The sequence below is a fragment of the Macaca fascicularis genome, chromosome 12 (assembly GCF_037993035.2).
Source record: "Macaca fascicularis isolate 582-1 chromosome 12, T2T-MFA8v1.1".
NCBI classification, from domain to species: Eukaryota; Metazoa; Chordata; class Mammalia; order Primates; family Cercopithecidae; genus Macaca; species Macaca fascicularis.
This window is the reverse complement of record NC_088386.1, coordinates 61,295,684-61,367,772: the sequence shown is the minus strand read 5'-3', so window position 1 is coordinate 61,367,772 and position 72,089 is coordinate 61,295,684. Positions and strand designations below refer to the sequence as shown.

Genomic DNA, 72,089 nt, shown 5'->3' with positions numbered 1-72,089 from the left:
CAGAGAGAGACTGTCTCAAAAAAAAAAAAAAAAAAAAAAATAGAAGATACAACTAAAACATTCTTCCCATTTTTTCCTTAATATTTTGTTTCCTGGCAACAAATGACAAAAATTCCCAATCAACCACATCTTTCAAAATTCTAGGTTTTCTGAAATGCCAGCACTAACATTATTATTTAGATTTTTAGTATATAAAATCATTTTCAGAAAAGGTGAGTGCACTACATTAAAATGATATATTGTGTATGTGTGTGTGCCTGTGTGTGTGTGAGAAAGAGAGATAAATTAATAACGAAGCATGCCATTAAAACCATAAGTGTGTTATATAAGCACTTTGGAAAATAATTGGCATTATCTGGTAAATTTGCTACTACCCAGCAATTTTACTCTTAGTTATTTTTCCAAAAGAAGCTCTTTCACATGCTCTTTAACCAGAAGGAGAGTATAAAAATGTTCTTAGCAGCACTATTTGTAATCTCTCTCACACATACACATGCAGCTGGAGATTTTTCAAATGTTCATCAAGAGCAGAATGGATTAACATAATACAGTGTGAAGGTTAATTAATTACAGCTACATGCAACAACATGTACAAATCTCATGTATCCAATTTTGGGCAAAAAAAAATCAGGTAGCAAAATAATATCCATACACTTCATTAATATACAAAGCTGTAAAAAGTGTGAAATTAACCAGTATTTTGTTTAGGCATATGCAGTGAACCTCTAAAGAAAAACAAGGAAGTGATTGAAAAAATTCAGAATTAGGAGGGGACAGGATCTGAGAGGGTTCCATGATAGATACAAAAATATTTTTCTTTAAGTAAGTAGTAGGTACATAGTTGTTTATTGTATTATGATTCCTTATGCATTGCATGTATTTAGTAAGTGTTCCTTTGAAACTACTCAATATTTTGTAAAAGTATAAAACAAAGGGTGCTAATATTTATTGCCATTATTCTATCTAAGCAAAATATTTTAAAAGTAATATAATCCTTCAGTCCTTCATAACTCATCCACTTGTATGTGGTCTGGAACATTATTTCATGATTTTGTGGCAGTGTTTAATTGCTGTTTTAAAAAAAAAGATAAGATGGCAAAACGGGTAATACCAGTTCATCGTGGTTTGTGAGGCTGCAAAAAGTCAAATTCCATAAAGCAAATTGACAGGCTGTCTCAGGTCTATTGTGCTTCACAATATGTAGAAAGGAAAAGTTACTGTGGAATAACGGTTATAATCGAGATATTATAAAATATTTTTATTTATGAGTATTCTCTTCTTATTTTGGTCGACCTTTTCATGAAATAATTTCATATACATTTGGAATGACTCTTTAAATGCCTCTGAAATTCCACATATCTAGGGCTTTGTATGTATTTCAATAAAATTAAATGATAAAACTTACAGTTCTAGTTTTGATGTTAAATTCATTGTATCTTCTCATTTCACATTTTTGCTTCTGTCAAGAAATTGCTTTAGTTAAGAATTATTGGTCCAAAAGTCTTTCACTCTCAACTAAAGTTTATGGAGAGACCTAAAGGAGAGACCCTTATTTTTACATCAGGATATCAATTTGGAAGAATTTTATTTATTTTTTTCTAGTTATAATTTAATGGACCAAATTATACTATTAAATATTATAAAGTATTACTTTGGATCATTTTATGTTTTAAAAATAACACATACAGCTGGGTTTGATAAGCTCAAGCATGTAATTCCAGCACTTTGGGAGGCCGAGGCCAGCAGATTGCTTGAGGTCAGGAGTTTGAGACCAGCCTGGGCAACATTTAGTAGAAACACTGTCTGTATTAAAAATACAAAAATTAACTGGGCATGGTGGCCACTTAGGAGGCAGGAGAATTGCTTGAACCCAGAAGGCAGAGGTTGCTGTGAGCCAAGATCACACCACTGCACTCCAGCCTGGGCAACAGAGTGAGACTCTATCTCAAAATAACTAACTAACTAAATAAATAAAAATAAAAATACCACATACCAAGTTATTATACAATTATACCAAAATTGTTACAATCAATTTTTTAACAAAACCTCATTATACTTAAAGTTATACAGTACCCAAATGAACAATGTTCTTATTCTTAAATAAAGCATTGTGTCAACCCAATTTTGTACTCCCTTTTTCCTCTGAGTTATCTAGAGTTTCCTGTGTTCCTCAATGTTTTGATTATAGAATTAAGTGTGTTTGCTTTTTGGTATGACCCTGTTTCATAGCATCTTATATTTGAAGGAATCTCTATGTGAAGTGAAATTAACAATTTTGGCTTTATTACATTTGAAAATGTTGTAAAATTTATACATGAAAACAAAGCCTTCTATTGCTTAATATTTCCACATATTACTCCTGTATGAATGGAACAAAAACTGGGAAAGTAGAAATTGTTTATGAATGCCAAAGGGCAAGCTAATGATGACAAATTATTTACCCTTGGATTCCAGGTAAAATTATTTTACAACTTCTATGATGTAGTTTATAGAGCATGGGTTTTGAGTCTGGCAGACCTGCTTTTACATTTCAGCTCTTTAGCTATACATCTTTGAGTTTGTCACTGAGGTCTTCTCACCTGTTACGTAGGGTATTCTGGAGACTGAATGAGATAATGTAGGAACAATTCCTGGCACAGAGTTAATACTCAGTAAATGAACTCCCAGCTCCCACATCCCAGCTGAAAGTGGGGAGTAAGATTTTTCTCAGTGTAAGAATGTCAGGCCATTGCAAAGGACAACAAGCTACTTCCTTATCATCCAAAGCACTTTCCAGTGTTTTATGTGCAATAAACCACAGACCTCTGGAACCCTGCCCTGTTGTCTCCTCCCACACACTTCATAGATGTTTTCCTATGCACCTCTTGTATCCTTGGGGCTTAGGGCAAGGGAGAGAAATAGTTGTCTCAGGGAATAGAAAAACTTACAATAAAGGAAGGAGATGAAAATTAACAAGCATCATCATCATCATCAGAAAAAGATTTTATAATACATAAGTTGTGAATAACATGCTTCCTACGTGCAATGGCAAAATAATAGAAAAATGATAGAAAAACGCTATCATGCAGTTTTCTAAGGTAAAAGACCAAGGGAAAATCTACTGAGGCAGAACATTCAGCAGGCATTTCCTTTTTATCAATTTTCTGTGATAATTATCACTATGGAAGGCTTTATAGTGCGTGCCAGTTTCTGAAGACAGAACCAGGTATATAAGAAACTTAATCTAACATTATTTTCCTATGTCTATGCCTAAGGTTATTTTTTTCTCTTAAATCTCTATTACACCATGTGACAATAGCTAAATCTCAGTAAAATTAGGGACTTTTCCTGTTTCATTAGAGATGCAGCTAACTCCATGGATCCTATCTAGCATAAGATATATAGGATGGGAGTGGTAGGATGCATTTGTATAAGAAAATTAGGCCATCGCAGGTATCAGGCTTTCATGCTCTGACACTACACCCTGGTCCCAATGTCAGCAGCTGAAGACAATGGGCCTTTCGATTATGGTCCACATGGTTTATTTGTGTTTTGTATTATTACACAAGGCTTAAGTTTTACCAGTTCTTTGTGTTTCATCTAATATAAGGACTTTTTAAAAATAAAGGACCAGATAGTAAATGTTTAGGCTTTGTGTACCATATGATCTCTGTCACAACTACCTAACTCTGCTATTGTAGTGTCAAAGCAGTCATAGGCAACAGGTAATGTATGGGTTTGCCTCTCTTCCAATAAAAACTAATTTACAAAAACATGTGGATCTAAACCATTCTCACCTGCACTGAAAAACCACTTTTGGGCTCTCTGCATCTTCCTGGGACATATGAGGGCTGTGGGACTGCCTAAGGCCTGTCTGCCTCAGGATCCTCTTTAGAAATGTTTTCTGTTCTTACTTAACATTGGGCAAGGAATAACTCTGGGGTCTTACCAATCTCCATCGTAGGGGCTATGAGCCTAGCTTCACTTTCATTGGTGAGCCCTCTCACCAGTCTGGTTTCAAAGGTCAAGATGCATTACTAAACATCTTACTCTATCTAAATGGCAGTCCATGAGGTTGTGCACTATGGTATTCTAGCATGGTGAGAGGCTACAGGGCTTTTTCTCAGGTGCATTGTCAATATCCACCTTGGACCCACCATCTTACCCCCGACTCTCTTCTTTCTCCAGTCTGCACCAATATAATCAAGATTTGAGGTGGAAATAGAAAACTGGCTCAGACTGAGAACATATTCTTCAAAATATATGTTTTTTTGGCATGGTTTTGTACAGAGTCCTTCAACGCTTAGACTTCTAAATTCCAATACATTCAAGCTTTTGCATCTCAAAAGCTTTATCTGTATGAACAGGAAGAGTACAAAGGATGTACAAATGCAAAAAGAAAGTGCTTATGTTCATGTTAAGAGACCGAACTTAGGTGAAACAGTTAAAACACTCTCTCAAAACTTACTGGCTTAAGACAACAACAATTTAATATTTCTCATGATTCTGTGGGTTGACCAGGTGATTCCTCTGCTGGTATTTGCTTGGGGTCCATCACCAGGTTGCATTGAGCTGGCAGGTGGCTGGGGGCTGTGCTCAGTGAGAGCATCTGGGAAGCTGAGCCTCTCACTCCACATGGCCTTTCACCCCAGACTTCTTCATGGTGTGGTGATCTCAGGGCAACATTCCAAGGGAGTGAAAGCAGAAAGTGAAAAATCTCTTTTAAGACTTAGACCTGAAAGTCATGCAACATGACTTTCACCATATTTGATTGGTCAAAGAAAGTTGCACAGCTACTCTAGATTAAAAGGTGAAGAAACGGACTTTACCCTTGGTAAGAAGAGCAGCAAGTCGCGTTCCAAAATGACATGCCTATTGGAGAGGGAGAAATTCATAGCCGTGTTTTACAATTCAATACCAACTTTCTGTGAATCAAATACATAATGGATCTTCATGAAGGCTATGATTTTTATGAGAAAGTTCAGGTAATTATGCCAAATCTGTACAGAGTTTGCAGTGGGAAGAGAAGGAGAGACAAAGAAATTGGATGTTGCTCCTGGTTTAGCTTCTGTGCTCCCTGTACATTCTTCTCAGGAGTGAAGTTACTTCCTTAAATCTTGGGGGGAATGTATCCCCAAAGATTCTCCTTGGGTGTTCAGAAGATGTCCCACATGGATGACTTTTTCTTTGCCTTCTACTCTTCCCCTGTCCACCTTTAAAAAAACCATTTTCTAAGCCCTTTAAACCCTTCCATACTACAATATCCCCATCCTCACTCCCTTTTTATATGTTATACACTAACTCTTCCAATAGAAACAAACTTCCTTCTCTTGCAGTGACTTGACTTTTTTGTATGCAACCCCAAATGTCAGCTGCCTGTCAGGGACTCCTGTCCTTGAAGTTTTGCAGAGGGGAGAAAGGGAATGTGATCTCAGGGTCTGTTGACTTACTTGGGAATGGAGAATTGGCACATTCTGATTTGTGATTAGATGTAGGAAAGGACTATGGTGATGGGATTCTACCTTGGGCAGCAAATGCCTTTTCTTCTGGTAAATAAAAAGTAAAATATGTAAGTATACAGAAAAAGTATAATTTCCTTCAAAATTCCCCTTCTAATATGCATAAAAATTATTTCTCTTTTGAATTTAATAACAATAATGCTATTTCTTTTGACCTGTTACTTCAAACCTAACATGCTAAAAGAGCATCCTCATCCTCTATGGCTTGAATTCCTTAACAAATTATTATAATTTACCTGGCAACAAATTACATCAAACCCAGGTAGCATCTCTCTGCAATTCTCCCTTTGTGTTATTGGAGTCAAGAGAGAGGTGAGGGCCAAGGGAGGAAGGAAATTAACTTTATGCCAATGCATTGGAATTACAAAATATCAAGGTGATTTGAACTGATCCAGGAGGCTTGTATTAGTCTTGTTCTTATGCTGCTAATAAAGACATACCCAAGACTGGCTAACTTATAAAGGAAAGAGGTTTGACTCACAGTTCCACATGCCTGGGGAGGCCTCACGATCATGGCAGAAGGCAAATGAGCAAAGTCACATCTTACATGGTGGCAGGTCAGATGAGCTTATGCAGGGGAACTCCCATTTATAAAACCATCAGATATGAGACTTACTCACTACCACAAGAGCAGTATGAGGGAAAGCACCCCAATGATTCAGTTATCTCCACCTGGTCCAGTCTCTGAGATGTGGGGACTATTATAATTCCAGGTGAGACTTGGATGGGGACACAGCCAAACCATGTCAAGGCTCCATGGGAGACTAGGGTCTTCAGTTGGGCTGGAGGGGATTTGGAAAGGGGGAAGAAAATCATATTAGAAGATACAAAGATTTTCACAGGTGGGAAACTGACTGTGGTATGATCGGAGGAAAATAAGAGATCTGAGTTTTTTAAAATAAGTGGGGTATTCTATTTCCTTATTTCTAAAATTATAAGGTTTTCATTGAAAAGAACATTCTTTGTATGAAGGTCTGGTAGCTAGAATTAATATTCTTATTATTTTTCATACCAATAGAAAATGGTAAATTGTTAATATGTATTCTACCTCTTGTTTTTGTGATATGATGCCTCTAATAATATTGTCATGGTTTAGGATCTGGATAATTGACACAAAGTGGCTTAATAAAAGTCAGGGCTGGGCATGGTGACACCTGCCTATAAGCCCAGCACTACAGGAGGCTGAAGAGGGATGATTGCTTGAGTCTAGGAGTTCGAGAACAGCCTGGGCAACACAGTAAGACCTCATCTCTCCAAAAAAAAAAAAAAAAAGCCAGACATGAGGTAACATGCCTGTAGTCCCAGCTATTCAGGAGGCTGAGGTGGGAGGATCACTTGAGCCTGGAAGGTTGAGGCTGCAGTGAGCCATGATTACACCACTGTGATCCAGCCTGGGCAACAGAAGAAGACCCTGTCTCAAAAGACAAAAATATCCCTGGCCTGGTGGCTCATGCGTGTAATCCCAGCACTTTGGGAGGCCAAAACAGGAGGATTGCTTGAGTTCAGGAGTTCAATTGCAGCCTGGGCAACACAGTGAGACCCCATCTCTGTATAAAACAAAAACAAGGCCAGGCGCGGTGGCTCAAGCCTGTAATCCCAGCACTTTGGGAGGCCGAAACGGGCAGATCACAAGGTCAGGAGATCGAGACCATCCTGGCTAACATGGTGAAACCCCGTCTCTACTAAAAAATACAAAAAACTAGCCAGGTGAGGTGGCGGGCGCCTGTATTCCCAGCTACTCGGGAGGCTGAGGCAGGAGAATGGCATGAACCCAGGAGGCGGAGCTTGCAGTGAGCTGAGATCCGGCCACTGCACTCCAGCCTGGGCAAGAGAGCCAGACTCCGCCTCAAAAAAAAAAAAAAAAAACAAACAAAAAAACAAAAACAAAATAAAAGTCAATTACAAGAAAATCATCATAAATGTTTCAACAGATGAAGCGTATGACCATTATAGCACTGCTTGCAATAGCAAAATTTGGGAGCAATCTTCATTGTCCAACAGTAAGTGACAGATTAAATAAATCCTTACAAAGGGATATCAGGCAGTCATTAAAATAACACTGTAAAATAAATTTGTTGACATTTAATTATATGTTAAGTAGAAAACTTTGGCTACAAAACAAGTCCCCAGAATGATCTAGTTTTTATTTTACAAACCTGTCTCTGTATCCCTCTATGTTCCCCATTCCATGCCGCGCCTCCGGCTAATTTTTTCAATAAAAAAAATCTGGAAAGATACATGATAGAAAGGGTCTGAGAGCACTGATTCATCTCAGTATAAGGAATTCTGAGTATTTCAAAGCTAATTTCTTTGCATTATGTGTATTTTCTGATTTTTCTGTAAAGAATATTAATTTCTTTTCAATTTAAAGAAGCATGTTACAGAAAAAGAGAAATCAATTTAGGAAAGGAGTCAGTGAGGGATACCCGAGTACATCACTGAGGTCAACATCATGCAAGACTATCACCATGGTTTCCCACAAAATATTCTTTGGTGCCACTGTCAGAATTTAGAGCCAGTTAGATTGAATATTATTCTGACTCAGCATGACATTTCTTTTTGCTCTTAGGCTAATGCTTAAAAGCTTGAAACAATGCACTCTATTCAATACATTTCATCAAATATTTATTGAGTGCCTACTATGTGCCAAGTACTAAGAATACAAGATTAGCAAGACATAGTTTTGTTGTAATCTAAGTCAACCCCTCATAGTATGTGTACCACTTTGAAAATCTGAGATGATTGTTCTGAGATTCTACAGGGGGAAGGATCATAGAAAACAATGTCCAAAAAAGTTCATACTAAAATAACCTATTTATATTTTCACTGTTTTAACTCTTGCAATATTTTAAACACAATGTAGAATTATGTTGCATCATTATTTTAAAAATACCCACATATTTGTGGCTCTTCACTGTGATACTACCTCTACTCTCTGCTTGAATCAGTAACATTTCTATGCTTATTACTGCTTTGAGAAGAAATTATTCCAATCTGTTCAGTCTTTGAGCCAAATCTCTCAGTCTGACTTTGAGATCCTCACTCAAAACTCTAGTTCCCTCATGAGGCAAAACTCTTTCTAGAGTATGTTTCAAAGCAAAGTTGTGTAACCAACAATTAAACAATTAACAAACTGAAATAGTTTAAAGTTGGGCTTAGTAACTTTACACATTTACTTATTACATTATATATTACAACTATTATTTATGAATTAAAATTTTGATCTCAGTTAAATAATTTCAGTTTCTTCATCTTTGTTGTCCCATTAATTATTGCTATATCCAGAAGGTTTTATTTATTTGTTTATTTATTTGCCCAATTCTCTTGGCATGGAGTTTATTTGAATCAGAATGTAAAGAAGCCTGGAGATCATCTTCTACCACTATTTTGTTTTGTGGAAGAGAATATTGAAGCCAGACATAAAGTAACTTGTAGGAGTGTAAATTGTTTTGCATAGTGTCTTTTGAAATGTAGATACGTGAAAGCTGGTATCTATTGTTCTTAGAATTTTGTAATTCAGATTACCAGTCTAGTGTTCTTACCCGCCTTGGATTATTTCTCCTTACTGTTGGGTAAAACCATTCTTTAGACCTGTAAATTGCTCAAGACACTAGGTATATTTTTTTATGGTACTTGATGGGTCAATTTATTCATTTAACACATATTTATTAAGTACCTACTAAGTGCCAGGTGCTGATGATCTTGGCATTAAATGTTAACAGAAAGTATTAAGGAGTAAGTATTGTTTCAAATCCATACAAATGACCATTTTGTGGCTAGTCGTGTGAGTGTGTGTGTGTGTGTAATAAGTGTGTGTATGTGTGTGTGTGAGAGAGATAGAGAATGTTTGTTTCCTTCCTGTGTAAAATCTGCCCAATTTTCTATCTTAACTGTCATTATATGTCAAACATATGCTATTAAAATTAGCTTATTTCTGAGAAGCATGTCTACATTAAGGTTCCTGGGTTTTATTTTATGATGAAATGCTAACTTCTGTTTATGAAATAAATTATTTATTTCATAATTTTGAATAGGATGGTACTTTCAAAAACCTGCCTCTGATTAGATTTGGGGCATTAAACATTTCAATATGATAATTTTTTTTCTTGGGCCTGTGGCATCATTTTATTGTGACAGAAAAATTTTTATTAATAATAAGGCTTTGCTTTCAGAATGCTATGAAATAGTACAAGTAATGTTGTGTAAAATAGTACAGATGCAACATCCCTAATCCACAGATCCAAAATCTCAAATGTTTCAAAATTCAAAACTTTTTGAGCACCAACATGACACCACAAGTTGAAAATTCCACACATAAGTATTTTACACAAACTTTGTTTCGTGCATCAAACTATTTACAATGTTTTATAAAATTACCTTAAGGCTATGTGTATAAGGTGTATATGAAACATAAATGAATTTTGTGTTTAGACTTGGGTCTCATCCCCAAGATCTCTCTCTCTCTCTCTCTCTCTCTATATATATATATATGTATATATATGTGACACTCAACATGCACAAGTAATGCCACATTCAGAAAAACTGCTTCCTTCTTTAAATTGTTCGTCTCCATTGTAAAACTGACAGTCAAATTTTAGTAACTCCTGATCATTTTTATGTTTCTTCTGTTCTTTTTATACTCCTCATCCAGCATTTTGGTCCTGTTTGTTGGCTCTCTCTTTTTATAGGTCTGCCCTATCTTCTCTTTTCAGTTGTTATTTGACGTTACTAGTCTTGCTGTCAATGCGTCTCAGTCTTTGGATTCCAGATTGCTATTTTATATCCATCTGCTCTGTCCTGATTGTCAGTGAAAAGTGTTGCTCTTCGTTTGGTGGGACATCAAAACTCTCACAATCTTTGACTGCTGCTTCATTCAGAGATGGGTGGTGAGTGAAAAAGGATACAGGTTTCGTGGTTATACATTTAGGATACCTTACAAAATTTCCCAAGACTGACATTAACCACCAGTTAGGGGTAAATGACAAAGTGGCACAACGAAGAAGAAGAAGAAGGAGAAGGAGAATTTGAGTAGTTAGTATTTTCAGTTCTGGACCTGGACCTAAGGAAAAACACTACCAAGTTAGTATATCAATACACACAAGTATCTCCTGAACTATTTTTTGTTTGTTTTTGGAGGGAAAGGGAGCTTGGCAACTGCTTGTAGGTACTGATACTAAAATGTTGCAAATAGATGAAGGTTCCTTGGTGCTTGCAAAATAAGCACAACATGTAAAACAAGCATAGAACTACCTAGTTTACTAATGTCTTAAACCTAACTCATAGGTGTCATAGTATAAAATAGTACTATGGATGCTAAAACCAATGTCTTAGACTAGTCAAGTACTAAAGATACACTTGTTGATACTACACTAACCTGTATTTTAAACCTTATTTTTAGGTCACGCGTAGCACTAATAAAACAGTAAATAAGCACCATAAGAGCATGTCAAAATGTAGGAGGAAGACCACAACTAAACTTCATAGTAAAACCTGCCACCATATGATTAAACATGCCACCAAAAAGTTTTTAGCTAGTTTTCGATTTATATCCCTACATATCTTTGGGATAGAGCCAAAGAAATGAGTTCACGGAAAGGTATAAAGGTCATTTTAAGTCCTGGTTTTGGGAGTGTCAATGTTTGTTACAGCAGCAGAAGGAAGGCTGAAACAGAAAGTTGTGTCATAAACGGAACAAACACTGTTTAACAATTTTTTTTTTGTCTTAAAAACAGCAAACTCCACCATCTTCCTGGAGTCTGCGTTGTCCCCTTCCAGAATAGATGTGGAGTTTTTAAACGAACCTACAGTAGAAGCAAGCCTTCTCCAGGAAATCCCAATCTTTTTCCAAACAGGAACAGCAAGGGTTCTCTCTGTTGTGGCTGTTTTTCCCTCTGGGAATTGGTTTGCCTTCTGAGAGCATCCCAGGGAGGGGAGGTGCGCCCCAAATTGGCGAGGCTCTGCCAAATACCAAAGGCTCTTCTTTGGGAGGAGACTCCTCCTTTGGACGTGAGGCGCCCCTAACCAGAGCGCCCGCGTACAGAAACGGAAACCACTAGCTGCGCTGAAGTGAGTCAAGTGATGAAATCAAGACTACACGGGAAGCAAGCTCACGAAACCTAACTGGTGACAGAAGCTGCTGAACCCTGCCCGAGGAAACCACATGAGCCAACAGTTGCTGCCCTCCCGAAGTGGTCCTCGGAGGCAGCGCACCCCTTCATTTTGGCGAACCGAGGAGGAAGGGAGGAAGCGTGTGGGGGAAATCTAGAACTTCTGTTTCCCCAAGGACCCAGCAGACTACTCTGGCTACAAGGTGATCACTGCCACCAGGTCAGTGCAGGATTCCTTCAGTGTAGACGGGCCGGGAGCCACAACTTGCACGGAGCAGCAGCCTCGCCGACCGCGCAGAGAGAAGCCACGCAACAGCCAGGCTTGGCCCGGACGGCGCCCCCACCCCGCGCGCGCGGTCAACGGTTCTCACCTGGAGCGCTCAGGTAGTGCTGGGGCGGGGCGGGAGGCTGGCGCGCAGGCGCGGGAGCGGGGCCTCGCCCCTGCCGACGTCGCAGACCGGAGCTCACCTGGGAGACTCCAAGAGGAAGCCGAGCCGCGGTTCTGCCTCTCCAGGCAACGCGGGAGGCCCAGCGGGAAGGCAGGAGGCGGCGGCGGAGGAGGAGCTCTACTTAGCCGCAACTGTAGCGACAGCAACCGGAGTCGCAGCGGCAGCCACCTGCACCTGGAGCCCAGCCCACGTCCAGCGCCCGCCCGGCCGCCGCTTCCCGCCGCCCTGCCCTGCCCTGCCCAGCCTACCCGCCAGGTAAGCCGGCGACAGGCGGAGGGAGATGCGGTACCCCTGGGCTGCGTTAGAGCAGGCGGGAGGACAGCCGCGGGGGTTCACATGTTGGGGACAGGGCTACGGTCCAGGTGGCCGGTTGGAGTCGGTCTCGAGAGCAGTGTTTCGGTTGCCCCTGGAGAGACCCCGAAAGGGGCTCCCCGGGCCAAGGGGCAGGTGGCGCCCCGGGGGGAGCCCAGTCACACCCTCTCGCCCACGGTGCCCCGCCAGTCCTTATGGGGCGGCCCCAGAGGAGCTGGACCGAGATCAAAGACCTGGTGGCCCCGGACTTGCCCCTGGGAGGGTCGCAGCGTGGGGACCCTGAGAGGGAGGGCCCGGCGGGAGGCGGGCGCGCTTCCACTGCGGCTAACAGGTTGCCTGTCTCCTCCAGCCTCTCTGCCCGAGAGGGCATCCCGCGACGGCGAAGGGCATGGCTTTGCCAGGCAACTTTCCCAGCCGGGGACCCCAAACGTTCTAGGCAGCAAACCGTGGCCGCCGAGCCATTTAAATGGTTTCCGAGTGGTTTGGAAAGGGCTCTGTGGCCGGGACGCAGACACCCCTCTCTCTCTGTTTCGACTCTGCACTTTTCCGGGTGCGCTCTCCAAGCCAGAGTTGGGCCCACTTTCCTGTCCAATGGAGAAGAGTTCTTTTCTTCCGTGGCGGGAGGAAATCCAACTGCCACGCACCAACCACACACCATCTCTTTAGAGGACCTGTTGACTTAAGGACCTGTATATCGCGGTTATGGTTTGCCTGTGGCATATGACTCAAAGGTTCAAAAAAAAAATTGTTTCAGGATCCTGCCACGTCTAAGCTTGGGTGTGCCAGGCCCAAATTCCTTTCCCTGCCTAATTAGGCTTTTCTGAAGCCTAAGAATTGAGGGTGAAACTGGCGCTTACCTTAGACTTTTATTTCCTTCTCTTTCCAACTCATCAAAGAAACTATTTCTGTTTTAAGAATCCCATCGAGTTACCAATATTTCCGATTCTGAAAACGTTAAGTTAACATAACTTGCTAGAGAAGTTACAGTACATAATGAAGACATTTACACTCAAATTCTATAGCTAAAAAATATTAAAGTGACAGCATTTTAATTAGAAAAATCTCTGCTTGTGGGAAAATCAGTTGCTTCTTTTATTGTATATATTTTTTCTATGATTTTGTGGCTAAAATCCATGAGGTTAAAGTCACACCCTGCCATCAGATTTTTTTAAATTTAACTTTTAATATTTGAAGTCTAGCGCATGTTAAACTTTCCGAGCAGTTTGTACCGAGAATCTTTCTTTATGTATTGCTTTAGCCAATATTTTTACAGAGGAGTTTCTAATAATAATAACAATTCCACTAGATTTGTTTTGTTCTATCTCTGCATATTTTAAAAATATATTTTCAGTTGCACGTTTATCTTAAAATGCCTTATGCAACATATAGTGGGTTTTTTCTTCTTCTTTTTAAGATTAGATGGAAATCTAAAAGCCAACCACAGCATAACAGGACGTAATTATTAATTCAACCAGGAATTTTCTACATTTCTTGAAAGACTGTCACCTGACCTCTTAATCTCGTCTCCATACAGAGAAATAAATGTGCTAAATACTGTTTAAATATTAGATATAGGAGTTGTTCCCTGAATTTTGAATATTAATCTTCATTACTTACTGGGCAGATGTTATCAGACTGTCTTTCCTCTTAACCTCTAGTGAGAAATGTAACATGTTTTCATTAGCCAGAGTAACGGTGTGACTTAATCTATCTGTTAAATAGGAAAAATAATACTTTCCTAGATTAAGATAACAAAGCCTTAAAAACAATCAGGAATATCTTCCAGCCCTAGCCTTCTCGGGATCCCTTTCTCACTTTGGAGATTCACTAGTGAAACCATTCATTTGTGAAAAATTGAAGGCAAGAGAGGTATTCTAACTTCATTTCACCCAGAGATGGCATGATCATTCCAGTGGCTTGACTCATGACTCCTGTTATCTTACTTTTCACCACCCACATCCTCACTTATCATAAGATGTTTATCTTTTTTCTTTCATATACTTTGTAAGGCCTTTGTAATTACAGAATAGTCTATTGCTTTTTCTTCGGCTCTGATTTACCCTCATTTCTACTTTTTCCAAATGATGCCTGACTTCAAGGAGACTACCCAGTGAAGGCATCATGCTCCTCTCATTGTGAAATAGCATGCATATTGACGATGCTATGTCAATTGAGATTTTTAGTTCCTTCTTGGTATTTCCAAGCCACAGTTAATTTTTTAAGTCAATGTGGATAACATTATTTAGTCTTTTGATCTTTTTATTATATTGGCTTAAAATATATTTTATGAGGCAGCTACCCAGTGCCTTTCATCCGTTTGCAACACTCCAGATTTTTGGTTTCAAGCACACATCCTTAACACTAAGTTTCTTTAAACTTTTTTTTCTTTTACTGCAATCCTCAATAACTAATTTATTCTCTGCCTCAACTCCATAAACTCCAGTGTGAGTGTATATAAATGAAACAAATTTTATTAATATAAAACAGTGCTTAACCTTACAACTTGGATGTTCTTTATTATTTTATTTTAAAAAATATTGGTTTAAACACATTAGACCTCTTTATGACCACGAATGTGCTGGAGCCTACAATGTGAAAACAGCACTATTCTGTTGAATTTTTGTTTTTTTAAAGGCTGATTTTTCTACCAGCTTTCTTTTTCTCTGTGTCATACATGCACATGCACACACACATACACACACACACACAGAGGCACATCCCCACTCACATGAAAGAAAATAAATTATTTCTTAAAAACTGTACTGTAACCCTAATTAAACATGTATGGTAGGGCTTGAGGCTCCAGGATCTTGGTGCTAGATTAAGCCTTTAAAATCTTAAGAACGTATGAAGCCTTGTTGATTATACATATTTTGTGTTGAATGGGTTCTCATCATGCTGTAGTGTATTTGGGAACAGGGAAAACTAGAAATATTTTTTTCTGAGGGGATTTTGATGGTAAGAATTAAGGGAAATTTTGAGGGAGAAACATTCTGTCCAGCTCTATTCTAAACTCTTAAAGTTTTATGACTGAGTTAGAGTCCTGGGTGGAGTCTAAAAAATTTATTAGAGAAAACATAGCCAGTTTATTATTTGGTTTATATTCTGTTAATATTTAATACTTTTCTCTTTTACTATGAAACAAGTATAAGAGACAAATTATAGGAATTATACTTCCCCTCTCCACCAAAAGACTACATTGGGAGATTAAAATAGATCCCTAAATGATTTGTAGGAATGTAGTCTTGGAAGCTCTGATTGGATAATTAAGCCTTCTGTAGACACTTTCAATTTTAACCTGCCTTTACATTCTTGGTGAGTGAAATATTTCTCCTAAGGAAAATATTATCATATTTAGGATTTTGGAAACGATCAGTGCCAGAATCATCTTCACATGTATTCAGTTCTCTAGTCCATCAAGTGTAAAAATACATTTGGAATGATGGATACTTTATGGATATAAAATCCTATTGAATAGGAAGGTATTTTCAAATACCTGTTCAATTATGCATCTAGTTAGTATCAAAATAATTCATACTATGTAATTTGGGTAAAATTTAACACAACTCATGTACACTCAGGGGGAAAACTGAATTCAAATCAATTCCAGCAGTGGCAGGAGACGAAAGTACATTCACTTATTGAAAAGCAAAGACAAGTAGGACTCTGAATTCTAGGTCATTAGAGACTGCTGACAATTATATGACATTTCCTTGGGTCATTCTCAGAGTTGGGCTCTTATTTTTGGCACTGAATAGAGAATATTCCCCCAAGTAAACCTTTTCCCTATAATTGTTTCAGTTTCAAACTGTCCAAACTAATTTTCTTTTCTATATGATTGTCTTTTGGACATCTTTAACATTTCTTCATCACCAGAGATTATATATGTTCAAACCAGAACCTTCATCTCGTCAAAAAACAAACAAATGAACAAACAACCTGCTCACTTTCTGTATTCTATCTATAGATAGCAGTACATTGTATCATTTCTTATCTGTAATTCCAAAATCAGCCTCTGAAAACAAAGCAAAACAAAATTTAACTCATTTGTTAGCAAAACCTGAACTCAATTGGAGCAAAGCCTGAGTGAACTGTCAGGAGGCTATTGTGATTGTGTATCCAACTTAGTGGATTATGTCCAGCTGCAGAAATAGTGCTGTTTGATTACATAATACTGCCCCAGGCCCTGCTGGGGTACACTCTTACATTGGGTATGGAAACCATATCACCTTTCTACTATCCAAAAAAATCTGATTTTTTAATGAGACAAAGTCTCACTATGTTGCCCAGGCTGATCTTGAACTCCTGGGCTCAAGTGATCCTTCCATGTCAGCCTTCCAAGTAGCTGAGACTACAGGCTGTCAAATCCTGAATTTTGAAGCACATTTTGCTGCAGGGATTTGGGGGAGTGAATCATAGATGTGTACCACCATCCAGGTGCCACACCAAAAATCCAGAGGTAATTTTAAACTCTTTTTCTTAGCCTCTACAACTGCTATGGTCTGAATGTTTGTGTTTTCCAAAATTAATATGTTGAAATCAAATCCAGTGTATTGGTATTAGGAGTAGGGTCTTCGGGAGGTGATTAGGTCATGAGGGCCTTGGCCCCTTGTGTTTTTATAAAAGATAATGTCCTTATAAAAGAGGACTGAGAAAGCTTGTTAGCCTTTTGCCCTTCCTCCATGTGAGGTCACATAGGAGGCCATCTATGAGGGATGTGCCCTCGCCAGAAATTGAATCTGCGAGCAGCTTGATCTTGGACTTCCCAGCTTTCGGGCTGTGAGTGGTATATTTGTGTTGTTTAAATTACCCAGTTTAAGGTATTTTGTTATAGCATGAACTAAGACAACAACCATTAGAACACTGAATCCACTTAACATTTACACCTTTCTCCAAGCCATAAATTCTTCTTTTACTTCTACTGCTCTAGTTAAGGGTCTTAACATCTCTTAACTAGGGTGTCATAGCTGCTTCCTACCTGGTATCTCAGCAGATAGTGTTGTCATCCTTAAGTCCATCATCTGGAGGATGAGGATGATCTTTTTAGAAATGTAAATTCTCCCTGTCACTTAAAATCCTTCAACAATTTTCTGTTGCTTACAGGATATCCCTTAAAATGGTCCCATGGGATCTGACACTTGCTTAACTATGGATTGATACTCCATAAGCTGAAATTTTATTTCCCAGCAATAGACTTCTTGTTTGTGTGTGTGTGTGTGTGTGCGCGCTTTTCTTTTGCACTTCTCACTGCAGAGAGTGTCTTTCCTTCTACCTTTACCTCTATCTATAGCTCTTAATGACTCTTAAGACTCAAGAAGGTCTTGCCTCATTTGGGAAACTGTGTCCCCTCACCCACATCTCCACATATACCTGAGCAGTGTGAGGTGTCCTGTGTATACTTCTATTATTTGCTTGACATGATATAAATATACTCTGCTTTTGCTCTTGTCTGTGACACACACACACACACACATACCCCTTTTGGATTATTTGCAAAATATGCAAAATTTCCCTTTCCATTAAGACTTTTGTGGAATAAAAATTTTGGAGTAGAAGTGTCACACAGAGGGGAGAGGCATCAGCAGGCAGTATAAGTCAATCGCTTTTTTTTTTTTTTTTTGAGACGAAGTCTCGCTCTGTCGCCCAGGCTGGAATGCAGTGGCATGATCTCGGCTCACTGCAAGCTCCACCTCCTGGGTTCAGGCCATTCTTCTGCCTCAGTCTCCCAAGTAGCTGAGACTACAGGCGCCCACCACCACACCCAGCTAATTTTTTTGTATTTTTAGTAGAAACGGGGTTTCACCATGTTAGCCAGGATGGTCTTGATCTCCTGACCTCATGAATTGCCTGCTTCGGCCTCCCGAAGTGTTGGGATTATAGGCGTGAGCCACCGCGCCCAACCCAATCTGCTTTTTTAATGGGAAGTAACCAAAGAAACTGGGGAGTAGCGAACTTGTTTCACTGACTTAATTAGTCTTTAATTTGGTTTGCTGTTACTTCCATCTCATTACTTTGAATTCTATTTTATTTTGGGGCCTTTTGGTTCTGTTCCAAGATCTTGGGGTTTTATCATTTAAAAGTGAAAAGTTAACTTTGTAATTGAAATGTCTTGCAGCTTTTGCTTATACATATTCCACAATTGAGTATATTATTATTGTTGAGGAGCTTAAAGGGAGCAGCCTTTACTTAAAAAATATAATTGAGTTAGACTAGACTGAAACCCTCTCCCAAACAAAGAAAAACAAAAATGAGGCAAAAGATTTCTTGGAATTAGCAGTCCTCCTTTCATCTCTTCCTAGCTAGTCCTATGCCAAGTTCTGTCAGTTTTACTTTCTAAATGTTTCTCAAATCCATCTACTTTTATTCATTCCTATCTCTATCATCATCTCTTGCCTGGACTTTTGCCATGGCCTCCCTGTTTGTCTATCTGAGCTAATTCTGGCTTCTTGCTTGTTGGTTCCTCACCTTGCACCCAGAGTGATCTTTTCAAAATATGTGGTTATGTTATATCCTGCATAAAGCCCTTCATGGCCCTTAAGATAAGGCAAACTCCTTAACATGCCCAAAGGCCTGGCATGATTTGGCTCCCATCAAACACATAGCACACTCATCATTGTTCCAGCTCCACCAAGCTTTTTATATTGCTATGTTCCTTTTGCCTCTAGGTCTTTGCAAGTGGTCTTCGCTGCCTGGAAGGCTCTTCCTCCCCTTTTGGCCTAACTACTTACCGTGCAGTCTTCAAATTCCAGTTTGAGCTCCCACTTTTTCATCCCTAACTGTAACTTGGAATTTTTCAACAATCTCACCACATCCTTCCCCCTAACTATGGGTTAGAGTGAAGACTGTAGCCTAAAGAAATAAAGTCCTATTTAGTACCTGAGAGCATTAACTTAAAAAACAAAAGTTTCCCCACAAAGGAGGCAGACATTAATATATGGCCTATATTTTTAAAAATAGATTTTAGTTATTAATGCCTATATATTTTTATCAAGTAATAATAGTTTATATTTATTCTCATAATAAGTATTGGTCCTTATTTACTATTGAACACTTACATGGCAGGCATATTTTAAGCAATTTACATGAGTTTACTTATTTAATCTTCAAAGCAACCCTATGAGGTGCATGCTATTTTCCTCCCTATTTTAAAGATAGGAAAATTGAGAGATTAAGTAGTTTGCCTCTATTTACAAGGTTAGTGAAAGATTAGAGCCAAGACTCAAGTCCAAGCAATACAATTCCAAATCCTGCACAGTTCGCCTTCTATTTCCGTGAATTCTGTGTCTATAGATTCAAACAACCTTAGATTGAAAATATTCAGGAAAAAAGTAATACAGCAATAAAAAATAATATAAAAAAGCACAGTATAACAACTATTTACGCAATATTTACATTGAATTAGGCATTATAAGTAATCTAGAGATGATTTAATGTAATTGGGATGATGTGCGTAGGTTAAATCCAAATACTACATCATTTTATAAAAGCGACTTAAACATCTGCAGATGCTGGTATCCACAGGGGTTATGGAACCAATCTCCTGCAGATACCAGGACATGACTGTACATTTGTCCTACTTACATGTAAATAAAATAAAATAGGGTTATTAAAAGACTTCCAACAACAATAAAAATCCAGTCAACTCTGCCCCTCCTTTCTCATCTCCCCAGTCCTGTTGCCTAAAAGCAACTACTTTCATTTATTTAAATGTTTCTTCCAGCACTTACCTTTTCAAATAATATACTTACACTGCTGTTTCTTAATGTATCAATATTTGGCAATATCTACTGACTTCCCATTATGGTAGATAAATATTTAGATCTTTCATACACAGCCACCTCTACTCTCCCTCCTTGACCTCCCAATATAATTCTCACATTGTTTTGTTTGCATTTTAGTATTTATTTAGTGTGATTACATAGATATTGTTTACTCCTGAGTCAAGCAAGCATATTACAAGTAGGATTCTTTACTTGTAGAATTTTTTTTTTAAATCCTAGGAGTAATAATGAACTCATTTAAGAAAACACTTGGCTTAGTGTTTCCATATGTCAGTTAGAGTGCAATTTCTGTGTACTCTAACATCTTTTCAGCTTGGTTTTACATGTAGTCTAACATAACAGATTTATTGGTCCCTTTCTGGAGCAATCTGTGCCCTTGTCCCCGTTTTGACTGTTGCTCTCTAGGCCTGTTCCATGGTGGTTGTTTGGAATTTCTTTTGCTAACATCTCTGATAGAGCCACTATTCCTTAGGCACTCTGACTTTTGTTTTTTATTCACACCCTCATTTGGATGAAACACATATCCACCACTAGCTTCCTGAAAAATGGTGCATGGAATTAAGAAATGTGAGATATTGCATGCCTAAACCTCTTTATTCTACCTTTACACATTTTCCTTTCTGTTTTATTTAATTCTTAAACATGTGTTAGTAGTTGCAGTTGTTTGTGAACTTCAGTTGTTTGAAGTTCGCAATTTTCAAAAGTTAGGAAGGGTATATGATAAATCTTCCTTTCACTGTTGTCCTCTGACACCAGTTTTCTTCTCCAGAGTTAACCAATGCTATATTTTAAAAATATAAAAACAATACATATGTATTTTCCTTCTTTTTAAAATACAAATCTTGCTTTTTTTTGTTCCCATTTAACTACATTGTGGGGATCATTTCATATCAGGATATAAATTAGCTTTGCTTTTTATTTTGCATAATATTTAATCATATTACTCCATCATAATTTATCTCTTTCCCTATTGGTAGAGTTCTAGGTTGTTTCAACCCTTTGTTATTAGAACAGTGCTTTAATGTGCAAGTTACAGGTGTGCCATTTCACTAGTGTATTAGCATATCTATGGGATTTCTAGAAGTCATCCTCACATCTGATTTATGCTTTGATAGAGACTAGAGTAGTAAGCAGCCCTGCAAGTTTGATAATTCTAAGTCAAATGAGATAAGAAGAAAGGGGGAAAAACATCTGATAGTAAATACTTAATGGCAGAGTGGGCTTATTTCTAGAGGACAATTAATAAAGCAGACAGGGTTTCTAATAGAAATTATTGTTTTCTTTGAGCTTTTTGAACATGACCTTTGTTTTTTCAGATGTGACCCATCATTTTGAACTGGATAAAACTTATTTCTATTGTGACCTCAGTCTCCTTCTTGTACTCTACCCTCTATCATTGCCTCCGTTAGTTTCACTGGCCTTTGGTCTCATATTTTTGAGTTCTAGGTCTACCACTGAAGATAATGCAGAAGAGAAGGCACTCCATTAGCTAGCACCTTTCTTTTTTGGGATGGGATCTTGATGTGTTTCCTAGGCTGGTCTTGATCTCGGGGGCTCAAACAATCCTCTTGCCTCAGCCTCCCGAGTAGCTGGGATTACAAGCACCTAGCTAGCTAGCACCTTTCAACAAGTCCAGAACACATCTTTTTTTTTTTTTTTGAGACGGAGTCTTGCTTTGTCGCCCTTGCTGGAGTGCAATGGGGCGATCTCGGCTCACTGCAAGCTCCGCCTCCCAGGTTCACACCATTCTCCTGCCTCAGCCTCCGAGTAGCTGGGACTACAGGCGCGCACCACGACGCCTGTCTAATTTTTTGTATTTTTAGTAGAGACGGGGTTTCACCGTGTTAGCCAGGATGGTCTCGATCTCCTGACCTCGTGATCCGCCTGCCTCGGCCTCCCAAAGTGCTGGGATTACAGGCGTGAGCCACCGCGCCCGGCCCGGAACACATCTTTAACATCCATCACAACTTAACAACCTCCGTAGCCTCCACAGTGACTCATTTGCTGAGTTCAGCTAACTCTACTTCCAAAATCTGTTTCCAAGCTTCTATGCCCCTTATATTTATCTCTTGCCTGGATTGCTTTTAAGGGTATCCTAAATGCCTTTAGCCTCCTATCAGGTTTTTCTACCTCCCCAAAAACTCCATGTTTAGCACAACTTCAAGGATAATCATTCTAAATTTCAGTTCTCATTAGGTCATCACCTTGCTTAAAACTCATCAGGGCCTCTCCCTTTGCCTAAATAATTAAGTATGAATCCCGTGGAATTAAGCACCCCACCCTCCCTTATTTGGAACTTGGCATTCAGTGTGTGTTTAGTAGGCCTCACTGTATATGGTAATTGACTATGCATGGTTCTGGGTAAAATTACCCTACTTGAGGCCATCTGTTGATAGAAGAATTAAAGTTCAGGCTGAGACTGGTTTATTTCCAACCCAAATTTTATATTAAAGGAATTTTTCTTGTACCTTAACCATGAAGAGTGGATAATGCAGGAATTTCAGATGGTAGTTGGAGAAGTGGAAGGATATTGTTTGCTTCAAATTAGGCACATATATAGCCTAATCTTATAGGTAGACACAGATTTTATGTATAATAAAAAATGATGTTATGGAAGACTTGAAAAGAATTCTGTTTTACATCTGGGGAGGTGGCAGCTAATGGGGAAGCGATAAATATGGGGAGACTTATAAATATTGAGATTGAAGTCTTTTAGAATTTCTACAGCAGGGGTTAGCAAACTATAGTTCTTAGATCAAATTTGACGCACTACCTGTTTTTGAAAACAAGTTTAATTGGAATGCAGCTATGCTCATTCATCTACAAACTGTCTTTTTTGTACTACAACGGAATTGAATAGTTGCAGTTGAGACAATATGGCCAGCAAAGCAAAAAAAATGTCTGTTATCTAGTCCTTTACAAAAAGTTTGTTGACACTTTTTCTATAGGGTAATGGAAGCTGAGAGGTGGAGGAGGAGTATCTATCACATCAGCATTGGTAAACCTGTAGAAAGTTAAATGCAAAATGATAACAATTGAGCAAGCAATCTTCTTTATTCCTTCACTCCCTATTCCTTAATATTCTTGGGGCCTCAAAGGAAGAATGAATGGAGAGAAATTGCCTACTGCTTGTATGTGTTTGGACTCCTTCAGAAAAGGAATATTTGGTTGAATTAATTGAATGCAATCTATCCATCCTCCAAACACATGCCATAAAAAGGCCCAGTACTTCTTTCACTAAAGTATTAAGTAGTACATTAGTGAAGGGATTCCTTTTTTCCATGAAAAAAATCTGTGGCTGCTCTCCTTTGTAGACCATTGAAATTGGCTCTCTGATTTCACTGGAGATGATGAAATTCCATAGCAGCAAAAGCCAAGTGGCAGTAAGCCCTTATCCACCAAATATATATACATCCACAAGTATATACATATTATCCACCAAGTATGTACATCTCCCACAATGAAAAGCTGGGACGTAGAGGTATCAGAAAACATTGGCTTGCAGATGTTTTTGAGAGCTGAGATACTGTCTTTGGTATATGCCTAGTGGTAGCTAATGAATGATTTACGTAAGTAGTACTATAGCATCCCTTCACTATATAATAGGAAAAACTCTAGCTCTGGTAGCAAAAAAGTTAACTTTAGTTGCTACAATAAAGAGTCACAGTATCTTACTCAGTTTTCAGGCCTAAGTCAATTCACACTCCCAGAGCTTTTCCCCAAAGGGAACTGTAGCCATTTACCAGAGAGTATGCTTTGGGGAAAAGGAAATAACCAGACCTTTCATACTAATTCCTAGGGGGGCCCAAAAGTGTTGTGGCCAGCTGTTCAAAGTGGAGACTTACAGTGCTCAGGTAACACATGGAGTCTTAGCTCCAGCTGTACTCATAGTGGGTCCAGGGGGTCAGCAGATCTAGCCTGTGCTTATTTCCCCAGTTCTTTAGTGAATAATTGGAGTAGACACACTGGGTAACTGGCAGAATCTCCATATTGACTCTCTAAACCAAGCCTGTTTAACCTGTGGCCCATGGGCCACATGCCACCCTGGATGGCTTTGAATGTGGCCTAATACAAATTTGTAAACTTTCTTAAAACATTATGAGATTTTTTTTTTGTAATTCTTGTTTTTTTTTTTCCCCTCCAGCTCATCAGCTATTGTGTTAGTGTGTTTTATGTGTGGCCCAAGACAATCCTTCTTCTAATGTGGCCCAGGGAAACCAAAAGATTGGACACCCCTGCTAACCCATAGAGGGAGGACCATGTGATAGGAGAGCTTAGTAGAAGACTTTAGAATTTCCCCTTTCTTCAAAGATAGTAAATCAAAAGTAATAACATATCCCTGAGGAAACTGTCAAGATTGATGTCACTATCAAAGATTTAAAATAAGACTTGTGATATCTATCACATCCCCATTTAGCTCACTTATTTTGCCTAGGCAGAAGTTAAATGGATCTTAGAGAATGGCTGTAGACTACCCTCAACTTAATTATTGGGTGACTCCAAATGTAGTTGCTGACCCAGATGTAATATCCTTATCAAACCACATAGCCCCTGGCATTTGGTATGTAGCTATTGACTTAGTTAGTATCTTTTTCTGCCAATTTACAAGGACCACCGAAAACAATTTGTTTTTATCTAGCAGGGCCAACAATATGGCTTCACAGTCTTGCCTCAGGGCTAGATCAATTCTTAATCTTAGTCATCGTAATATTTCACAAGACATCACACTGATCCACTGCATTGATGATATTACGCTGATTGTCTCTGATGAGAAGAAAGTAGCAAATACTTTAGATATCCTTGTAGAGCATATAAGAATTAGAGGGTGGGGCCGGGCGCGGTGGCTCAAGCCTGTGATCCCAGCACTTTGGGAGGACGAGGCGGGTGGATCACGAGGTCAGGAGATCGAGACTATCCTGGCTAACATGGTGAAACCCTGTCTCTACTAAAAATACAAAAAACTAGCCGGGCGTGGTGGCGGGCACCTGTAGTCTCAGCTACTTGGGAGGCTGAGGCGGGAGAATGGCGTGAACCCGGGAGGCGGAGCTTGCAGTGAGCCGAGATCACGCCACTGCACTCCAGCCTGGGAGACACAGCGAGACTCCGTCTCAAAAAAAAAAAAAAAAAAAAAAAAAGAATTAGAGGGTGACAAATCAGCCCCAGAGAAATTCAGCAAAATTTCTGGGCATTCAGTAGCCACTATGCTCAATAGACTTTTTTTTTTTTTTCTTTTTTGAGAGGGAGTCTCATTCTGTTGCCCAGGTTGGAATGCAGTGGTGGGATCTGGGGTCACTGCAACCTCCGCCTCCTGGGCTCAAGCAATCCTCTCACCTCAGCCTCTTAAGTAGCTGGGACCATAGGTGAGCACCACACCCAGCTAATTTTTGTGTTTTTTTGTAGAGATGAGGTTTTGCCATATTACCCAGACTGGTCTTGCACTCCTGGGCTCAAGCAATTTGCCTACCTCAGCCTCCCAAAGTGCTGTAATTACAGGCATGAGCCACTGCACCCAGCCTCAATAGTCATTTTTGAATTTAGGGGCAACATTTACAACATTTGAATATGCTACCTCAACCTGTTTACAGAGTAACTCATAAGGCTACCAGTTTTTAATGATGATCAAAGTAGAAGATGGCTCTGCAGCAAGCCCAGCAGTACAGGCTATGCTACCACTTCAGCTTTATGATCTAGCAAACTCAATGACTCTCTTAGTGTCTGTGCCAAAGAGGAATGCTCTATGGAGCCTCTGGAAAGTGCCGATGGCAAAATCACAATGCAGACATCTAGGATTTTGAAATAAATATTTTCTTCAGATAACTGTTTACTTTTTGGTAAACAGCTTCTAACTTGCTACTAGGTAGATGTTGAATGTATAATTATGGGTTACCATGTGGACCAAGTTTCCCATCATTAGGTAGAATCTGACCTATCGTGCCATAAGGTTGGCGATATACAACAGCAATATATCACTGAGTGGAAATAGTACATGAGACAGAACTAGAGCAGATCTGGATAGTACAAATAAGTTGTATGAACCAGGGACTCAGACTTCTTTGGTAGCAACTCTAATGGCATTGCCTTGTCCCCTTCAACTCATGCCTGTGGCTTCTTGGCGATTCCCTTAGTCCAGTTGTTAGAAGAAAAAAAAAAAAAAAAGCACCTCAAATCTGATTTACAGATGAATCTGAATCTGAACAATACGCTAGGACTACCCAATATTAGACTGTATAGCACTACAGCTCTACCCATGAGTAACTGTGAATAATACTCGATAAGGGACATTCTTTCTGTAGGCAGAAATTTGAACAGTCAATATGGTTGTCCACTATGTTGGGAATGAGACATGCCTACAAATACAGATCTATATTGGTCGTCGATAGGTAGTCGTTAAGGGTGTGTATGGTCAGAGTTGGAAGGAACAGGATTGGAAGATTGGTGACAAGGTCATTAGTTTGAGGAAGAGGTATGTGAACGAATCTTTCAAAATGAAAAGACCCTGAAAAAATGTGTATCCCATCTGAGTGCCCACAAAAGCACATCCATTGCAGAGGAGGTTCTTAATAATCAAGTGGACAAAATGACAATTTTGCACATCAGTCAGCCTCTCTCTCCAGCTGTCTCAGTGCTTGTTCAGTGGGTCCATAAACAGGGTCTTTGTGGCAGGACTGGAGCTGTGTATGCATGGGCTCAGCAACATGGCTTCCCCTTTCTAAAGTTGACTGGGATAGCACTGCTGCTGAGTTCCTAATCTGCAGAGACCAACATTGAGCCCCTGCGGGGATCAGCCAGCCTCTGGGTGGCAGGTTCATTGTACTGGATTTCTTCCTTCATTAAGGGGGCAGAGACTTCTCCTCACTAGAAGAGATAAATATTCTAGATACGGATTTGCCCTTCCTTGACATCACCAACATCTGTGGACTCCTAGAATGCTTAAGGGCATGGTGAATACAGAGAAGTAGTTAGTGTAAGAAAGAAGCCATAGATACTCATTGTGACTTCGCAGCCAATTAGGTAAGTGAGGATTATCGTAGGTTTGCATATTTTTTTTAAAAATTTTTTCCATCAGCTTTCCCAGGTTCAATGCACATTTTTTCTTTGCTTCTTATATCTAGGGTTTTTTTTTTTGTATATATTAACAATTTTATTCTCTCTCATTTTCATTTTTAAAAAAGTTAAATAGAAGCCGTTGGAGATCAACTTTACAAAATAGTAAAATATTAGGTAACGGAATATTTAGTGAGACTGTGATACAATTTAAGGAGTAACTTAGAGTCACAGCAGTGGCTACAATGGCTGTTAGGACTCTATGTCTCTCATTTTTGAGGCAATAGAACTTCACTTATAAAGAACGACAGTTAGACTTTGTTAGGTGAAATATAGAATTGCGTTGTTATTGTACAGTAGTTTAAGTGTGTGGAAGAGGGTGCATGTGAAAGCTGAATAGTCAAAAGTTCAGACTTTGCTGCTTATCAGTTTATTGTCTCTTAGTTCCAAATTTACTGTATTAGCCTGCTCTGTAATAATGGAGCTGGGCCTTGTAAATATTTCTTTTTTGCTGGCTCGTTCAATGTTAAGCCTTGTCAGTAGAGGGCACTGGAGGGACACTGAAGTGGCTGAGGCTTCTCTTTCTGGTTTCTGTGATGCTCACTGGCTAAGCTCCTTTGGAGCATGGTTTTCCTCTACTGCTCACTCCCCAATATGATTTTCTCCAGCACTAGGTACCTGCAGAACACAGCTTTTTCTAGAGTTGGTGTCCCCCACACACTCCACTTTCTTTAGAGCTTGATTTGGGCAGTAGTGGTGTACCCTTGAGCCACAGACACCATGGACCTGCTCTGTCACCCAAGTCACTGCTCCCCAAACTCTCACCTCAGATCCACACATGCCAACTGGGGGACCACAAGACTGGGTGTCTAGGGAGCTGGCTGCCCACCTTTGTCCCAGGCAGCCAGCCCAGAGCTGTTGTTGCCTGTGTGGCACATGAAAGTACACTAAACTCTTGCAGGAGACAACCTCTGTGATTCCAGATTCCCTCAGCAGCTGGCAGTTTTCCTCAGCACTTAGCTAGTTCTAGGGTTCTGTCCCCAGCTGTGAACAGCCTCTTCTGGAACTTCAGGGGCAGATTTCTGATAAGTCCCATGAATGAAGTACTTCTGTGACTTTTCTAGCAGGTAGTCAAAACTAGGGCATCTCCATAGACATCTCTGGATCTCAGCCCTGGTGAGAGGAGAGCTCTTCCTTGAACACTTATTTCAGCCTTAGGGGGAATGGTTGCCCCTTATACTGTATTTACAACTCCTATATTCTTTAGAATTCTCCTTAACTCCCACTAGGCAATTTCCTGTTACTCCAAACCTCTTTTAATACTACATTGTATTAAACTCTCTGTTCAAATTACTATGTGGTTTCTATCTCCTTACTAATCCAAAAGCCACCAACTATGTTTACAAGGTAAATAGATGGACAAATGTTTTGTTTTGTTTTGTTTTGTTTTGTTTTCTTGAGACGGAGTCTCTCTGTGTCACCCAGGCTGGAGTGCTGTGGCACGATCTCGGCTCACTGCAAACTCCGCCTCCTGGGTTCACGCCATTCTCCTGCCTCAGCTTCCCGAGTAGCTGGGACTACAGGCGCCCGCTACCACGCCCGGCTAATTTTTTGTATTTTTAGTAGAGACAGGGTTTCACCGTGTTAGCCAGGATGGTCTTGATCTCCTGACCTCGTGATCCTCCTGCCTCAGCCTCCCAAAGTGCTGGGATTATAGGCGTGAGCCACCGCGCCCGGCTGATGGACAATGTTTTAAAATGCAGTGCCTCTGCCTGGGGGGGAGGGAATACCAGTTACATGAATAATCTCTGGATCCACCTAAATCACTCCTCAAAATTCCTCTACTCCGTAGTATGCCATAAGTAATCAATGCATATCTTTCATCCGTAATGTAAAAGTCATTCACAGGTGCAGATGTGGCAGGAAAGAGCATGTGAGACCCTGAGTTTGTGATTCCCTTGGCAGGTAATGTAGTATCATAATTACTGGTTTGTGTCAAACTGTCGAGGTAGAGAGTTGACTATCTCACAAATCCATATTCTATCAGCAACCTTTCACATTCAGAGATGACGACAAGGGAGATGTCTAGGGGTAGCTGAGAAGTTGGATGTCTCACCCTGTCCTTGTCAGTATTGAAACCTGTGCCTCACAGTTGCTGATGGTTAACTCTGTCACTCAGCTTTTTGTCTCACAACCTGCAGATATCTTTGTTCAGAAAGCTGTTCTTAGTTTACAAAAATTGCATGTAGTTTAGTTATCCGCTGGTGGCGTTGCCCAGCCACCCAGTGTAACTCTACTTTGCCTTTAGCTGAGATCTTTGAGGTGTGTCTACTGCTACCCGCTCTGAGACAGAATGTGGCTGTCTCCATGCAGTTTGATTTGCATCAGTGTTTGTCTCTTGTCATACATCCACATGCTACTTCCTGCTCAGAAGAAATGCTGCCAAGGGTGTAAACATGAACTTAAACATAATCAAAACTAACAAACTACAGCAGCAAAACACCATGAGATTTGATCCACCAATAAATGCAAGCAGAAATGACTTTCTGCCACTCCTCTGTTCCCTAACACTTTAACCAGTAGATGAGGGGCACATAATACAACTTCTACTCAAGCACTTAAAGGTTTATTATCAGGGCAAGATCTTTAAATTTTGTTTTTCTTTGTTTTGTTTTGAATTCAGTTAGGAAATACAGATGATAGGTAATGTGTGGCAAAGATCCAGTGAGTTTTATAATAATTCACAATAGTGTACTTTTCTTAATCTATAATCTGTATTAGGATATTGGGATGTAATTTTGTGTTTTTTTCCTGCTTAGTGTGGTTACCCCTAACTCGTTACAGCATGCTTTAACTCAGTAGTAAGGAAATTTTATATACCAAATTAGACATCATGGCAGTTAAATTCATCAGGAACCAGACTTTAAACCTCTGGAGTTGTAATGGTTTATTGTCACAAACATGGAAACAAGAAGTGAAAGGAAACACTATCTTATTTCATTAAATGTTACTTTCATGTAAAATTATAATGTTCTACTTTCCACTACTTCAGAAAATTGCTTCAGTTGGAATTTTTAGGTTAAATGAACAACTAGTATTTCTGCAACCTATGCTTCTCCATCTAGAGGGACAATCATGATGGATATTACCTTGATATTTTCCTTTCTCAATTTGTGTTTAAACAAGATCCCCAGGTAATTCATAGTCACTTTAAAGTTTGAGAAGCTGTAGTCTAGCTAACTGGAAGCCACCACTTTTTAATTCAATTATTTTAAATTTGTAAGATTTCAGATGGAAGCATATTTTTACCCCTGAGAATAATCCATTGATTTTAACACAGTGTCACAACCAGTTAAAATTGTGTGTATTGCTTTAGCTTTTCACTTTATGAATATTTTTATTAATGACTTTTTAAAATGTCTACATATATACCAGGATACAGATTAATACTTTTTAAAACCAGGTCTCTGAATTTGACTCTTAGAAATTCATAAGAATTTAGAATTTAGAAGATCTCTGAATTTTTTTTTTTAATTTTTAAAAACTATTTTATGATTTTTGACTTCTCTTCCTCTGTGAATCTGATCTTTGGTAATTAGCAAATAGCCGTATTGGACATAGCATTTAAAGGTTTTAGAAAGTGTACAAGAAGAACAAACCCTTTATCTGCTAATCATTTCTAATGTGCAAATATGACACGTTATATCCTGAGTTTGCTGTTGTGCTGGTTTTTTTCTTATCAATTCTCAAACTTCGGAGTCCAACTGGAAGTTGACTGTAGGAGAGATTTGTTTTGTTTCATGAGCTGTTTTTACATAGGTCTTCCAATTTGGCAGGTAGTACTGACAAGGAACATGGCATTATTCCCAGAAAAAGGAATTAAGAATCCTGGTTTCATTTTACTCATTCATTTATTGTGTGTCTTTTGGCTTATGTCTTTCATTGTTCAGGTATCAATTTTCCCATTTTTATGATTGGAATAAGATATTTATAAAATGATTTTACAGAATCATAATTTGCAATAAAACCTCAGTGCCTCATGTATATCAGCATAAGTCCCTGTGTCCTTTTGGAAAACTGTGGGTCATTCCTGCTTTGGATTTTATCATATATCTCCAAGTCTAAATAACTCTATTCATTTACATCAAGAGTCTATTTTGAAACACTCATCTTTGGCATATTAGAAATTAGTAATGCGATTGCCTTTGGACAGATATAACCCTTATCAGATGCTAGTTTTGATTTGCCCAAATCTTGTGATCTAGACAAGTAATTCTTAACCTTCGCTGCTTGTTAGAATTATCTGGAGAACTTAAAGTAACAACAAAAGCAGAGTATATGCCCTGCTCCCACACCGATTAAATCAGAGGTGAAGTCTAAGGCACTTTATTTTTTAAGAGCTTTTCACTAATGTATATCCAGAACTGAAGACAACTGATAGAGATGCTTAGTGTTGAGTGGCATTCAGCATTAATGGAAGCCTGATATTACACATTAACAGCAAAGTACAGAAAAGTCATAATGAAAATCCCATCGATGTTGGAATCTTTAAGTGATCAGGGTTGATAAGAGAAGATTCAGAAATAGTCTGAAAAGATCAAAACATCATCTTCCTATTTCTAGGCTCTGCCTCTGTAAGGTTCTCAACTTCTTAATCTTCCATTTTAAGATTTACAACCTTATTTTCAATCTTTATTTCTGAAAAGGTGCTTTGAAAAGTTTTAAAATCATTTATTTGTAAAACATTACCCAATGATAGGAAGCTATTTATAGTTTTTATGGTTTTTCCTCAGTTTTTTTTTCTTATCCCTTCTATTTAGGATATTAGTTCTTGACTCTCAAACATTTTATTTTAGATAATTTCAGTTAAAAACTCAGGATTTTACATTGAACCTGAGTTTGAACACAGTTAGAAAAATGCTGGTCTTAAACTGAACTGGCATGGCCAAGCCACCTAATCTCTTTGACTCTCCATATCGGTCAGTAAAATTGGAATAACAAGGGCTAGATGCAGTAGCTCATGCCTGTAATCCCAGCACTTTGGGAGGCTGAGATAGGAGGATTGGGGAGGTCAAGGTCAGTCTGCCTGGGCAACATAGCAAGCTCTTATCTCTACAAAAAAAAAAAAATAGTAATAATACTTCACAATATTGCTGAGACAGTGAGAACTTATGTATTAAATGTCATTTAATACCAGGGACCTAGTCAACATTTAACACAAGTTAAGAATTGTTTTTGTTGTTGTTTCTGATAAAATCTTGGTCCTCTTTCTTCCTTTTTCCAGTGAACAAATTTTTCTGGGTGCATACTGTGTTACCAACATTGTGGTAAGTGCCAGAAAAACAACCATGAATAGGATGCTATCCATGTCTTTCGTAAGCTTTCCTCGACGACTCTGTTAGAAGCATCCCAAACTAAAACCTACTGAGTGGGTCCTTACATAGATACACATGCACTCACAATGATAGGATTACTGTCCTTCTGATGAAGAATTCCTCTACTTTATGTTTTATTCCTAAAAAGAACTCTCTTCTATCTGCATCATTAATTCTCTCCTTCTTTTCAATTCCCACCCTACCCACAGATATGATTTCTGACATAAAATGTTTTGGGAAAACTATCACTACTGTGGAAGAATCTAGTTCTGTCATATCCTCCTATTCTGTGCTTTCTCTGAACTCTTTTTTCCATGTTCTGTCAAAATATCTCAGGGAAACCAGCTCAATTCTTCTCAAATTCCTAATTTAGCCTACCTCTAGCTACAGAAAAATTGAGTATCACTAGATAGCCCTGGGGAAGGCTATCTATTTTTGCCTTTTTTTTTTTTTTTTTTTTTTTTTGGCGGGGCGGGGAGGGGTAGTCCTCTCAGGAACAGAAAGGAGGTGAACACAGGTTGATGAATGTCTACCTTTCATCAAGATACAGTTAGAGGGGATGAGGTTGTAGTTCATCAACTGGGAACCACTTTCCTGTGAGACCCCAACATTTTGCCCATTCTTACCTTCCTGGAACCCCATAGATGAGGTTACCGCCCTATTATTCTGGAAGTGCCCTGAATCCTAAGCCTTAGGATCTTGAAGGCATGACTACAACTACTCTCTCTGCCAAGGTTCTCTTCTCATTTTTCACTAAAGCCCATTAGACCAGGTCTAATGAAGTTCAGTTTTAAAGGTCAACCAACTGTTACACATTTAACATCTCTCAAGTGTGAGATAAGATTGTAAAATTACCTCCACTTGACATGGATAATTTATCTGTGTTTTCATTTGTGTTTTTTATTTTTTTGCCCGCCCCTCACTCTTCATAGGATTGGAAAAATTGGACTTTCTTTCCAGTCAGTCTCTTTTTTTCTACCCTTAAATGTAGGTATTTCTCTGTCCTATTTGTTTTACATTACATTTACCTCAAGACTGACTCAAATTTTCATCTCTACTGCAGAGCTTTTTCATAATTTCCTGTCCCATATATCTTTTTGCTCATCCAAACTCACTTTGGAAGTTCCATTAGCATATTACATTTGCTACATCCAAAACTGAACAAATTATCTTCTTAATTCCTACCCTGAATCTGTGCTGCTTCCTGTATTTCTTGTCTTTGTTAATGTTATCACTTTACTCATTTGTATTAGTTTGTTCTCATGCTGCTAATAAAGACTTACCAGAGACTGGATAATTTAGAAAGAAAAAAAGGTTTAATGGACTCACAATTTGACATGGCTGGGGAGACCTCACAATAATGGCAGAAGGTGAAAGAGGAGCAAAGGCACGTCTTACATGATGGCAGGCAAGACAGCATGTTCAGGAGAACTCCTTTTTATAAAACCATCAGGTCTCGTGAGACTTATCCATGACCACGAAAACAGTATGGGGGAAACCACTCCCATGATTCATTTATCTCCATCTGCCCTGCTCTTGACACATGGGGATTTTTACAATTTAAGGTGAGAGTTGGGTGGGGACACAGCCAAACCATATCACCATTCATCTCCCATTCTTCCCTTTCTCTCACCAAGACCGTTGTTTGATTCCACTTCCTGGACTTTCTTGAAATCATTTCACTCCATCCTTTGGCTCCCCTCATCTCATTAACATCCATCACCTTTACGGGGGCTTAAAAACTTGTAATTTTTCTAAAACAGAAATTTGATTATGATCTTTTCTTTTTTCTTGTTTTTGTTTGAGACAGAGTCTCGCTCTGTGGCCCAGGCTGGAGTGCAGTGGCTCAATCTCAGCTCACTGCAAGCTCTGCCTCCTGGGTTCACGCCATTCTCCTGCCTCAGTCTCCCAAGTAGCTGGGACTACAGGCACCTGCCACCACACCCGGCTAATTTTTTGTATTTTTAGTAGAGACCGGGTTTCACCATGTTAGCCAGGATGGTCTTGATCTCCTGACCTCGTGATCCACCCGCCTCAGCCTCCCAAAGTGCTGGGATTACAGGCGTGAGGATTATGATCTTTTCTTAAAAACAGTTTTCTCCATTCCATCTATTTTGGAAAAAAATTGATAATTTCCAAATTCACTGAAAGATGTACAAGATTTCATGAACTGATCTTTAAGTGACCTTCGAGTCACATCAGTTGTCATTCTCTCCCTGTGCCTTCCGCTTATGCTGTACTGAAGGACTGATCATGCTTTTTCTTGCTTTTATGGTTTTGCATCTGACATTCCCTCTCTGTTTTCCCTCCTGTCTACCTGCCTAAAATGTACTTGTATTTCAAGATTTTGCTCAACAGTGTCGTCTCTAAGAAAATTTCCCTAACATTTCTCCTGACCCTCTACGCTGTTTACTTTTTCTTTTTTTTTTTTTTTTTTTTGAGACAGAATATTGTCCTGCTACCCAGGCTGGAGTGCAGTGGCACAATCACAGCCCAGTGCAGCCTTAACCTCTTGAGCTCAAGCCATCCTCCCACCTCAGCCACCTGAGTAGCTGGGACTACAGGCGTGTGCCACCACATTTGACTAATTTTTGTATTTTTTTGTAGGATGGGGTCTTGCTATGTTGCCCAGGTTGGTCTCAAACTCCTGGTCTCAAGTCATCCTCTGGCCTCAGCTTCCTAAAGTGCTGGGATTATAGGCATGAGCCACTGTTCCAAGCCTGTGTAGCTTTCTTTGTCTCCTGTCATAACACATATCACACTGCTTTGTGACCGGCCTCTGACTTCTTATATTTCAATTTTGCTTCTTGAAGGTAAGGGCTATCTTTAATTTTGTAACCACAGCCTAGCACAAAATTTGACACATAATTAATTACACAACTGTCATTGTGTTATTGTGTGGTTCTGTAACTTCTTATATTCTTTTCAAAAGCTTAAGCGGTCATTTCGTTTTTTACATGAAGTTCTTAAAGCAACCAAAGCTCAGAAATATTGGAATCTCACTTTTATGAGCAATATATGCCAGAATTGGGGTTATCTTTTGGAGCAGAAGTGTCCACTCCATACTGGAAAGAATATAGAATTAGAAATAGTATATAGAACTAAGTTCTGCCTATTTTGTTTATTCCGCTTAAAATTTCCTGCCAAAAACCAGAGAATCCATCTTGGAACCTGGTTTTCTTATTTTAAATTTGGTGAGAACTTTGGAAGAGAAGTTAAAGAAAGTGTCAAAAGTTAATTTTCATTGCTATAAATGATATTTTCTTTAAAATGTATTTAGACCATAGGAGGAACAGGCATTTTCCCTCCCCTTTGTCTTTGCAAATTTCTTGACTGGCTATCACGGCTCATAGTATATAATCGTTTCCTGAAAAGTCCTATTTTTCTTTTCCTTTGTTCCTGTTGTCCTATATTAGGGTTTAATAAACTTGCTGTCCCTTCTTAGGGTCAATTGCAAGCAATATTTTATCAAACCAAATTCTGCATTTTTAACTTAATGACCTCTATAGGCTCCCTAGAGACACTGCAAGTAAAGCTAATGAATTCTCTTTTTACTATTAGATCTTGTATTTCTGTGAGCTATTAAAACTAGCTGTTATAAAACAACAAATTAAATGCCACCGATTTTCTTGTTTTTAGGGGTTCCTTCAGGATTCACAAGTACTATTGGGTCAGAAAATCTGGGAGAATGATAGTTTACTTACTGATGAAACTGCTATATTACCATCATTGGTTAAGCTGGAGTACACCTTAGTTTGAGAGTAAACTATATAAAATGAAGGCCACTATTTTAGGTGGATGCCTGGTAGTACCTATCAGTATACCCTTGCTTCCTTATGGAGCTCTCTTTTTTGTAATTCATTCAATGAGGTCCTTTGATTCCTTGGTTATCAAGTGAAGATATTCTTTTTTAACTCAAAATATATTTATAAAATTAATTTTATAAATAGTGGATATTAGAGTTTAAAAAGAATGTATTTTTGAATGGAGACAAATATCAATATTTTGCAACCCCAATAAATTGTAGTAAATCGTAACAATTATTTTCTTCTAAAAGTGTAATTTTCTTGAGGATGAGATATCTTTGTTTTCTTGTTAACCGTAAGAGTACATTGGTAGCTTGTGTTCGGTTGTTGGTTAAATGAATGAGTTGAGCCATGCCTGTAGGACTGAATAACTGCTAATACCATCTACCATTTCTGTTTATAGGTACTACCATTTAAAGATACCTTCTTCTCAGCAAATCTATGATAAAAAATATAAGTAACAGAAGAAATAACTGCTATTTGTCAAGTGACAAGCTTTTAATGTCAGAATGGCTCACCTAAAGCGACTAGTCAAATTACACATTAAAAGACATTACCATAAAAAGTTCTGGAAGCTTGGTGCAGTAGTTTTTTTCTTTATTATAGTTTTGGTGTTAATGCAAAGAGAAGTAAGTGTTCAATATTCCAAAGAGGAATCAAGGTTGGAAAGAAACATGAAAAACAAAAACAAGATGTTAGATTTAATGCTAGAAGCTGTAAACAATATTAAGGATGCAATGCCAAAAATGCAAATAGGAGCACCTGTCAGGCAAAACATTGATGTTGGTGAGAGACCTTGTTTGCAAGGATATTATACAGCAGCAGAATTGAAGCCTGTTCTTGACCGTCCACCTCAGGATTCAAATGCACCTGGTGCTTCTGGTAAAGCATTCAAGACAACCAATTTAAGTGTTGAAGAGCAAAAGGAAAAGGAACGTGGGGAAGCTAAACACTGTTTTAATGCTTTCGCAAGTGACAGGATTTCTTTGCACCGAGATCTTGGACCAGACACTCGACCTCCTGAGTATGTTGAAGAATATTTATTGTTTATTCTTTATCATCAGGCTTTGCAGGGGACAAAGGGGTGAGCTAAGGAAGTTGCCTGTTCTTTAGCTACTCTGAGGCAGAAAATCAGCAAATACTGTTTATTTAACCTGTTGTATTTATTTTTTGCTTATAATGATTGAGGCTACATATCCCTATTTATGCTTGGTGAGGCAGTACAGATATGAAAATTATTAGCTTGGAAATTAGAAAACTGAATTCTAGATCTGACTGCTATCCACAAGGAAATCCTTTATTCCTAAATACTGTAGCTTTCTCATCTATTTAGGGGGAATTATTGGACAATTTTTATGGGAAATATAGAAGGTAGAGGAATTGTTTCCATTTCTCTGTGTATTTCTTTAGAATGAAAATGTTTAAAAATATGCCAAGATTTTGGAACTGATGGATAATATTTTATAGATTTGTAAACCAATTCACAGTCTTTGTGATTACTTTGACTCAAAGTCTTTGAGTACCTAATTATATTTCAGAATGCCCTATTTTTTGTGAACAATCCCGAGTAGCTGGGATTACAGGCACTTGCCACCACAGCTGGCTAATTTTTTGTATTTTTAGTAGAAATGGGGTTTCACCATGTTGCCCAGGGTGGTCTTGAACTCCTGACCTCAGGTGATCCGCCTGCCTCGGCCTCCCAAAGTGCTGGGAATACAGGCGTGAGCCACTGCGCCCGGCCCACCCTCAGCAGATTATTCATTATTATTATTGCTATCATTATTTTGAGATGGAGTCTTTCTCTGTCACTGAGGCTGGAGTGCAGTGGTGTGATCTCGGCTCACTGCAACCTCTGCCTCCCGGGTTCAAGCGATTCTCCAGTGTCAGCTCCCAAGTAGCTGGGACTACAGGCATGCGGCACCACTTCTGGCTAATTTTTGTATTTTTAATAGAGATGGGGTTTCACCATGTTGGCCAGGCTGGAGTGCAATGGCACGGGTCTCCGCTCACTGCAACCTCTGCCTCCCAGGTTCAAGCGATTCTCCAGTGTCAGGCTCCCAAGTAGCTGGGACCACAGGCACACAGCACCCTGTCCGGCTAATTTTTGTATTTTTGAAAGAGACGGGGTTTCACCATGTTGGCCAGGCTGGTCTCGAACTCCTGACCTCAAGTGATCCTCCCACCTCAGCCTCCCGAAGTGCTGGGATTATAGGCGTGAGCCACTGCACCCAGCCCCTCAGTAGATTTTTAATTGTACAAGATAGGCCAGGTTTGGTGGCTCACACCTGTAATCCCAGCACTTTGGGAGGTCGAGGAGGGCAGATCACCTGAGGTCAGGAGTTCAAACCCAGCCTGGCCAACATGGTGAAACCCCGTCTCTTTTAAAAATACAAAAATTAGCTGGACAGGGTGCTGTGTGCCTGTGGTCCCAGCTACTCGAGAGCCTGACGCTGGAGAATTGCTTGAACCTGGGAGGCGGAGGTTGCCGTGAGCGGAGATCCGTGCCATTGCACTCCAGCCTGGGCGACAAGAACGAAACTCCATCTCGAAAAGAAAAAAAAAAAAAAAGTACAAGATAAGCAAACTGGAAGCAAACAATGCCTATGTATTTAGCTTTGCTTTCTGGATATTAGAGAATTACATTTGGCGGTGAACTTGAAGATAACTTTTGGTCTATTGTTTCACTCAGGTTTTTCTAGATTTAGGATTATCAATACCGGATCCAACTATATGAGTCCCTTAATGTTGAAACTGTGTAACTTAGATTTCTGTTGAGCTATTCTAGTCTGATTGATTCAAGTTTAAGTTGCTTATAATTTTTAGATGAATGTGTAAAGAAACTAATATCTATAAAATATTCTAGCTGTTATAACAAGGCACATTATAGTTCCTTTTGTATAGTAATAGATTAGAATGCAGTATTGCACTTTACTGATTTGAGGAGAGTTTTTGACTGAAAGTCATCTACATTAAAAATCAATAATCATGATTTTTATTCTTTTGACATGACAATCAGTGACAGCTCAAAATGAACTTTTTTCTCCCAATATAGCATTAAGAAGCTGCAATAATTTTCAATAGTGTTAATCACTAAGTAAGTGAAAAACAAGTAAGCACATTAACAACATTTTTTGGTTGGAGTTGAAGATTTAATTATTTCTTACTTTGGACAGGGTTTGTAAGGGTGGTAAAGATTTGTTTTTTGACTTCATGATCCACCCGCCTTGGCCTCCCGAAGTGCTGGGATTAAAGGCATGAGCTACTGCGCCTGGCCTGGTCAACATGGTGAAACCTCATCTCTACTAAAAATACATAAATTAGCTGGACGTGGTGATGCGCGCCTGTAGTCCCAGCTACTTGGGAGGCTGAGGCAGGAGAATCGCTTGAACCCGGGAGATGGAGGTTGCAGTGAGGCAAGCTTGCACCATTGTACTCCAGCCTGGTGACAGAGCAAGACTCTGTCTCAAAAAAAAAAAAATTTTGTTTTGTACTTCGAATGTAGCCAGTATCAGCAAATAACACGTTTTCTGAAGAACTGCTAATGTTTTCCATGCTCATTAGAAATATAGATCTAGTTTCTTCCAAAGCCAGATGGTCATGTGACTGATAATTTAGGCATGTTTCTATGTGCCAGGTTTTTCAAATGGTTTGACTGGGATGATACAGTTGCTTTGGCAAGTTATTTTAATTGCACTATTTTAAATGTGTAAAACAATTTTCAAAGCATACATTTAACATGTTAATTGTTTCAAAAGGAATGGAGTTTATGAAAGTATATTGTGAAATTTTATTAATTATGTTAATGATATAACATGACATTTTTACTTGATATTGGTAATTATCAGTTAAGCAAATAAATCCTAGTTTAAACTGGTGGAAAATTTTGCAAGATTAAAGTGATAACATTTTACTAGTATGAATTTTTGTGAAATTTTATACTTTAAATCTTCAAAATCATTTTATAATTATCGATTAATACTATATTAATTAACCACATAGCAAATAAAGGTAGGAAAAAAATCTTAAACTAGAATTTCACTTTCTCCTCAAAATGCTTATAACAAATCATGAGTTTCCTCTTTTTTTCTTCCTTTAAAAATAAAATACCATAGTATGGAATTTTTCATAATTTTTCCTTCTAGTTTATGTTGGTTATAAACTTTTATGGGTTCAAAATATAAGCTTATATTTAGTTATTTATTTCTGTGTAATTGTGGTTCAAGTGTGTATATGAATAGTTTGTGTTTGAGCTTTTTTTTAATTGGCAGTTTATCCAAAATTCAATTTAGAATAAATAATTTTATTTATGAATGATGAAGGTGCCCGTGCACCTGTATCACGCTTTGAAATCATGAAGAAACTGAAGAGCAGTGCCACTTTCACTCAGAACCCATCCTCTCCTTTTTCTAATCTGTTGTTGACATCTTCTCTTGATATTTTGCTCCAATCCAACTCCTTTTTTATCACTACAAATATTCCATTTGAAAGACTTGCTGTTAGAAAAGGGTATCAGAGACATTCCTATTGAGGTATGACTATGAAAGTAATTAATGGGATAATTTGTGTATCTTTTTTTAGGGTGGTTTTCTCAGGCCCCTAATATCACACTGGAAGCTACAGTTTCCCCATTGGCCCTGGCAGAGCAACTGAAGGGTGTTGGGCTCTTATCTCCATGAGTAAATTTAAATAATATTAAGAAGAACATAGGTTTTACAGTAAAGCTGTTTTTTCCCTTTTGATTCTGTATACAGATTAAGTAAATTGATTCAATAAGTCTAGGAAATAAGAAACCTATATTATATACTTAGGTAAATATGTAATTAAAGATGATCTTTATAAAAATGATTTAATAGGCTGGGCACAGTTGCTCACGCCTGTAATCCCAACACTTTGGGAGGCTGAGGCGGGCAGATCACAAGGTCAGGAGATTGAGACCATCCTGGCTAACATGATAAAAACCCCATCTCTACTAAAAATACAAAAAATTAATTGGGCGTGGTAGTGGGCACCTGTAGTCCCAGCTACTTGGGAGGCTGAGGCAGGAGAATTGCGTGAACCTGGGAGGTGAAGCTTGTAGTGAGCCGAGATCACACTGCTGCACTCCAGCCTGGGCAACAGAGCAAGGCTCCGTCAAAGAAAAAAAAAAATTTAATAAGGTGGTACAATTTTTAAAGTTGCAAATATGAAAAATGGATGATTTCTGCATGAAATAAGAAAAATTTGGTTTTTATTTGAGCAATTATAAGGATTTGTCATTTTTACATGCTGTCTCATCGTAGGTTATTTTCATTATTTAAGATGTTATTTGTATTTTAAATTATATTGTTGAGAATGCTATAATAACGTGTTGTAATTCTTGACATGTTGCCATCTCTGTTGGTGGACATCATCTCTGGGTGAGTGATTTGCTTGTAAAAAATTTGCTTTGATTTATTTACATTTTATATAGCATTGAGATTATATTACATAGAAGAAAACTATCATTTTTCAGTGATAAATATTCAATAATGATAATGTTAGCAATGGTATAGCTGTGAAATAAAATAATAAAATTTATAACTGTTTTCTACTTCTGTGACTTCTTCTAGATGTATTGAACAAAAATTTAAGCGCTGCCCTCCCCTGCCCACCACCAGTGTCATAATAGTTTTTCATAATGAAGCGTGGTCCACGTTGCTTAGAACTGTCCACAGTGTGCTCTATTCTTCACCTGCAATACTGCTGAAGGAAATCATTTTGGTGGATGATGCTAGTGTAGATGGTAAGAAAGCACATGCAAATTAAATTGTTTCCCAAATCCATATGGTGGTATCCCAAGTCTACTTGATTATATGGTGCTCTCTCTATGCCATCTCAGAGCTTGAATATAATAGTTTGGATAGTGGGTATGCTGAATGAAATTAGAATCCAAGGATGGACATATTCAAATATTTTCAAATGCAGAAATGTATGAAACACCATTATTCATAACTGTATAGTCCTCAATGCGAGACTGTTATTGTAAGACATAGAAGTTAAGAGCACAGACTTGAGCCTTTGAGTCAGGCTGCCTTGATTTGAATCCCAGCTCTTTTCCTAACCAACTATATGACTTGGGCAAGTTACTACACCTCTCTGCCGTGATTTATCAGTAAAATGGGAATAATGCCATATTTCATCAAATGTATTATATATCATTAATTTATAAATTACTAGAGAAAACCCACAGCTAATTAAACTTAGCATGCCATTGATTATAAGAAATTGATTATAAGAAGAATCCAATTATGTAGCTTAAAATTGAGGAAATACAGAACTGGTACATAACTTCTAGAGTTGTTTTAAAGTCTAAATGAGTTAATATAAATAATATATCAATAAATAATATAAATGAATAGTTAAAAATCACTAAAGAGTCACCGTGTTCTATTTTATTTCATTGTTCTTAAATATTCCAATATTACTTACCAGGTTAGCCAAATTCTTTAGTACATTTACACTTAAAATTGGAAGTCAAATACTAAATTACACATTTTAAATTGGAATCATAAGGTGAATTTAACAAATACTCTAACTTGTAAATTTTCAAACATCACAAGTATTTTAAATATTGTATCAGACAGATACATATTATTTCAATGATTACAAAATTTATTCCTTAATAAATCCAAGTTTGGAATCAGATTCCTGAAGGTCAGATGTCTCATTTTGTCCTTCCAGCAATGTCTTGTGCTGGTAAGTCCTACTATCCTCATCTTAAATAAACTGAGATGCAGAAAAGGTAAAATTCCTTGCCCAAGATCACGTAGCTAAAAGTAATTGTGCTATAAAGTGAAATCAGGGCATCTGATTTCATGTAGCTTTCTGTTCTCAACCTCCCAAATAAAGGGTGTGCATGGGAGCTAAATTTAGGGTGCAGATATAAATTTACAGGAAGTTCCTGTGTTGTGGGTAAAAGTTTTTTTTTAAACAAATTCCAACAGTGAGAAGGTATATTGAAGGAATCTGTAGTAACTCCATTTAAAATAATTCTAATCAAGAATGTTGAAATTTTTACAAGTCTCTTAAAACAGAAAATGTTTATGATTATGTATTTAAGATGAGTTAAAATTCTGCTTGTCTTTCTGAGAATTATATCCGAGGTAGTTAGAAGGTGTTAAAAGCTTAATCTGAGAATTATTTTTGAGGTAGTTAGAAGGTGTTAAAAAGTTAATCTATCACTCTGAGACAACAGTGTTTAGATAGATTTATTTTTCCACAAGGGTTGTTCCTGCACTTACCTCTCTTATGAATGTTTAAGCTTTAAATAAGCAGCTCTCTTAACTGAACTACTGGAGAATTGAAAAAAAGGTTATATTATCACAGATAAAGTCAAAGTCATCTGCATTTGCTTCTAAAATCTGGCAGAAGAAAACTTTTACCCCAGGATATTTATTGATTTTCTTAACATTCCCAAATCTTTTTGAGGCTATGTTTTGGGCCCATGAAGGCTGCTTGAAGAACTGCATTTTGTACTCAATAAGAAATCAAAAATGTAATTGTGAAAAGCAGGCTTAAGAAGTTGTTTCAGAATACGAACAGCTCGGCGAGTGGCTCAACCTATAATCCGAGCATTTTGGGAGGCTGAGGCCTGCAGATAGCTTGAGTTCAGGAGTTCCAGACCGGCCTGGGCAACATGATGAAACCCCGTCTCCAAAAAAAAAAAAGAAAAGAAAAATTAGCTGGGCGTATTGGCACATGCCTGTGGTCCCAGCTACTTGGGAAGCTGAGGAGAACTGCTTGCGGCCCAGAGGCAGAGGTTGCAGTGAGTTGTGCCACTGCACTCCACCCTGGACGACAGAGCACGACCTTGTCTCAAAACAAAACCAAACAAACAAAAAACAACACTTGATTGACATTTATTAATAACTTTTAAAAAACCTATTATCTCAATTTTTGCTTATTACAAACCTTATCCAATTTGGGATATTGAATATCTTAAAGTATATACCCAATACTAAAATTTGCCTGGTTCATATTTTACTAAATAAAACTCCGTCAGGAGACTCCAAAGCTTTCGCAAATTTTTCTGCTGATTCTGTGTAGGAGTCGTCCAAAAATGCTGTAGCCGTGGACTTTCTGACTTGTCTCAACATTTTGATCTTAAATTATGTTGATCCTTAGTTAAATATGAGAGGTCTTTTGATATTTGACATTTTTCTTTAAGGTTTCTAGATTTAAACACTAACGTCAAAGCATTGAATATCTTTTTGACCAGATTCCATATCTTTCACTCTGATAGTCAGTCTTCTCAGACCTCTAAATGAGTCTTCTGAACAGCTAGGGTTGACTCCATTTGAAGGTTCTCACTTCTCTCCCAACACATTATATTTATTGATAGGAAGTGTACAGAATAAGTATGTGTTACAGTGTTATGTGTTACAGTAGTGATCATTTGCATAGCTAACCTTTTTCCCCAGTAAGGAGTTAAAGATAAAATTTTCATTTTACTGGAAGGACACATGCAACTGTTAAGATTATGAATTTGGAAGGATCATTACTCTGTGGTTTCATTAGCTTTCATAAGCTATATATGAAAATAAATTTAGAAAGAATTAATCCTGATTTGTTTTTCCTTACAGAGTACTTACATGATAAACTAGATGAATATGTAAAACAATTTTCTATAGTAAAAATAGTCAGACAAAGAGAAAGAAAAGGTCTGATCACTGCTCGGTTGCTAGGAGCAACAGTCGCAACAGCTGAAACGCTCACATTTTTAGATGCTCACTGTAAGTATATATGTATGGATATGGTTGTAACATTTTCCCTCCCTCTGTCTCTAATTTAAAAGGTAAGGAAGGCTTTTCTTTTCTAAATGCCTAATTGCATTTTCTTTAACAGCGTTTTCAACTGGTGATTATAGCAATGACAGCCCAAGCAGATAACAGCTCAGCGGAGAAAATTCCTTTCACTTATGCAGAATTCTTACCTCCTTTGTGTTTAAGTTTCCTCAACTTTAATGTTCTCCAGTTACTAGCTGTTCCAGCCAGTTATCCATGCCTAATTTTTTTTTCATGTTTCTTTTCTGTTTAAAAAAAAAAAAAAAAAAAAAGTTGTTTTTTTTTTCTTTGTTGTTGTTTTTTTTGATTCCCACACTTTGAGTGAAAGCTTATTTACTACTTAAATGTGGCGGGGCACAGTGGCTCATGCTTGTAATCCTAGCACTTTGGGAGGCCGCAATGGGTGAATCACTTGAGGTCAGGAGTTCATGACGAGCCTTGCCAGTAAGGTAAAACTCCATCTCTACTAAAAATACAAAAATTAGCCAGGCATGGTGACGTGTGCCTATAATTCCAGCTCTTAGGGAGACTGAGGAATGGGAATCACTTGAACCTGGGAGGCAGAGGTTGCATTGAGCTGAGATTGTGCCACTGCTCTCTAGCCTGAGCGGCAGAGTGACACTCCATTTCAAAATGAATGAATGAATGAATGGATGAATGAATGAATGAATGTAATCCACCCTATCATTAAACTTTGTCCTAGTACTGCTGCTTTTTTATATTTTAATTTTTTTTTTAATTTGCAGACTCCTTGGCATAAAAAGGAGTCTGCGAATTTTCAAAAAAACCCACAAAACCAAAATATGTTTATATATATAGTTTTTATGCCGGGTTAGGGGTGCCCCATCCCATCTTCTTTGGTATCCCTTACATAAACATTGTCAATTTTTGTTTGACTTTGTTGCTGTTGGTTTTTCTTTGTCCTTTAATTTTTTTCAGAGTCAAATTTTTTAAAGTATTTAGAAAGCATTTTTAGAGTCAATGTGTCATATGCATGCTAGTTATTACTAAAATGTCATTTAGTCCTTTGAGCTTTGAGTTTAGTGGGCTATACTCTATGAATGTCTAGCTTTGAATTGGCCAGTGCTTAGGTTATGTTTCACCCAATTACTGGTTTTGAGCACACACTGATTATTACAGAGGGGCTTTTGCATGTGCTTGGGTTGCTTAGAGCCATCACATTCAGTTCTCTTTTAATACCAGACATTTAGAAAATGAAGAGAAGACTAAAGGTAATCCTAGAGAGGTGTTTTAAAAAGGAAAATACCATCTTCTGGTATTTCTTCTCCTTGTTCAAAATTACAATAAGATCATACTGGACATTCTTACCCACTACCCACTGGGTGAATGTGTCTGATGGTCCTCCTGGACCATGACTGCCAAATACTGCTTTGTGGGGAGCCCAGAATAGGACAGCACTTCATTGGCTGAACTTGCTGTGTGTTATCTAAAACAACCTAGCCTGTGAGCAGGGCCCAGACCTATCTCAGCATGAAATTCCTTGGCCCTCCCTTTATATTAGGTCTGGGGCAGCTTTGAATGGTCCTTCTTCTCTAGTTGCTAAAATCGGAATTTATACTGACTCCTTATTTTCTCCTAAGACCCAGTCAGATAAATGAAAATTTCAATTACTATACCTTACTCAGGGAGACACAAGTTTAAATAAATCAGAACACGTTTAGGGCCAGGTGACGTGGAACAGCAAAAAGCTACCTTTGATTCATAGGTCATTTTAACACATCATCTAAACTTTAAATACACTAATGTTATTTTGCATCTTTTGTAGAAGAAAGAAGGTCATCATCTGTAGGGGAGTTTTTCTAACTGTACTGAATCTTGTTTCACCTTTTTCATCCTACCTTAATCTCATCACAAGAAACCTTTAAGAAATCTCACCTTCTGGGGATCAATTGTACAATGTGGTGATTGTAATTCATAATAATGTAGTGTCTACTCAAAAATTGCTAAGAGTAGATCTTAAATGTTCTTTACCACCCACTCCATAAGCCAATAAGGTGATGGATATGTTAATTAGCTTGATTGTAATAATCATTTTACAATGTATACATATATAAACACTATGATACACACTGTAAATATGTAGAATTTTTATTTTGTCTGTTATATCTCAATAAATCTGAGGGAGAAAGAAGTCTCCATTATATACATGTTCAAAACACAAATTGACTCTGTTATTCTCATTTCTCTGTAAACCTTCACCTAAATAACTAAATAACAAACTTCATTGTTTTTATTGAATTAGTTAAAATTCTGTTCCCTCCAGGTGAGTGTTTCTATGGTTGGTTAGAACCTCTGTTGGCCAGAATAGCTGAGAACTACACAGCTGTTGTGAGTCCAGATATTGCATCCATAGATCTGAACACGTTTGAATTCAACAAACCTTCTCCTTATGGAAGTAACCATAACCGTGGAAATTTTGACTGGAGTCTTTCATTTGGCTGGGAGTCACTTCCTGATCATGAGAAGCAAAGAAGGAAAGATGAAACCTACCCAATTAAGTAAGATGATTGCTCTCAGAGTTTTATATTTACACCCTGTACCATACATTGAATACGTACACACTGTTTGCTTTATAGCGATTGCCTCTGAGGTAATTGATAAAGAACACACATATTCTATATAAAGAGAATCTAAAAGTCATTCATTTGTATACTCACTTACTCATAATGTTGCTGAGTAAGAGGTAGCAGTAAGTGAGCTCTTATGTCCTCCTCATCAATCATTACTTAAAAATCTTAAAGCATGATTAGGAGAAGACATTTAAGTTTGTTCCAATGGGAGCAGACACGAGGTACTCCCCCCGACCCCAAAAATCTTGACTTTGAAGATAGCATTTCTAGTTTTTATTAATCTGAACAAAAGCTTTGAAAACGTGATATGGCTTTAATTTTTAAAATTTGATTCAGTTCTTAAAATATGCTGTTTTATCTTGTTTAGTTTTTATAACAAAATTTGACAATGGATTATTTTTCAGAACACCCACTTTTGCAGGAGGACTTTTTTCCATATCAAAAGAATATTTTGAGTATATTGGAAGTTACGATGAAGAAATGGAAATCTGGGGAGGTGAAAATATAGAAATGTCTTTCAGAGTAAGTTTATGGGAATTAAATATTGCAGATATATTAAACAATGAAATATATTGTGTTCTAATTGGCTGGTACAGATGATTACAGATGTGCGCACTCTACTTTTTGTGCTTTCTAAAACTTAATTGCTGGAAATTTTGGAATAAGAATATTTTCTTTTAATATGTAACTTAATATATTTGTTCATTGTTGCCAATGTAACAAGAGGAATCAGTTAAACTCCTGTGTCCAGGCAATAACACCAATTAATGCACTTGTAGCTACTGAATTCCAGCCAAGATAAATATAATTAAATCTAGTGCTTCAGGAAATGAGTTGATCATCAAGGGAGTTAGAATGGAAAAACATTTATGAATAATTTTAAAGGACATTGGACTTAACTGTTTGGATTGAATGAGCTGGATTTTTTCTATACATAAGTTAATATAAAAAAAGGCTTTGGGTAGACTCCGTATGTACCTTATGTATTTGATTTCATGAGTTTCATTTTCTGCAGTAACTTTATCATTCATTTTTCATCTCTTAGGCTGGAATGTAGTGGAAAAAGAACTGAACTAGGAGTTAGAAGATTTAAGTTTTGGCTCTGGCTCCATCACATACTGGCAGTGATGATCTCAGCCAAGTTTGAACTGCTTATGGCAGGGTCTTGTTTATTTATTTCAGTATTTCCAACCCCTAGCACATGTTGGGTCACAAGCACAGTTTGTTGAATTGAACGTATCACTGAGTCTTCTCATTTGTTCAAGAAAGAAAGGAGAGAAAGAGATTGTAATCACTTGCTCTACTACTAGCACATAGTATTAAATATGACTTATTTTCTGATTCTTTGCTTGGTAACTATGGCAGAGTCAATTATTAAGATATTTAAGTGAAAAGGCATTGATTTCATGATTTGCCATTTTATTTAACATTAATGCAAATCAGGGGTTTTTTGACATTTTATCTCTAAATTGGCATGAATTTTCAAATAATCATCCACTACTTTGCAAGTTCAATAGAATGGTCATTGGTAATAATAGCCATCTGGAATTGTTTTCTTAGTTACAAAATTGAATATACAAGAGGTAAATAGGGTCTGAGTCCACTTCTACCCAAGCTTAGAAGAGAAACTCTAGTTTAAGTGAAGGGACTATGTTGGTAGTTCAGACGAAGTCAAATGCGTAAGAGCCTTTAGTTTTCTGTGCATATTAGAGAACTTACATAATTATTTGCAAAAACAAAAGCCTGGAATTCATTTTTATGAAAAATCTGAAATCACCATTTTGTTAACTTACTGAAAATGCACTTCTGTTGTCTTTAGTGTCTATGCCATTTAATGAAATAATTCCTTACATTTAAGAACTTAAGTTGAAATGGCAGGGGACAGAGACTATTTGTAATATTGTAATCTCCTCTTTAATTTTGTTTTTCATAATATCTTAAAGATGAACTTAAAAGCAACAATTTGATTTTTCTAAAATACTGTAAATTTAAACAAATATCATTAATTATCAGGTATGGCAATGTGGTGGGCAGTTGGAGATTATGCCTTGCTCTGTTGTTGGACATGTTTTTCGCAGCAAAAGCCCTCATAGCTTTCCAAAAGGCACTCAGGTGATTGCTAGAAACCAAGTTCGCCTTGCAGAAGTCTGGATGGATGAATACAAGGAAATATTTTATAGGAGAAATACAGATGCAGCAAAAATTGTTAAACAAGTAAGTTAAAGCTAAGTAGTTAAACTGCAATAAAACCTGTAACAAGTTCACATGTCCTTTTGCTTCAATTCATCTCAAGTACAAAACATCAAAAAATTTGAAAGTAGATTTTTAATTTTAACTCTTAAAGTACATAATTTAGGAATCCGAGTTTCCATTTTTAAGAAAAAAGCTAAATAAACTGCTTTTTAAAAATCAGGAATTCTACTTGATGTTTTTATTTATTTTTTTATTTTATTTTATTTTATTTTATTTTTTGAGACGGAGTCATGCTCTGTCGCCCAGGCTGGAGTGCAGTGGCCGGATCTCAGCTCACTGCAAGCTCCGCCTCCCGGGTTCATGCCATTCTCCTGCCTCAGCCTCCCAAGTAGCTGGGACTACAGGCGCCCGCCACTTCGCCCGGCTAGTTTTTTTTGTATTTTTTAGTAGAGACGGGGTTTCACCGTGTTAGCCAGGATGGTCTCGATCTCCTGATGTCGTGATCCGCCCATCTCGGCCTCCCAAAGTGCTGGGATTACAGGCTTGAGCCACCGCGCCCGGCCTACTTGATGTTTTTAATATGAAAGATATTTCTTTTCTTTTTTTTCTTTTTTTTTAACTCAAAGAAAATTAAGTGGAACTGTTTTTACTGGTTTTAGGAGATATAACACCTAAATAAAAACACCTAAATAAAGGTTCTAAGTGACTTTTTGCACTGGAGATATAGTGTCTTAATGTGGCGTGAGAATAAACCAGGAGTGCCAAGCCTTTTTTTTTTTTTTTCCAAGCTCTAGTTTCACTACTTACTGGAGATGTTACTTTGGCAAAGCCTTTAAGAATGTAAAATAGGGAAGACACTTCATAGAGTGGCTGCAAGGTGGCTGGACATGGAGTGCATGCTTAACATGTTTCTTTTCTCTCCTTCTGTGTTTTAAGAGATGAAATACACATCCTGCCTCTCTCCCAGAGTAGCTGTGAAATAAGAAAGTGATAAGTGCTAACAAATATATGGTACTCTTGTTATTAACCTACCATAAATAGATTCTGTTCTGCAGAATCATGAAACTTAATATGTGCTAACAAATATATGGTACTCTTGTTATTAACCTGCCATAAATAGATTATTTTCTGCAGAATCATGAAACTTAATATATTAGAAGTAAGTTCTAATAGTCTTACTAATACTAGATATGGTAAATTAACTAGATAGTTTAAGACCATGCTTCAGTGAATAGTACTCGTCTCTTTATAGGAAATAGTGCTAATTTGCAGGGCAAGGGAAGGTGGAGTATTTATTGGGAGTCAAGGGTATCAATATTTTGGCTGTTGTGGTAAAGAACGATTTGGTTACCTCTTTCGCCTTTTCTTTGGTCTCCAGTATCTCCCTGTTAGGATGCAAATTCAGAGCACTATTGAGTTAGATTGCTATCTTTTTACCCAAGGCCCTGAAGACAAAGTGATAGCACTTGGCTAAGCAGGCAAGTGGGCACTAAATGAAGCTTCTGCTCTGCTTGTCCCCCACAAAGGGGCACACGAGTCAGCAAATACCTGTTTGTTACCACAGGACACATAGATCTACATGGTAAATGTAATAAGCTAGCCAGAAGTCCTAAAGACTCATACTTTTTGCTGAAATGCCTGGGTTCAAGACATCGAAGTTGGCATAAGAAAATATTTTCTTTAGTTGAACTGATAAGATTGAGTATTTACTTTTGCATACATTTAGATATTACATGGACTTTTTCTCTAATATTTTGCCTGTAGGTCAGATACCTTGAAGTTTAATAATAGTTTTTTTTTTAAATTATTTTCTTAGTCCCTAAAAATAAAGGAAAATAAAATTCATTTAACTTGAAAATTGCCTTTTTATACTAAAGGTTCAGTTGGGGATATTGTTAAGAACAAGAAACATCCTGAAACTAGAAAAGTTACTCCCAGTAGGTTATTTCTTGCTGGTGGTTTTCTGTGATCTCGATGGAGAAGAGATAGAAGTTGCATTGTGTATTGGCACAGTTTGTCTTTACCTGATTTCTCACACCTCACTTTGCAGATCACTTTTAGGTATAAAGTTGGGACCAATTTTGGATGCGCCTACCACCATTACTTTGCCCACAACATTTTACTAGAAATCTTTGTCTTGTAGGGAATGCTTGTGGCACAAATGAAGAATAAAATAGCATCATTTTAGTATTTTAATCGGCACTGAAGTGGTCTTGACTGTCTTTTAAAGCCACAAATGAACAGGCAGACATACTTTTTACTTGAATGAATGATGAAGGCTGTTGAATTGCCTCTTGAATTTTTAGCATGGATTTTTTTAAATACCTAAATAGAAATACAAATAGTAGCATTTTAAGTACTTTCTCAATGTTGTTTTAATTAAGCATTCCCTTCATTTCTCATCTTTCTACAGAAAGCATTTGGTGATCTTTCAAAAAGATTTGAAATAAAACACCGCCTTCAGTGTAAAAATTTTACATGGTATCTGAACAATATTTATCCAGAGGTGTATGTGCCAGACCTTAATCCTGTTATATCTGGATATGTGAGTATTTTCCTGTTCCTTTTTTACTTAATATACTCCTTGCCACCAACCTTTATGGTTCTAAGAAAATTGCTGAAATACTTTCTGGTTTATTGCTTTTGAGATTTTACATTATAATCATTAACATTACTTTCTAAGTTATTTTAAAAATATATAAACCACATGGATTAAAAAACTTTTCATAACTTGAAAATTTTCCTTTAGATTAAAAGCGTTGGTCAGCCTCTATGTCTGGATGTTGGAGAAAACAATCAAGGAGGCAAACCATTAATTATGTATACATGTCATGGACTTGGGGGAAACCAGGTGAGCACTCACTGCATTAAAAATCCTTCACTTGTAAAGCATTTACCAGCACAAGTGAGATGTTGCCTATATTTCAGAAGTCCCAAAGCAGCTTTACACTTGGGTAAGCTGGTGTGTGAAATGTTTTTGGACTGAGTTTGGCAATTGATATTGATGAGTATTTTCTTGGTTTTTATTCTGGCTCTGAAAACAATTTGAGTAGCTTAACCATTCTAAGAAAAAAAAAAAAAAAAGGAGGCTGGGCAGAGTGGCTCACACCTGTAATCCCAGCAGTTTGGGAGGCTGAGGTGGGTGGATCACTTGAGGCCAGGAGTTCGAGACCAGCCTGGAGAATATGGTGAAACCTCATCTCTACTAAAAGTACAAAAATTAGCCGGGTGTGGTGGTGCATGCCTGTGTTCCCAGCTACTCAGGAGGCTGAGGCTGGAGAATTGCTTGAACCACGGAGGTGGAGGTTGCAGTGAGCCAAGATCACGCAATTGCACACCAGCCTGGGTGACAGAGTGAGACTCTGTCTCAAAAACAAACAAACACACAAACCAAAAAAAAAAAAAGAAGAAAAACGAAAATGAGAAAATAATAGAATAAGCCATTTGAATTTTTTTTAAAAAGAAACTTCTATTTAGCTCTTTGATGCTTTGACTTTTGCATGACTATTGGCATGGTAATTTTGCAAGTTTACACATAAAGGCCACATATAACTGGATTGAATCACAAATTACTTCAAGTGTTAATAACAAAATAGAGCATTATAAATTAATTTTGTGGGCCACAATATTATTTCAATATGTTCCTCCTTCTCCCACAAAAGAGGACGATTCTCCTTGATTAGTGACATCCCTGCTTTACTACCTTTTGACGATTTTACTGATGAAGATTCAAATGTCAAATATTACTATTTAACGTGCCTATGGGTAGAGAACATGTTATATACAAAGTTTCTGTTTTTTTAAGCTTCCTTTCCTTACCTTTTGCAAATTAACTCCTGGAAAGATTAGACTATTTCTCTCATTTGTTCATTCAACAAATTAATTGAGTGAGCCCTGTATGCCAGATACTCTGAGGAGTTCAAGCTATTTAGACTCTAACTCCTTTAGGAAATCGGTAAACTAGCAGTTCCTGAGGATAAAGCATTCAGAGGGTTCTCGGGGTATAGAAAAGGGCATCTGAATGAGAGTGGGTGCCACACATTTTCCTGAGAAAGATGACATTTGAAAACATTAAAAAAAAAAAAAAAAGTAGGTAGGAGCTAGTGAGGTGGCTGTTAGGAATGGCAACAGAATAAGAAGAGTGTGAAGGAAAGTGAACTGAAGAGAAGAGCCTGGAGTATCTCTTATGGGCATTGCAGTTATTTCGATGTAGAGTCCAAGATGTGTGTGTAGGAGTTTTGCAATAATTAATATCCATGATGTCCTATTTTAATGGGACGAAACTTTGAGATGTCAGTTTTAGGAAAAAAGAACCAGTTTATCTCCTGGTCCATCCTCTTCTGTATTTCTTCCTACCCATTAGGCTCAGCTTAATCTAGTTCTAATCCTTATTCACCTAAACCAATCTTTCTACTGAGGGCAGACGATACAGATGCCCAGAAACCAGAGCTGGTGAACTGGATCTATTGCTGGATGGTTAAGGTGTAATTCTGAAATAGGATGGAGATATATATGGACACATATAGACATACATCTATACCTATACCTATATACATATATCTGTACATATATGTGTATGTGCATAAATCTATATGCATCTTTTTAAGAATGTTGTTACCCTTCATATATTAGAAGAAAAATAGTTACATAAATAATTGCATTCTATGGAAATAACACTGATCTATGCTTGTAAAAATTAAGATTTTGAGCAAAAGGAAATATCTCTGCATTTGTAAAAATCTTATCACTAAATGTAAATCCTTATAAATTTCTCTTAGGCTTCTTCTAGCATTACATTTATTTCATCTTAAAAGCTGAGGATATATTGTACACATTGCTTTTTTTCCATTTTTCTGTTATTGTCATAAAGATAATAACAGCTTTATGATAGCTCTGTATCAAAAATATGTTTACATTTTAAATAGAATATAGCTATCTTTTAGAAATTGGGGGATGGGAAAAATTCACATATTCTTTCAATAAATATTTGTTTAGAACCTATAAAGTAGCTTGTAATGACTGTTACTGTAGTGAAAAGACAAAGCTCCTGATCTTGTGGAGCTTATGTTCCACAGGAACAAAGAAAAAAAATATGTAGTTTTGGGCATGAAGAAAAATATAGCAGGTAAGAGAATAGTGTGTTTTGGGGTGAGGTGGTTATTTTAAGAGGTGAAGGAAGACCTTTTTGGAAAAGCGACCTTAGAGTGGAGGCCTGAATACTTTGAGAGAGTGTTCCAGGAAAAGATGCTCATCTTGGAGGAAGGATTTCCAAGGGTGGAGGCCCAGAGGCAGATACATGGAGAAAGCAGACAGCCAGTGTGCCTAGAACAGAGTACAGAGTGGTCTAGCAAAGAGGAGTAGGAAATGAGGTCAGGGACATTGATAAGGACCTAATCATGTAGGGCTTAACAGGCCCCATTAAGAAACTTGGACTTAATTCTGAGTTTGACAGAAATGGTTGAAGAGTTTTGAACAGGAGGATAAATATTATCTGGTGTACATATTAAATAGAAAAATTTGGCTTTTGTTACCCTAACACAGCTATTGATTTTATTTTGGTTCATTTCCTTGACATTTTATTTTTAATCAAGCATTGCACTTAAACCGTTTTGTAAATTTCAGTTCCCTGAGTGCTAAAATTTCGTGACATTATATAACTTGATCATTTTTCATGGTTCCTTTTACTTTTGATCAGATAATGTCTTTATAGCATAAAACTTCATTGTAACAGTATTCATGTATGCCAAGTAAAAATAAATATTTTGGTTATGTGACTAAGTTGGCCAATATTACTAGAGCAATGCAGTTTGAGTCATTATAACTTGATTATGTTTACTGCTTTGCCTCTTCCACTTTCTCTACTCGTTCTAAGTAATGGACCTCTCCAACATTCTTAGCTATTCAATTATGTGCTCTTTTTTGTTACCAAAGTACTTTCAATTTTTTATCATTTTTATTTTAATGACTTTTTAATAATGGGTAAAATACTTGACAGCCTTTGTTACCATCTTCGAGATCTTAAGGCTTCTCTTTCTTAGCCAAGTATAGCTAGAATGCTATTTTCATCATCTAAACCCATTTTCTTCCAGTGTTTCCATCTGAAGAACTACTAGTTATAAAAATGACTGATGTTTTGCTTGTGGGCGGAGATAAATTAAGCATGAGACTAAGAGTAGGGAAACTCAAGATATGTGGCTCTGTGAATTCAGCAAATGTTTGTAGAGTGCCTGCTCTAATATACATAAGGAGTTTAACACAGTGCCTGCCTCGCATGTAATAAGGACTTAACAAATACTAATGCTCCTACTAATTATTTCATTATTGAAAATCAATTATGTTAACTTATTTTATCTTTATAATGTCAATATTATGAAATATTGGATTTGTAATGGGTTTTATGACTCGATAAATTACCTGACTTCAGTCTATGGGGAAGCCAGCTCTATATACCACACAATTCTAATACAGTGCTAGAAAAGTTATGTCTGATGTACTATGGGAACCTTGAAAAGAGTGTAATTTTGTGCAGCAGGGCAAAATCAGGCAAAGCCAAAGAAGGAAGGTAATATTTGAGTTGGCTCTTGAAGGATTAAAAAGGAGTTAGCCAGGCAGAAAAGGGTCAAAAATATATTCCAGACAGAGGACAGACTGTAAAGCAAAATCTTAGAATTATAGACACACATGTTCTGACTGGTGGAATTGTGTGAAAGAAGCATAATATATAACTGGGGCAATGGTTGATGCAAGATCAAAAATGATAGATTTCATGTACCAATTAAGGAGTGTGGACTTTTATCTCAGCAACAGTAGTGATTCACTTAAGCAAGGGCAGTCAGGGATCAAACCAATGCTATAAAAGACTATCTGGCAGCAGATTGGATTACTGGATGATAGGAACAGAAACTGGAGGTAGCTCTAGGTGTTTCAGTAAAATTCTGAGAGTCTGAGTAACAGAAGTGAGTACACGGAAGTAAGAATGGATGGGATGTTAACATCTGAGAGAAATAGTACAGCTAATGGACGAATTATTTGGATATGTGGAGAAAGAGAAGCGTCAATAGTAACAATAGCCAAAATGTATGAAAAGTCACCATGTGCCAGTCATTGTTCTAAGTGTATTATACATATTAACCCACTTATCTTCATAACCCTATGGGGTAGGAACTAGTAAATTATCCATTTTCAAGTGAGAAAACTGAGGCATGGTGAACACCCTGAAGTCCCTAGTTTAGTGAAAACACCTTTAATTGAGATGAAGAAGAGCAATGGAACACTTGTGGGAGAGAGGCAATTAAAGTGCTTGTTAGCTCTTCATTCCCTTTTCTGAGGAATGCCTGGGGTAGTCTCCATTCTCCTTGATAACTTCCAACTTGTGGTATGGGAGGAAGACAGTACCTTCTTAATGAAGTAACCAACTGTTGATGAAGGAAGGCTATTGTATCGTCTATCATAAAAACTCAGCGTATGTTTCTGATAACTATTTTTATTGTATTATTTTGTTGAAATAGAAATGACTTCATTATTTAATGAGGTGCTGATTTATTTATTTATTTTGCAACTGAGCACATGGGTTGCTTTTGTCAATAACAGTGTATTCCTTCCATAGTACTTTGAATACTCTGCTCAACATGAAATCCGGCACAACATCCAGAAGGAATTATGTCTTCATGCTGCCCAAGGCCTCGTTCAGCTGAAGGCATGTACCTACAAAGGTCACAAGACAGTTGTCACTGGAGAGCAGATATGGGAGATCCAGAAGGTACCTCAGTGCAATTAATTCATCTCTTTAACTGTTTTTCTTAGCTCTACTTGCTTATCTGGGAAAATGAGTGGAACATGGTACATTAATATTATCTATCAGAATTTCTCTCTTTATTAACTTTGTTGTTATGTGTTTCTACCCATGTGATAAGAGAATATATCTATGAATTAAGTACTCTTAGTAACAAAAAATTAAGTTGCTTGGTTGAACCATGATATATGCAGATGAGCACTTCTGTGAATTATTATTAGTCGCTTGCTTTTTACTATTTAGGGTTTCTTATAATGCTTTTGGCAGCAGTCATATTTTTTTTTCTGGCAGAGAGAAGAAAAATTATTATATCTTCTCGCTTGAAGAGATTAATTTTTTTCTACCCTGTTTTAGCACTTTTTCATGAACCTAGAATTGAGAGAATACGTAACAGGTCTATTCTGTTTTTAAACATGTTTAAGGCTTAGCTGTATCGTAGCAATTCTTACCCAAACATTGTTTTGTGCAATACTAGAAAACCTTAACACTGGCTTTTATGATTTATGATGTTTTTAAGAGTTTGTCACTTACGAATATATCAAGGGAATACTTCTTGTTTGAAAATGTGATTCAAACCTTGTTCTGTCTGCCTCTCTTCATTATGTAATACCTTACTAATTGAACAGTAGTAGCTTAAAAAGGTGGCATTTTCACTAGAAGTCAAAAAGAGTTTATCAGACATGGCTCACCTTAGAAAGATTTACTATTAGGTTTGCTTCAATGAAGCCATAAAATCTTTTTCATATTTATCACTTAACTATGAGTCTTGAAATTTAATGTCTGTTGTTTCCTTCTATTCTAGGATCAACTTCTATACAATCCATTCTTAAAAATGTGCCTTTCAGCAAATGGAGAGCATCCAAGTTTAGTGTCATGCAACCCATCAGATCCACTCCAAAAATGGATATTTAGCCAAAATGATTAAGTGTTCCTTAAAATTAAGTTGAAAAAGGAGACATTCTTTCTCATAAAACTGTGACTAGGCATACACTGTAGGTTTTGAAAATTATGCAAAAGCAGCTAAATGTAACTTATTCCAAGTGCATTTTTCTTATTTATATCTTAAAATATCTATGTAGCACTACTACAGAAATTCTGCAAGTTTCTGTTTCAAAGCACAGTAACTAGTAATACCAAAGACTATTTCAAAATGTCCAGATGTAGGGGAAGAGATGTTTACAGTATGATGAAAATAATTTTCGAAGTAAAGTGATGTTTGTGTGTTTTGTACACTTAGGGATATATATAGCTACATTCACACACTCACAATTTAAAATATTTCCCCTAGTTTTTTGGGGGGATAGGAAGAAAGATTTGTTACTGTATTTTTTTAACTATATAGAAATAGATCAATGAAGGTCAGCATTGGCCTCTGTGTACAAACCAAGAGCTTTTACAGATCCAGAATTTATTATTTTAAAATGCAGGTGAATTTTTTTTTGCCTTTGGTTTACTTGTCTGCTAAATGTTTCTTTAAACATGAAACTGAATAAGGAGAGGAGTATTTTTAACACTTAAATTTCTTGGAAATTTTTAAACCATTTTTTAGTCTGCAACCCGCTCCACTTGAAGCACTTAAGTCTTCCTTAAATGACTTTTCTTAAGTAACGATACTGTGTGTTTTCCCAAAGCACTTTTAAAAACACTTTTATAAATTACTATCTGTTGAAAAGGTGTCCTTTTCCTTTCTGCTAGTGTTTTTTTTCTTACCAAAATTCACTAATCTTGAATGTTTGTGATATTAAATTTCAAATGCAGAATACTTGACTCATTTAAAGCTAAATTTTGTTACTGATTTAATTATAATTGTAATGGATTTTTGACTTTGTAATGGATTCTTTTCATCAAAAAGCCTTATTTTTTATCTATATGGAAAACACAATAAAAAGTCCTCAACACTATTGTAATTATTTGATTAAGTGTTTTTCCTCTTTTGGGTAAAATCTATAATTGATAATAGGTGGGGGAAAATGAATTTTGTATGCTGAATTTCTAAGCACCTATCGTTTGTAAAGCCATCAGATATTTCTTGAGGCACAAAAAATGAGGAATAGCAAAATTTCTGTGTTCAATATTTAGAAAATTTTGTGTTAATTTCGGATACTTTTCCTTGAGCATCTGATAGATGACTTTTTTTTAAAAAATTGATGCTTGCTTAGGAGATTTAATACTTTTTTTTTTTTGGTTTTGGTTATTTTATATTTAGATCTACTGTATTCTTGTTCCAGAAGTAAAGTATGATTGGTTTCATATTTTAAATCTGGCAAAGCCTCAGCTGTACAAAAAAGAGCATATGTTGGTTATTGACCCCATCTTCTCATTGTTTGTTTGTAGGTTTGAATTTGTATTAAAAAGCCTGCATTCCGAGCTGGACGTGGTGGCTCAGCCTCTAATCCCAGCACTTTGTTAGAAAAGGTGGGAGGATCATTTCAGCTCAGGAGTTCCAGACCAGCCTGGGCAACATAGCAAAATCTCATCTCTACAAAACATAAAAATAAAAAAATGAAATTAAAAATAAAATTAGATAGGTGTGATGGCACATATCTGTAATTCCAGCTATACAGGAAGGTGAGGCAGAAGCATTGCTTGAGCTTGGGAGATTGAGGCTACAGTTAGCTATGATTACACCACTGCATTTCAGTTTGTGTGACTGAGCAAGACTCTTTCAAAAAAAAAAAAAAAAAAACCACAAAGCCTACATTCTCCAATTGATTATTTCAACTAATGTGTATTATGTGCCTAATTTTCTACCAGAAGTTGTATTAGTCCGTTTTCACACTGCTGTTAAAGACATACCTGAGACTGGGTAATTTATAAAGAAAAATGGGTTCGATGGACTCACAGGTCCGTGTGGCTGGGGAGGCTTCACAATCATGGCGGAAGGTGAAAGGCATGTCTTACATGTTGGGAGACAAGACAGAATGAGAACCAAGTGAAAGGGATTTTCCCTTATAAAACCATCAGGTCTCGTGAGACTTACTTACTATCACAAGAACAGTGTGGGGGAAACCACTCCCATTATTCAATTATCTACTACTGGACCCCTCTCACAACACGTGGGAATTATGGGAGCTACAATTCAAGATGACATTTGGGTAGGAACACAGCCAAACCATATCAGAAGTGCTGGTAGGCAGAGTAAGACTTGTTACTGCTTTTGAGCTGTGTCTCATGGGTCAGAAAGAAAGGCAAATAATTTTAAAGTAGATAGTACCAGTAGGCATGAATATCCATGAGCATATATTTCTCTTAGAGCTTATATCTCTAAACACAAAATTATTTCTCAAATATATTTTATAAATGAACTTAAGAATATTTTTTAAAAAACCAAAGTGAGTGCCCTGCATGTATCACTCATATGTTGTCATATCATGATCCAACTGAAACGTACTTAGATTAGGTTGATATTATTATGGGAAAGTCCTTCTTACCTGATTTGGCAGCCTCAGGCTATTGCTCAAGTTTCATACAAATCATGTCATTAAGGACTGGACCTTTAGGGTAGGCAGTGCCTTTTAAAAGTCTGAGTTTTGGAACAATGATAATGGGGAGTTATTTATGGAGCCTGGCTGCCATCCACCTGAGACTTAACTGCACTCAAGTGTGAAATTGTGGAATTCTTGCTCAATTTGAAGCTGCCATGGCAAATGGTCTGGTTGCTACAGAAGACCTGGCATGCTGCCTTCATTCCAGAGGACCAAGTCCTAAGAATTCTAGGTTGGAGGCCGGGCGCGGTGGCTTAAGCCTGTAATCCCAGCACTTTGGGAGGCCGAGACGGGCGGATCACAAGGTCAGGAGATCGAGACCATCCTGGCTAACCCGGTGAAACCCCGTCTCTACTAAAAAATACAAAAAACTAGCCGGGCGAGGTGGCAGGCGCCTGTAGTCCCAGCTACTCGGGAGGCTGAGGCAGGAGAATGGCGTGAACCCGGGAGGCGGAGCTTGCAGTGAGCTGAGATCCAGCCACTGCACTCCAGCCTGGGCGACAGAGCGAGACTCCGTCTCAAAAAAAAAAAAAAAAAAAAAAGAATTCTAGGTTGGTAAGCTGCACTGCCAAATCCACTAGGGTTAACCTGATGGGCAAGTCCACCGAAATCTGAGAGGGGATCACATAGTTAACTATAGGAGAAAATAAGCAACACAGTAAAATTGCCCATTACTATAACCAATGATGATGGATTTTTTTAAGCTCCTATATTACCAGAGACTAGTCTTGGACAATTTAGTTAAGTACTTTATATACCATCAAAATATAAGTGCAAAAAGGACAAGGTTGACTTTATAAGAAAGGCTAGAAAAAAGTCAAATCATTTTTAAACTGCTGTTATGTGTAGATGAGAATTTTAAAAGATAGGGAAAACAAAAATCTAGGAAGATTCAGATTGTACTCAGATTGCTTCACAATTCACTTTAAAGACAGCAGAAATAAATATCTTTAGACAATGCATTTTTAGTACGCTTTGTGCAGGAAAGATGTTTTTGTTTTCTGTCATTCCTCTTGTACTTCAAGGCTAGGATTTGGGATAGGTGTGTCCTTCTTCAAAAATGCCTCAGCTTATTTGAAGCCATGTCATGTGGATATATTATGCCCTGCCCCTTCGTGGTACTGTCAACCATGAATCTATAGGTCATTTATCTTAATTCATTCCCTACATTAATTGAATACTTTAGTTCCTGTTGGTCTGTCTTTCTTAATACCTCTACTTGTATCACCCTATGGGTGACTTCATTATCGGTGCAGATAACTCCAGCATTCTGAGCTCTCAGTATTTGACCCACATTTCCTTCCCTCAACCACACATTCGCTAGTCATCACTAGAAACCATATCTTCTCTAACATCTTGATCACCTTAACCTCTCTGATTACCACCTCCTTTCCTAGCTCATTTATGCTAGTTCTTGCTCTCTAGAAATTTTTTTATATCTCTTCAGGACTTCTAAACAATTGATTTTGCTACTTGTTCACTATCATTCTCCTCTAGTCTTTACTTTTATTCTTATCCAGAATGGTTTTAATATTTCATCATTGTAACAACTCTCTTTCACTGTCAATTCATGTGTCTGTTTTCCATCGTGCTTACCTAGAAAACCCCAAACCCTGGATAAACCAAAATATTTGCAACTACTACTTCTGCATCCAAACAATTGTCATGCTGGGCACATTCACCATCTTTCTGGGGATATCCTGTTTCCTCTCTCTCTTTCATATGTTAGGTCTCCTGTTTTGTGTATACTATAACTTCCTCTTTCTTGGTTAACTTCCTCATTTTGGAGGAGTACATTACACAGTAATGTTCTGGGGAATGGTTTAGGATGCATACAGTTTTTGAGACCTTTATATCCAAAATACCTGTGTTCTACCCTCACAATTAGAAGGTTAGCTGAGTATAGATTTCTTGGATGGAATTTCTTTTTTCAGTATTTTAAAAGTTTTGTTTTTTTGTTTGTTTCTTTTTTTTTCTAAATTTCAGTATTGAAAACTCCAGTCTATTTTTGATTCTTGATTCTTTGTTAGTATTTTATTATTTTTACTCCAAATACTTATAGATATCCTATTTGCCCCAATGTGTTAAATTTCACTGTAAGTCTTATATTACAGTATGCTTTACTGTGCTCTTTAAATACTCATGTATTTAAATTATGACAATCTTTTCCAAATATTTATTAATTTTATCCTTTGTAGTCTCAATTTCTTTCTGGGAATCTTATTATATCAGACCCTTAACATATTGATTCTCTAGTCTATATAGGAGGGAAGGTTTTCTGACCTATATTTCATCTCTTTGCATACTCCAGGATGTATTCTTAATGTACTCCTTTAAGCCTTCTGTTGAGTTTTTCTTTTCTGTCATTTGTAATTTCCAAGAGCACATTCTTGTTCTCTGAATTTTTCTTGTATACCACTATTATTTTGTGAATGTGATTTTTTTCTTTTGTCTTTCTGAGATTATCAATAAAAATATTAATGGTAGTTCTTTTTTTAAAGGTTTCATCTACTTGCATAGTCTATTTCCTCCAAGCTGCTTTTTCCCCCCTATTTACTCTCTGCATTTCATAACAGATGCTTTCCTCTGTCCGGTGATTTATAATTGTTTTTTTTTTGTTGTTGTTTGTTTGTTTGTTTGTTTGAGACGGAGTCTCGCGCTGTCACCCAGGCTGGAGTGCAGTGGCCGGATCTCAGCTCACTGCAAGCTCCGCCTCCCGGGTTCACGCCATTCTCCTGCCTCCGCCTCCCGAGTAGCTGGGACTACAGGCGTCCGCCACCTCGGCCGGCTAGTTTTTTGTATTTTTTAGTAGAGACGGGGTTTCACCGTGTTAACCAGGATGGTCTTGATCTCCTGACCTCGTGATCCGCCCGTCTCAGCCTCCCAAAGTGCTGGGATTACAGGCTTGAGCCACCGCGCCCGGCCTTATAATTGTTTATATTGAACAGAGGATTGAATACGTACTAAAAGCTCTTTAGTCTGAGGAGGGCTTATTGACTATAGTCTTATAGTCTTTCCTGTAGGCTGACCCAACTGCAGCCATTGTGCTGGAAAACAAAATGACAAGTTAGATCCCCAGAGAAAAATCTTCCAATCACCCTGGAAGGTGTAAACCCGAGTATCATTGGGCGAAGAGGACTGGGGATACATTTTCAACATAAGATTCTTGTCCTCAACTGTGCTGGTAGCCCCTGTTCTACAGATACTCTATTTTATCCTATCCAGTGAATGAATGTCTAAGCTTCCATTTGGGTGTGGGAGAGGAATGAGGAGTCTAACTGATTCGTAAATGGAGTGTCAACTCCTCTTCCTCCCCAACTGTATCTTTCTTATTTTTGGAGGCTCCTGGTTCCACTAGTTCTTGATTCTTTCTGTGGTTCTGTAGTATGAAATGCATTACTACCCTGCTTTCTCCAATGATAGCTTTGGACTAACTACTAATTAATTTGCTTTCCAGGCTTCAAAACGGTGTTGTCATTAAATTTCTCCTACTATTCTCCCCATGGATATATATTTTTTTCCTATATCTTTACTGTCATTTTAATGGGATTTTGGAAGAGAGCAGAAGAAAATGAGATAGAATCTGATATTCTTGACAAGAAATCCCCATTAATTCTTCCATGACTTCCAATATATCTTCTGCCACAAACAACTTGCAAGTTGCTACATTCAATACCCCTTTTCCTGCCGTCATTTACTTAATCTCTGCAGCATTTGAAACAATTGATTGTGCTACCACTTCTGAAATTTCTGAAACTCTTTCCCCTCTGGGATTCTATGGCACCACAACCTTCTATCTTCACCTCTGCTTCAAACTATCATTCAATCTCACATGGACTAAAATGATGTCTTAACTAATTGCTCTATTTTTGGGTCATTCCTCTAGTTGATTTTTTAACAGCAACTTAACTTTTTAAATAAGAAACAACATTGCTCCTCTGCTTTGTAACCTTCCAATGGCTCTCACATTGTTCTTGGAGTAAAATTCTTGCTTCTGGTTATAGCCTGCAAGGACCTATATGACCCACTCCTTGCCAATTTCTCCTGCCTCATCTAGGACCACCTTATCTGTGCTGAGTGTGCTTCAGACAGAGTAGTTGACTCCTGGATTTGTCTTATGTATCAAACTGATTCTTGCTTTAGAGACTATGTTTTCTTTGTCTGGATGCCCCTAGTAACAGTATCTTTTACATGTTTCTGTTCTCTGCTCAAATAAAACACTCTGAGAAGAGACCATCTTCTTCTATAAAGTAACCCAATCGCTGCTGAATCACCATGTTTATTTCCTTGTTACATTTACCACTACCTGAAATTTTATGTGTGAACTTATCTTTTGTCTCCATAAATGTCATCTTCACAAAAGCAAGATAAGAAATAATGAAATCCATATCATGTTCAAATTTAGGTAACTTCAGCATATCCTCAAAATAAAACAACACTATTTTTCAAGGATGTTTACAATAAACACAGAATTGGTGCCAGTGAGGATGGGCCATGAGCATAGGAATGGAGGATGAAGAGAAAAATATGGGCAAAAATTAAAAAGGACAAAAAAGACAGATTTTTCTTAGACTGATGAAGAGCAACAACAAAAATTCTTGATAGGAAAAGTTTTCTGAGAGGATGCATTATTTCTTCAAAAGATATGTTACAGAAAGCATAGGTTTATTTACAATATCCTATAGTACAAGAATAATGGAACCAAGAAATAGAGGTACTAGTTCGCATAGCACACAATATATCTGTGAAACTCATTACTCAAAAGAGTTTATGTAAGTGGAAATTTTGAATAGACTCAACAAAATTGATGACAAATTCACAATCAATAAGAAAAAATAGAATGTATAGCATGTCCCCATATTTTCAGAGTCACATAGAAGAGAGCATCTTCCTAAACATATCCCTTTGATACTATATCAGTCATAGCATGTTCCCTTGAATGTTAGTTATTAGAGTATTTGCTTTTATTTAATATTATCATAATTTTATGATATTCCTTTAGAATCTCAGCTAATCATTGTGTAAAGTATTATGGGAGAAGTCTATTTTTTTTCCAGTGGATCTTTTGAAAATTTATCTCCTTTAAAACATGATGTTAACTGTGAAAAATACTTTTCTTTGAAAGCACAGGTGGAATTCATGGTGTCAAAAAAGTTATATTTAAGTATGTATTTTTAAAAAGAAGTCCAAAAGCTTCTACTTGTTTGTAAAATCCTTGTTAACTAGGTGGAGCATTATTTCTGTTATTCTGTGTTAGAGTGCATTTATTATTTTATTTTTCCATCAGAGTCAGTATTGCCAGCAATAGAAATTAACTCTGGATGATTTAAGTGGAAAAGAAGTTTGTTGAAAGGATATTGAGTAGTTCACAGAGTCATTTGGAACACTAGAGAAAAGGCTTAAAAAATGGGCAGGCAGGATAAAACAAAGCGCGTAGCTTTGAAGCTAAAATTATGCTGCAGAACTTGACTGGTGAGGATATTCTTTCTGCTGCCAGCAAACGCTAGATGAATGGTTTGTACCTCTCATTTCCCTGGCATTGGCATTGTTTGCTGCTGACACTGGCTACTGGATGACCCCCCTGCTATAGCTGTGACTAGATCCTCGAAGCAACTGCTACCATTATTGCTGCCAGAATGAATTCTCCACTGAGTGCTTCTTTTCTCACTAGTTCCCAAGTCAGTATCCAAACTGAATTCAGAGTAACTGAGCCTATTCATGTGCCCTGCCCTCAAGGAATGGAGGCTATGAAAGCAAGTATCTGGCTTTGTAGCTTCTGCAGTTGAAGGTGGAAATTTCACAGGCACAGAAAGGGAGTTCAGATGCCAGGTGGCTAAGAAAAAAAAAAAAAATGACAACTTCAGTACAAACCTTAGGATTTGAAAACCATAGCATTCTTTTCCTCACTATTTTTCCCTTTAAGCTGTAAACATTTAAATGATTATACACATATATAAATGCCATTCACTTAATCAGATTGTAGGAACTTTCTTGCTTTTCTTTTGTTGGCTTTCAAATAGGTCAAAGATATTACTGTATTTTTTATTTTGTTCTCTGTACAGTTAGATGGTATATTCATAATTTGTTTTCTCAGAACAGCAGTTTTTATTGTTTTTTAATTAATTCTTTTTGCAAAATAATGTATATATAATAAAATGACAGAATTTGAAAGTTCAGTTTAATGAGTTTTGACTTCTAGATATCCTTGTAACTGCCACCCAAAACGAGATCTAAAATATTTCCTTCATACCACAAAATGTGTTAGGTAGTATATTAATATTTTGTTTTCTCCGAGCAGCAATTTTTATTGTTTTTTTAAATTAATTCTTATTGCAAAATAATTTATATATAATAAAATGCAGAAAATTTGTTCAGTTTAATGAGTTTTGACTTGCAGATATCCTTATAACTGCCACCCAAAACAAGATCTAGAATATTTCCTTCAAACCAGAAAGTGTTTTGCATCTCCCTCCACTCGAACTTTCAACCCTGAAAGCAACCATCCTGATTTTTATCAGCATGCATTAGCATCAATTATTCATTTGTTTCATCTAAATGGAATAATACATTATATATTTTTGTACCTGCTTTTGGTTGTTCATTATAATGTTTTTTGATATGAATCCGTGAGGTTTTTGTCTATTTGTGACTTTCTTTTCAGTTGCTGAGTATTATTCCATATATAGATATACCACAGTTTCTTTGTCCATTCTTTCATTGACAGACATTTGAGTTATTTCAAATTTTTTAATATTTTGAATAAGGGGGCTATGATCATTCATATACAAGTCTCTTTATCTTTAAAAAAAGTGAAAACGTGGCAGGGCGTGGGGGCTCACACCTGTAATTCCAACGCTTTGGGAGGCCGAGGCCGGCAAATCACGAGGATGAGGTCAGGAGATGGAGACCATCCTGGCTAGCACGGTGAAAACCCGTCTCTACTAAAAATACAAAAAATTAGCCGGGCGTGTTGGCGGCTGTCTGTAGTCCCAGCTACTCCGGAGGCTGAGACAAGAGAATGGTCTGAACCCAGGAGGCAGAGTTTGCAGTGAGCTGAGACCTCGCCACTGCACTCCAGCCTGGGTGACAGAGAGAGACTCTGTCTCAAAAAAAAAAAGGTTGGGGGGAGAACATTAAAAGGTTTTAGTTTTTCACTGGAGAAAAAGTTCTACAATGAAACATCTTTAACATTTTCCAGTGAGAAATGTTTTCACTTTTTTTAAAGGTAGACACCTAGGAATGGATTCGTGGATACCATGTATGTTTAACTTTAAAAGGTATTGCCATAGGTTTTTTTAAATGGTTGTAATATTTCACATTTCCACCAGCAATATTCCCAGGGGTTTCACATCCTTGCCAAAACTTGGTATTTTCAGTCTTTTTTATTTTAAACATTCTAGTATGTATCTTGTGGTGGTTTTAATTGTTATTTCCCTGATAAGCACCTTTTTATGTTCATATTAAACAGTAATTTTTTTGGTAAAATGTTTACATATTATATGCATATTGATTGAGTAGATTTCTTCATTATTGATTTGCAGGTCATTGTATATTCTAAATACAAGTCCTTTTGTTAGATATTTGTATTGTAAATATTTGTATTGTAAAATATTTGTGTTGTAAATATTGTCTTCAAGTCTGAAGCTTGATTTTATTTCTTATAATATTTTTTAATGTGCAGAAGTTCTTATTTTTGATGCTGTGTTATTTATCAAGTTTTGTTTTATGTTTGGTGCTTTTTATGCTCTAAAGAAATCTTTGCCTATCCCAAACATATGAAGACCTAGTTCAATGTTTTTTCTAGATGCTTTATTTTTCTAACTTTTATTTTAGGTCAATAATTAATCTTGAAATGTATTTTGTATATAGAGTGATGCAGGAGGTTGAGATTTGTTAATTTAATTTTCCATTGTTCAAACACCATTTGGGAACTTGCTTTCCCAAAGGAATTGTTATGGTTTGGCTGTGTCCCTACCCAAATCTCATCTTGAATTAGAGTTCCCATAATCTCCACATGTCCTGGAGATAATTGAATCATGGGGGCGGTTTCCTCCATCCTATTCTCGTGACAGTGAGTGAGTTCTTATGAGATCTGATGGTTTTACAAGGGGCTTTTCCCCCTTTTGCTCTGCACTTCTCCTACCTGTCATCATGTGAAGAAGGATGCATTTGCTTCCCCTCCTGCCATGCAATTAAACTACTTTCCTTTATAAATTACCCAGTCTCAGGCAGTTCTTTATAGCAATGTGAGAATGGACTAATATAGGAATTGTGTCGGTACCACTGTTAAAAATCAATGGTTGCTATGCTTGTATGTGTCAATTTCTGAACCGACTCTTCTATTTTATTGGTCTAGATGTCTTTGCTTATGGGAACCGCAGTCTTGATTACTGTAGTTTTAAGAGGAAAATATTCACTGTTTTACCCTTAAGTGTGGTCTTTGCTATAGATTTTGCACTTATCAAATTCAGGAAATTTCCTTCTATTCCTAGTTTGAGAGTTTTTATCATGCATAAATGTAGAATTTTGTCAAACATGTTTTCTGTTCAATTGAGTTCATGATAGGATCTTATCCTTTATCCTACTCATGTTGTGCTTTTCATGTGTGAAACCAACCTTGCATACGTGGGATAACCTATACTTGGTCATAAACAAGTATTCCTTTTATAACATAGGATTTAAAAAAGAATAATCTACTTGTCTGTCTGTAGAGATATTCCTATGCTTGACATTTTGTATAAATGGAATCATGTAATGTATGGTTTTCTGTGACTGGCTTATTTAATTTAGGCACAGTGTTTCTAAGATTCATGCATATTGCAGCAAGTATCAGCATTTTTTCTTATGACCAAATGGTATTTCATTATATGGATAAGCCACATTTGTTTATTCATTAATCACCTGATGGACATATGACACTTTTTGACTTTTATGAATAATTCTACTGTGTATACACAAAAACATTAGTTCATAAGTTTTTGCTTGAATGCCTGTTTTTGTTTTGTTTTGTTGTTTTTTGAGACTGCGTCTGGCTCTGTTGCCCAGGCTAGAGTGCAGTGGCGTGGTCTCGGCTCGCTGCAGCCTTGCCAGTCTCCCTCCTTAGCCTCCTGAGTAGCTGGGACTACAGGCACATGCCACCATGCCCAGCTAATTTTTGTATTTTGTTTAGAGATGGAGTCTCACTTTGTCATCCATGCTGGTCTCTAAAACCTGAGCTCAAGCAATCCACCTGCCTTGGCCTCCCAAAGTGCTGGAATTACAGGCATGAGCCATCATACCTAGCTGAAAACATGCTTTTAATTCTGTTGAGTACATATCTAGGAGTGGAATTGCTGGGTCGTATGGTCTCTCTATATTTAATCACTTTAGGAATTACGTATTGTTTTCCAAAATGGCTGCACCACTGTACAACTCCACCAGCAATGTATGAGGGTTTTGATTTCTCCTCATCCTTACCAACACTTTTATCTAACTTTTTGATTCTAGCCATCCTTGTGTGTTTGAATTGGTATCTCATTTGGGTTTATATTTGCATTTCTCTGATGAATAATTGTGTTAAACATCTTTCATGTGCTTATTGGTAATTTGTATATTTTCCTTGAAGAAATGTTTATTGTGATTATTTGCCTATTTTTAATTTGGATTGTCTTTTTTATTAGTAAGTTGTGTTATTTATATATTCTGGAAAGTCCCATATAAGAGATATGATTTGCAAATATTTTTTCCAATTCTGTGAAATTGTCATTTCACTTTCTAGGTGGTTTCCTTTGAAGGACAGGGTTTAATTTTTATTAAGTTTGAATTACCATTTTTTTTTTCTTTTGTTGTTCATACTCTTCATGCCATAGGTAAGAATCCTTTGCCAAATCTGAGGTCATAAAGATTTATGTCTATGTTTTCTTCAATGAATTTTTATAGTTTCCAGTTTTAAATTTAAGTCTTTGATGCATTTTAAGTTTGTTTTTGTATATGGTGTGAGGTAAAGGCTCAGCCTCATTATTTTGTATGGGGATATCCAATAGTCCCAGCCCCATTTGTTGAAAAGACTATTCTTCTCCCATTTAATGGTTGTGGCACTCTTGTCAAAATCAGTTGACCATAGAAACATGGTCTCTCAATTCAATTCCATTTATCTATATTCTGTCCTTGTGCTAGCACCACCCTATTTTAATTGTCATTGTTTTGGAGTAAATTTTGAAATTGAGAGGTGTGATTTTTTTCTACTTTGCTTTCTGTGTTTTCAAGATTGTTTTAGCTCTTATGTATCCTTTGCAATTTTATATGAACTTTACCATCAGCTTGTCAATTGCCACAATGATATCTGAGATTCTGATAGAGATTGCCATTTTAACAATATTAAGTCTTCTGATCCATGAACATGGGATGTTTTTCCATTTATTGTAATACTTAATTTCTTTCAATTAAGTTTTATAGTTTTATAATGTTTTATAGTTTGCAGACTATAAATTTTGGACTTATTTTGTTAAATTTATTCCTGTCTTTCTTTTTGCTGCAATTATAAATTTTCTTAGTTTTGTTTTTGAGGTTTTTTTTAATTCATTGCAAGTGTATAGAAATACAATTGATTTTTATATATTGATCTTGTAGTCTGAAACCTTGCTGAATTTTTAGATTTAATAGTTTGTTAGTGGATTCCTTAGGGCTTCCTATATATGAGATCATGCTATCTGTGTGTAGAAATAGTTTTATTCTTTCTTTCTAATCTGGATACCTTTTATTTCTGTTCTCACTTAGTTGCCCTGACTACAACCTGCATTACAAATACTTTTTATATTTTGATTGATTTAATTTGTTAAGATTTTGTGGGGTACTTTTGTGTCTATATTTGTGAAAG

General features: G+C 37.2%; 1 protein-coding gene across 7 annotated transcripts; it reads left to right on the top strand.

Annotated features, from left to right (window-relative positions):
* The first annotated feature begins 12,202 nt into the window (after positions 1-12,202).
* On the top strand, positions 12,203-60,268 carry GALNT3 (polypeptide N-acetylgalactosaminyltransferase 3). 7 transcript variants are annotated; one of them, XR_012421174.1, is made up of 12 exons: positions 12,203-12,309; positions 35,174-35,379; positions 36,776-37,396; positions 41,961-42,133; positions 44,973-45,122; positions 47,458-47,692; positions 48,169-48,286; positions 49,843-49,978; positions 52,371-52,502; positions 52,707-52,808; positions 57,564-57,716; positions 58,552-59,656. XR_012421174.1 is itself a non-coding variant. In XM_074009370.1 (12 exons), the coding sequence occupies exons 3-12, from the start codon at positions 36,882-36,884 to the stop codon at positions 60,087-60,089; spliced, it is 1,785 nt and encodes a 594-aa protein (XP_073865471.1). In that variant the 5' UTR covers positions 12,203-12,309; positions 35,174-35,379; positions 36,776-36,881; the 3' UTR covers positions 60,090-60,268. The 7 variants fall into 7 exon arrangements, 5 of the variants coding, with proteins under 5 accessions (XP_073865471.1, XP_005573418.1, XP_005573419.1 ...); XM_074009370.1 differs by lacking the exon at positions 58,552-59,656 and adding an exon at positions 60,084-60,268 and having other exon boundaries at positions 49,778-49,978; XM_005573361.5 differs by having other exon boundaries at positions 49,778-49,978.
* Positions 60,269-72,089: the final 11,821 nt, after the last annotated feature.

Excerpts from the sequence above, each read along its gene's own strand:
- GALNT3 (XM_005573360.5), top strand. The coding sequence starts at position 36,882 with ATGGCTCACCTAAAGCGACTAGTCAAATTACACATTAAAAGACATTAC. Across the intron at positions 45,123-47,457 it reads CACATTTTTAGATGCTCACT|GTGAGTGTTTCTATGGTTGG; the intron begins GTAAGTATATAT and ends TGTTCCCTCCAG. Across the intron at positions 52,503-52,706 it reads ATCCTGTTATATCTGGATAT|ATTAAAAGCGTTGGTCAGCC; the intron begins GTGAGTATTTTC and ends ATTTTCCTTTAG.